General features: G+C 44.9%; 1 protein-coding gene, 1 long non-coding RNA gene and 2 pseudogenes across 2 annotated transcripts; 2 read left to right on the top strand and 2 right to left on the bottom strand.

The window, feature by feature from the left end:
- The first annotated feature begins 10,623 nt into the window (after positions 1-10,623).
- On the top strand, positions 10,624-11,122 carry LOC123117509 (uncharacterized). Its single transcript, XR_006457397.1, has 3 exons — positions 10,624-10,687; positions 10,779-10,865; positions 10,939-11,122. It is a non-coding gene; the product is annotated as an uncharacterized lncRNA (long non-coding RNA).
- A 46-nt stretch (positions 11,123-11,168) lies between these two features.
- On the bottom strand, positions 11,169-13,878 carry LOC123115209 (receptor-like protein EIX2; annotated as a pseudogene).
- A 117-nt stretch (positions 13,879-13,995) lies between these two features.
- On the bottom strand, positions 13,996-17,705 carry LOC123115210 (receptor-like protein EIX2; annotated as a pseudogene).
- A 43,212-nt stretch (positions 17,706-60,917) lies between these two features.
- On the top strand, positions 60,918-63,104 carry LOC123117510 (ribosomal RNA large subunit methyltransferase E). Its single transcript, XM_044538247.1, has 5 exons — positions 60,918-61,086; positions 61,185-61,334; positions 61,412-61,513; positions 62,296-62,557; positions 62,643-63,104. Exons 1-5 carry the CDS (start codon positions 61,006-61,008, stop codon positions 62,750-62,752), a joined length of 705 nt encoding a protein of 234 aa, XP_044394182.1. The 5' UTR covers positions 60,918-61,005; the 3' UTR covers positions 62,753-63,104.
- Positions 63,105-72,089: the final 8,985 nt, after the last annotated feature.

A 72,089-nucleotide genomic window follows, 5' to 3' on the forward strand; every position in this document is an offset into this window, starting at 1 on the left:
TCATCAAGCGATCCGCCTGTATTGAAGGTGCCCGTCGGGCCCTTGCCCGTGCTAAGGTGCACTGGGGCAAGATGGATGCTGAGAAGCTTGTGACGGACGCGCCACCGCCGGGCAAGGAGTATCGCACGCCCGAGATGTATTACAAGAGTGTCCTGAAGGGTGCCCGCACTATTGCGGGTGAGTGCTCCAATAATGTAATATTTGAGTAGACTCGCATTTTGTTATCCTGTGCGCTGAAAACTTTGTTCATATGCGCTAAGCAACGCTTGTTGATTTAAAATATTACCTTCTGTGCGGCTGTTTATCAAATCTGAGAGATGGCAAGTCGTCGGCTTCAGCCCCCATGCCGTGAGTGCTGGGGTGTTTGGGATAAATTTGAGCACTCTTGTTCCCATATTTGGGTCCATCTAGGGAGGCGCTCAACACAACGAACTAGGCAACCAGACTTATAATGCTTGAACACTCTCACTTAGCCATAGAATTCTATAATTTTAAATTTCGGCGAAGCCCCTAGTGATCGGAAGGCCGAGTTCGGGGCGCTATCCACGCCTGGGCCGGACAAAGCCGGTTCCTCGCTCTAAGCGGCATAAGTCTTTAGGGACTCGAAAAAACCTCTCGAACAGCGACCGGCTCTCGACTCATCATGTCGGTCAGTTTTAGCTTTCTCCACTAAGGCGTTCGCCCAGCTCAACCGGGGCGCAATCGCAGTGGTTCTCCCAGTGCTACCTTAGCCGATAGAACGGAACGTAAGGTACCAAAACATGGGAGCCGGGCAAACCCAACTATTGACCCAAGACATGATTCGGAGCCGATGCATATAATGCTATAAGTTCGGGGTGCCGCACTTGTGAAAGTGTTCGGACTTATCACACCATAATGTGGGGAACTTAAGCCCCTGGTGTATTTAGCCGTACCAAAGTGTACGGATGCGGCATGTCATAAATGAACATATGTATAAGAAAGAAATGCAATTAAAAGCAAAAAGGTGCTGCATTGTTTATTCAAGAAATACTGCCATGAATGCAGGACGATACAAATAGTGCGATAAGCAAGGGATGGGACTATTAAACGTGTCCCCCTCCAGGGGTAGGCTGCGGAATGGTGTATAAAATAGATTTAGTGCTCATAATGGAGACCACCTGGATATTCGTCGTAGCCTTTCTCCTTCCCTGGCTGTTGCATCGTGAGTTCGGCCGGTCTAATGCCGGACAGGGCCTCTGGTGAACGGAGTCCTGTGGGTAAGAAAAAAAGAAAAAAAAGAATGACACACTTGGGAGCCCCTGATGTGGTTGAGCCGCATTCTGGGCCTGTCATGGTCGTGCCCCTTCCCCTATGCCCATGGTATCTCCAGAGCGTAATGATGTACGCGAAGGACCAGTCTTGCGATCTTGCGAGGGCTGGGGTTGGGGCCGCATTGCTACGCGTGCTCGGAACGTGCCAGGTGGTCTTGTTGTAGGTTACTTCGGGCGCGTTTAGCCGTGTCCGGTCGCTTAACGGCCGGACTCGAGAATTGCCTTAAGAGGCTGCATTGTACTTCTGCCGCGAGAGCCGCTGTATGTTCCTCCGTTCGGAGGGAGCGTTCGGTGTTTCCGTTGACCGTGATGACTCCTCGAGGGCCTGGCATCTTGAGCTTGAGGTATGCGTAGTGCGGCACCGCGTTGAACTTTGCAAACGCGGTTCGTCCGAGCAGAGCATGATAGCCGCTGCGGAACGGAACTATGTCGAAGATTAACTCCTCGCTTCGGAAGTTATCCGGGGATCCGAAGACCACTTCTAGTGTGACTGAGCCCGTACAATTGGCCTCTACACCTGGTATGACGCCTTTGAAGGTCGTCTTTGTGGGTTTAATCCTTGAGGGATCTATGCCCATCTTGCGCACTGTGTCCTGATAAAGCAGGTTCAGGCTGTTGCCGCCGTCCATCAGGACTGGTGAGGTGAAATCCATCGACGATTGGGTCTAAAACCAATGCGGCGAATCCGCCATGGCGGATGCTGGTGGGGTGGTCCCTTCGATCAAAAGTGATCAAGCAGGAGGACCATGGGTTGAACTTCAGGGCGACTGGCTCCATCACGTATACGTCCCTGAGTGCACGCTTCCGCTCCCTCTTGGGTATGTGGGTTGCGTATATCATATTCACCATCCGCACTTGTGGGGGAAAACCCTTTTGTCCTCTATTGTTCGGCGGTCGGGTCTCTTCTTCGTCATCGCTATGCAGCCCCTTGCCATTGTTTTCGGCAATTAGCTTGCCTGCCTGCTTGAATACCCAATAGTCCCTCTTGGTGTGGTTGGCTGGCTTTTCGGGGGTGCCGTGTATCTGGCACGAGCGATCGAGTATTTGGTCCAAATTGGACGGACCCGTAGTAGTTCTTTTGAATGGCTTCTTCCGCTGACCCGGTTTGGAGCCTCTGAATCCGGCGTTGACTGCCGTATCCTCATTATTGTCGCTGTTAATGCGGCGTTTGTTCTTGTTGTGACGCAACCTGCCATTGCAGTCCTTGGTATCCGGACTGCCAGAATTTTTGCTGAGGTTGTTGCTGCGGGCTAGCCAGCTGTCCTCTCCCGCGCAGAAGCGGGTCATGAGTGATGTGAGGGCTGCCATGGATTTCGGCTTTTCCTGTCCCAGGTGCCGGGAAAGCCACTCGTCGCGGATGTTATGTTTGAAGGCCGCGAGGGCCTCCTCATCTGGACAGTCGACGACTTGATTTTTCTTGGTTAAGAACTGTGTCCAGAATTGTCTGGCCGATTCATCTGGCTACTGAATTATGTGGCTTAGGTCGTCAGCGTCTGGTGGTCGCACATACGTGCCCTGGAAGTTATCAAGGAATGCGGCTTCCAGGTTCTCCCAACATCCAATTGATTCTGCTGGCAAGCTGTGAAGCCAATGCCGAGCTGGTCCTTTAAGCTTGAGTGGGAGGTATTTGATGGCGTGAAGATCGTTACCGCGGGCCATGTGGATAAGAAGGAGATAGTCTTCGATCCAAACCGCGGGGTCTGTTGTGCCATCATAGGATTCAATATTCACGGGTTTAAACCCTTCGGGGATTTGATGATCCATTACTTCATCTGTGAAGCATAGTGGGTGTGCGGCGCCTCTGTATTGGGCTATATCGCGACGAAGCTCCAACGAGCTTTGTCTATTGTGCTCGGCCCGGCCGGACTTACTGTGTCCGGCGCGACGGTTGTCGTCACGTATCATGGGGCGCCCACGCGATCCGTAGATCGATCTTGATTGTCTTGCCTTATCCTCCAATATATCTCGCAAGTCCGGAGCATTCCCCTGTGGCCTTGTGCTTTTCGAGCGATGCCGGGGTACGGTTCTAGTGGAGGGCCTAGAGGCCTCTCTCTCGCGGCCACGAGGTGGCCGGTCAGCCGTATTGTGCTCTAGTGATGCAGGTTCATATGCCTCCTCCTCTAATGGGGGGAGCAACTTGCATTTGGGGTAGCTTTTGGAGGGGCGTTCGAGCTCATGCTCTTCGGCCGCAAGGACTTCATTCCATCTGTCGGCTAGAAGATCCTGATCAGCTCTAAGCTGTTGCTGCTTTTTCTTGAGGCTGTTTGCCGTGGCCATAAGCCTGCGTTTAAAACGCTCTTGTTCGACGGGATCCTCAGGCACGACAAATTCGTCGTCGTCGAGGCTTGCCTCGTCTCCGGAGGGAGGCATGTAATTATCGTCCTCTACCTCTTCGTCTGCCGCTCTCTCGTGAGGGCTGGCATCTCCGTCCTCCTGCGCTGAATCTTGCTGGAGGGGGTTGTCTTCGGCACTGTCCGAGGTATTATTGTCTCTGGTGCCGGAATCGCCATTCTTGCTGTGGCCGGATTTAGAGCGGCGTCGCTGACGCCGGCGCTTGGGCTGTTTCTTGGAGGGGTCTTCCTCCGCTGTTCCTTCGCCGTTCCCATCCTTTGGGATATCCACCATGTATATGTCGTATGACGAGGTGGCTTTCCAGTGCCCGGTAGGTGCTGGTTCTTGGTCGTCTCCGGCATCGTCGTCCATACCGTCGATGTCTTCGGAGGTCAAAGTCTAGCATGTCGGTTAGATCGTCGACAGCGGCTACTAAGTGGGTGGTGGGTGGGTCTTGAATTTCTTCGTCGTCCGCATCCCAACCGTCCTGACCGCAGTCCGGTCCAGGGCTCTCCTGATAACGAGAGATACTTTAGCGAACTCAAGATGTCGCCGAAAGGTGAGTGCTGAAAGATGTCCGCAGCGGTGAACTCCATAATCGGCGCCCAATCGGGTTCGATTGGAGGGGGCGCGGGAGGTTCGGAGTCCGGCAAGGAGTCCGGCACCTTGGAGTCACGAGCTTCAGAAGGGACAAAGTCGGTATTCGGCTCTATCACCGTAGGTGTTGCAGCCCCCGAGGCAGCATCTAACCACCCGTCCTCGGTCTGCACAGCCAACTCCGAATCGAGGGTCGGAGCGGACTCGTGCGCGGCCTCCAGGGCACTGTCCGGCAGCAGAGCTAAATCATGCCCATCGTGACAGTGCGGCGCGCTCGGCTGTGGCTCGAATCCATTGAAGATCAAGTCTCCGCGGATGTCAGCCGTGAAGTTAAGACTTCCAAATCTGACCTGATGGCCAAGGGCGTAGCTTTCGATCTGCTCCAGATGGCCAAATGAATTGGCCCGCAGTGCGAAGCCGCCGAATACGAAGATCTGTCCGGGGAGAAAAGTCTCACCCTGGACCGCGTCGTTGTTGATTATCGAAGGAGCCATCGAGCCTATAGGTGACGACACAGAGGAACTCTCAATGAAAGCACCAATGTCGGTGTCAAAACCGGCGGATCTCGGGTAGGGGGTCCCGATCTGTGCGTCTAGGCGGATGGTAACAGGAGACAAGGGACACGATATTTTACCCAGGTTCGGGCCCTCTTGATGGAGGTAAAACCCTACGTCCTGCTTGATTGATATTGATGATGTGGGTATTACAAGAGTAGATCTACCACGAGATCAAGGAGGCTAAACCCTAGAAGCTAGCCTATGGTATGATTGTTGTTATTGTTGTTGTGTCCTATGGACTAAAACCATCCGGTTTATATAGACACCGGAGAGGGCTAGGGTTACACAGAGTCGGTTACAATGGTAGGAGATCTACATATCCGTATCACCAAGCTTGCCTTCCACGCCAAGGAAAGTCCCATCCGGACACGGGACGAAGTCTTCAATCTTGTATCTTCATAGTCTTGGAGTCTGGCCGATGATGATAGTTCGGCTATCCGGACACCCCCTAGTCCAGGACTCCCTCAGACGTCCTCTACTTTGTTGTTGCAAGTTTTACATGACTTCTACGGGCTGAGCAAGAACCGTTCTTACCTACGCATCAAAACCACAATGATAGTTCATCAAGTTAGTGCTGTTTTAACCTTCTCAAGGACCGGGCGTAGCCACACTCGGTTCAACTAAAGTTGGAGAAACTGACACCCGACAGCCACCTGTGTGCAAAGCACGTCGGTAAGCGTACGCGTAATGTCGGTCCGGGCCGCTTTATCCAACAATACCACCGAACCAAAGTATAACAAGCTGGTAAGCAGTATGACTTGTATCGCCCACAACTCACTTGTGTTCTACTCGTGCATATAACATCTACGCATAAAACCAGGTTCGGATGCCATTGTTGGGGAACGTAGTAATTTCAAAAAGTTTCCTACGCGCACGCAAGATCATGGTGATGCATAGCAACGAGAGGTGAGAGTGTCATCCACGTACCCTCGTAGACCGAAAGTGGAAGCGTTAGAACAACGCGGTTGATGTAGTCGTACGTCTTCACGGCCCGACCGATCAAGCACCAAAAACACGGCACCTCTGAGTTCTAGCACACGTTCAGCTCGATGACGTCCCTCGAACTCCGATCCAGCCGAGCTTTGAGGGAGAGTTCCATCAGCACGACGGTGTGGTGACGATGATGATGTTCTACCGACACAGGGCTTCGCCTAAGCACCGCTACGATATTATCGAGGTGGATTATGGTGGAGGGGGCACCGCACACGGCTAAGAGATCCAAGGGATCAATTGTTGTGTTCTCTAGGGTGCCCCCTGCCCCCGTATATAAAGGAGCAAGGGGGGAGGTGTGGCCGTCCAGGAGGAGGCACGCCAGGAGGAGTCCAACTCCCACCGGGAGTAGGACTCCCTCCCTTCCTTGTTGGATTAGGAGAAGGGGGAAAGAGGAGGGAGAGAGAGGAAGGAAAGGGGGGCGCCGCCCCCCTCTCCTTGTCCTATTCAGACTAGGGGGGAGGGGCACGTGGCCCTGCCCTAGCCGCCTCTCCTCTTCTCCCCTAAGGCCCACTATGGCCCATTAAGCCCCCGAGGGGTTCTGGTAACCCCTTGGTACTCCGATAAAATCCCGATTTCACCCGGAACACTTCCGATATCCAAATATAGGCTTCCAATATATCAATCTTCATGTCTCGACCATTTCGAGACTCCTCGTCATGTCCGTGATCACATCCGGGACTCCGAACAACCTTCGGTACATCAAAACTCATAAACTCATAATATAACCGTCATTGAAACTTTAAGCGTGCGGACCCTATGGGTTCGAGAACTATGTAGACATGACTGAGACACGTCTCCGGTCAATAACCAATAGCGGAACCTGGATGCTCATATTTGCTCCTACATATTCTACGAAGATCTTTATCGGTCAAACCGCATAACAACATACGTTGTTCCCTTTGTCATCGGTATGTTACTTGCCCAAGATTCGATCGTCGGTATCTCAATACCTAGTTCAATCTCGTTACCGGCAAGTCTCTTTACTCGTTATGTAATGCATCATCCCGTAACTAACTCATTAGTCACATTGCTTGCAAGGCTTATAGTGATGTGCATTACCGAGAGGGCCCAGAGATACCTCTCCGACAATCGGAGTGACAAATCCTAATCATGAAATACGCCAACTCAACAAGTACCTTCGGAGACACCTGTAGAGCTCCTTTATAATCACCCAGTTATGTTGTAACGTTTGGTAGCACACAAAGTGTTCCTCCGGTAAACGGGAGTTGCATAATTTCATAGTCATAGGAACATGTATAAGTCATGAAGAAAGCAATAGCAACATACTAATCGATCAAGTGCTAAGCTAACAGAATGGGTCAAGTCAATCACATCATTCTCCTAATGATGTGATCCCGTTAATCAATGACAACTCATGTCTATGGCTAGGAAACTTAACCATCTTTTATTCATGAGCTAGTCAAGTAGAGGCATACTAGTGACAGTATGTTTGTCTATGTATTCACACATGTATTGTGTTTCCGATTAATACAATTCTAGCATGAATAATAAACACTTATCATGAAATAAGGAAATAAATAATAACTTTATTATTGCCTCTAGGGCATATTTCCTTCATATACTACTTCAAAAATTCTCTTACATAGTTTTGTTCTGTGAATCTTAGTGCTCTTGGATGCCTCCCATGAAGAAACGATTGAACACAAATGTTGCAATAATCTCAAAGCTTTCAAAGAGCCAAGTGGGTCGTCTAGTGCAACATGCTAAAAGTTAAGCGAACTGATGCATTGGATAAAAAATAGCACCTTCCCCCCTAAAAAGGGATAAAAATTAGCACCTACTGTACATTAAAAGCAGTCAATCCACCATAAATCATTACTATTTTCTCCCCATGTTGATAGCGGCAAGCCCACATGAGCTAATTGTTGCGAAAAAAAGTTGTGGCCTGCCTAGCCCATAGCAAATGATGTGAAGGGAGGGGGTTGAAGTACACTGGGCCATGAGTGCAAAACTATTTGTCTTTCCCTTCTACTTGGACAAACGTAGGGCACCTTTATTCTATACTCTGACATCTATACCACCAAAACTCAGTGCCAAATACACACACAGATGTGCTTAATATACTTATCTACACTGAAAGTCCCCTTCTACTCAGTAAATTCCAAAAAAATTAATTTTTTTGGTGCAAACTTTGACACATGTTCTCAGTGCATAAAAAATTTCATCCCGAAATAACACTCGCGGAAGTCATGGCAAAAATAATCAGTACTCCAAAATATTTTTGAAATAGCATTTTGGGAGCACCGCTTTTGTTTTTTGTTTTTACCACAACTTCTAGGAATATCATTTTATGATAAATTTTTGCAAGCACACAAAACATTTGTCAAACTTTGCATAAAAAAAGTTCAGCGTTTTTTGAATGTTCTTGCTTATTTTTTATTTTGTTATTCATTAGAGAGCATTTGAGCTCGGGAGTAGAGACTCCACGTCCTATCTACACACCGTATGTGAGGTCTCTCTGTGCTGGATAGGTTAACATTTGCAGACGTGGCAGAAACTGGAAAACCCTATTTGTCACCCATTTTGGCAAATGAGGGAGCCAATGTGCACCTTTTTGTACTGGTGGGCTAGCCTAAAAAATATTAAAGATTTATAGTGATACCTAACAAAAACTATTTAAAAGGTAAAATATAACCTATTGTATACTAAAAGTACTATACAGACAACAATGCTGAAAAATCCACTTCATTTGGAAAGAGGATGGGTCAATTAACTATATCTAGCAAATGGTTTGTTTTTTTTCGTAACGAATCAACACTGGATAGATTGCTTGAAACTATATAGTATGGTTGACCATGTATCCTTCTAGAAGCTATTCATCTTTAATCTTTATACTTATCAAGTTTCTATGTATGTTTACGTGCTACTTTCGTTGTCCTTATTTTTGTCCATAGACAAAAGATGACTCCTAATTGTTGTAGCCGTTCATCCATTAGAAAGCTGCTCTACCTGATGCTGAAGTTTTTGCTCTATTTCTCCAACAGCGGGCAGCAACACAGATTGTGCTAGGCACAGTGGAAAGCGCGATGCATGGAGACACTCGTCCAGATGGAGTAAGAGAGCAACATGATGGTAGCTAGATGGGGAATATGAATTATTGACATAAAAAAGCTACATGCCAAAACAAGGTGAGATCGAGTGAAGTGGCGGAGAAGAGAGATATTGGAAGAGCGACACAGATAGTTACTAGTTTTTCTAATTGCCAATTTGTAATGACTTACATAAATGCAATGGTACGTGTTTGGAATTTGAAGTGTGGATCTAGAGTGTTGGGGGGGGGGGGGGGATTGTTAGCCGGGTGTGCCTTTGACGGCAGTTGTGAGCTTGGATTGAGAAAGTGACACAGTGGTGCAATCAGAAGAGTGACGCAGTTCCTAAGAACACCTAAATTAAGAATCATCGCACCTTAATTACACCTGCATTAGAAAACAAACCGTGATACATATATAACGTAATTGAAAAAACACATTAGCCAAAAATAAGGCTGCCGGACGCTTTCCACCACCATACATCCTCCTCAAAAACTGCCTCCGCTCAGATAAAATAACTTTCACACCGTATCCCCATGCTGGCGCCGCCAGTGTCAAACCTACGCCTGCCTAGCTCTCTCAAATCGCATGCCGCCCCGGCTCAACATTTTGTGGGAGAATACTAGAGCTGTAGAATGCAACAACATCCCTCAAAAGTTTCAATATATACCTTTTGCATAAGAAGTTTGGATATGTTGGTGACTCTTCTCCGTTAAGGAAATCTCCTCCACTCATAACAACAAACTAAATCATTATTCATGTGCCAAAAGAAAATGATTACTTCATTATTAATGCATTATTATGATCTATTGTTCTTTTTCAATATTTCGTAGTACATCACTAAACTTTTATTATTTATTTTTGTTGAACCTATTAACTAGGATGAACATGTTTTTTCTTTGTAAGAAAAACATGCATTGCACGTGCATGCTAACTAGTATCAATGGATGGACAGATGCAACACCTTGTGTTTGTTTCACCCTTGGGTAGCACCCATGGCCAATTTCGTGCTCATGCACCCCTATTCCTCTACCTGTGAAAATGTAGAGAAAATTATTACTCTACCATATAACATTATGATTATACAGTAATATGTCCACTAGGGTTCACGTAATTAACTTTGAGATTACTTATAACTAAGCAGTGAATCGAACAAAAGCACTGGAAGAAGGTGTTGTATCTGTGCCACTTACATTGTGCATTGATAGCAAATCATATGAGAAGGAACAATATTGTTTAGGTGCGCTTGGTGTACTTCTCCATGTATAGATGGCTACAACTAGGAGGGGCGTTTTGGTACTGGGGTCCAAATGAACCCTATATCCTGGACGTCCATCTCAGCATGGGGATCTGTGCTGTCAAATAATAAATTTCATATACGGTCAATGGTAAATACGTTATAGATTGTGTACGCAGACCGATCGTAGCGGGCAGGTGGGGCTAGCAGTAATGTGGACGGACAGGCAGCAAGTGCGGTTAAACCTCCTTTGCAAAGAAATGGGTACGCTACTTGTCACCATGAAAGAAATGTGTGACCTTTGCAGAGAGTACCCTCAAATTATTTAAGATAAACCCTCTAATTATAGTTGTTAGTTTTTTTTAGATGAAGTAGTAGTTCTTTTTTCCGGGAGAGCGGCGGAATAGGAAAGGTCGGCAAGCCCAGGGTCGGAGAGCCCAAGTCCAACCAAAACAAGCCGAGGATATCTCCTCACATTAGCAGCCCATCCATGTAACTGCGGAGGCCCAACGGCTCCCGCGGAACGGCCAAAAATAAAGAGAAAACCCTGTCGCCACTTTTCTTGGCTCGGCGGCGCACAACGAGCGGCGCGACGGGCTCCGCCGACTCCCTCCACCGCCCGCCTTCAAGGTCAGCGACTCACTCCAGCTGCAACCAACACGCGCGCGCGCTCTCCGCCTTCACTGAATTTCTTACGACCCGCTTCGCCCTGCCGTCGCAGCTGATCCAGGTACAGAGACATCACGAGCTCATCGCCCCCGGAGCCGTCCTACTCACCAACGGATGCGCCCCCGACGTGTGGATCCAGGTGAAGGACGATTCATCCGTATCTGTGATTCATGGCCGGGATGCTCGTCTGATTTGGCGCTCGGTTGCTGCAGAGAAGAATGCGAAGATCCCCTCGTCACACTGCAACTCACGGGTCAGTACAGTCTGTACGCGCCAGTGTGAGACTCTGAATTCTGATGAAGCAGCAAGACTGGGCAATGTCGCCGCAGGTTCGAGAGCCAACTGCTTTCATCTATTTATCATTACTGCAATTTGGTCATGCAGCCTTACACATGTCTGAATTCATACACATATTCATAAGATGGCAACGGTGAGATTTTATCATGCCCTCATGCTCATCTTCAGGAGCCCGTGGAGAGGTTTCAGTTCCTGAACAGTTCCTTGAGATGGGTGGACCACAGAGACCTGGGTTGCCGATGTAGATGGATGCCGGGTCGTCCAAAATTTGTAGTTGATTGCCGGAAGGTATGCTTCCTGTCAGATTGTTATACGACAAGTTCAAGTGGGCCAATGATGTCAGGTCTGCCAAACTTGTAGGGATTTCACCAGAGAGCACATTATATATGGGAGAGATCCAGAGATTCCACTGCACGAAGCTCACCAATAGTTTGGGGCATTATGCTACTAAGGTGATTCCATGACAAGTTCAAGCTTTTCAATGCAACGAGCATGCCGATTTCCTGAGGAATCTGCCCTGTCAAACTGTTGCTGGAAAGATCAATGTTTACCATGTAATTAATTCCTGTTTTGTACTCAAGCTGCTGACCTTTTGTGACTACCCAAAAGCTATCACCATTAGTAGCACCAACAGTTCCCGACGAAGGCAGTTGAATTTGGACATATTGGGAAAGGCCATCTTGTTGATTGGGAGTATGAGCCATAGCTACGAGGCTCCCAAGTGAAACTGGTATGTTCCCTGAGATGTTGTTGCTTGCAATGTCTAAGTACTGAAGCCGATTCATCTTGGTAATTTTGGAAGGGATGCCACCAAAAAACATGTTTGACCGCAACCGCAGAAATGCCAAGTATGGTAACTTTGACCTGATCCATGTTGGTAACCTCCCAGAAAATTTATTGTATGCCAGGTCAAGGAATTTTAGCTCTTTACACCTCTTGAGAATTGATGGGAATTCTCCTGAAATATCATTGCTATTCAAGTTAAGCATGCTGATATTTGACCTTTTGGGTATCTCAGGGCAATTGGGCAATGTGCCGTTCAGTAGGTTCTCTGATAGGTCGAGGAACTTCAGTTGCTGCAACTCAAACAGGGAGCATGGAATGGTTCCGGAAAAAGAATTTTGGAAGAGCATGAGTGTTTCTACCATCGGCGCTCCAATATCTGACGGTAGTGCACCCGATAGGTTGTTCCTAGAGAGGTCCAGGTAGACTAGGTTCTTTGGGAGTGCCGGAATCGGGCCATCAAGCTGGTTTGAACCGATATCCAACACGACAACTTCCAATGCACCAAATATAGAAAAAGTGGGAAGCTTGCCAACAAACCGATTTTCCGATAACTCCAAAACTTTCACATTGTGCATTGCCATCCAAAACTCAACGGGAATGAAATCATGTATACTTGTGTTTGCAATATCAAGAATGTCGAGTGTTGGTTGGCTAATCCATGTTGGAAACCAGGGGCCTAGGATGCAAGATCTAAAGCCCGCTGAAGTTAATTTGAATGGAGAGTTCCACGTGCTGTCAACCAGCATAGTTAAGGAGTTATTGGAGATCCATAGAACCTGTAGGCCAGTAAGATTCCTGAAATGCTCTTCGGTGATGATACCATGCAAGTTGTTTGAATCCAGCCGTAACTCCTTTAACCTTGTGAGTTCCCTTATACTGATCGGTATCTCTCCGGATAGTTTGTTATTATGGAGCCAAAGTATGGACAAACTGCTAAATTGCTCTAGCCAATCTGGAAGGTTCCCTGTCAAATTATTTTGGTACAAGTATAGCTGTTGTAACTCATCCGTTGGCAATCTGTGCAATAGATCTTGTATGTCCCCGCCAATGAAGTTGCCCCCTAAGTTGAGGAATCGCAATTTTTCAAGTTTCTTGAAGGTCGATGGCACCATGCCAAAGAAGTTATTTCTGCCAAGGGACAGTGACTGAATGGAGGTCAAGTTTCCCACTGCGTCAGGGATAGAGCCCTTGATTCCGCAGCTATCCATGTAAAAATGTTGGAGAGCAGGTAGGTCCCAAGCCAAGTAGTTGGCTCCAAAGGACGAGTTAAAGGAGTTGGACTCGAGATGGAGGATCTCTAGTGATGTGAGGTTGGAGCGGAACGGCAGCGGCATAGTGTTCCGAAGCCCGCAAGATACTAGTTCAAGGAGTACCAAGGAGGGGAGCATGTTGACAGCATGAGCCCAGTCGACGGTGGCACTTAGGTCCACCCCGGACATGGCGAGGTGGCGTAGCTTCCGCAGGCGCAACACCCATGCGAGATCAGGCGAGTAACAACTGTGGGACTGATGGTAGTCGTAGAGGTCAAGGACGAGCAGGTTGGAGAGGTTTCCGAGGTGGGGAGGGATCCGGCCGCCGAAGTACGAGTTGGCGAGGAGGAGATGTGTCAGGCTCCCGAGTCCACCGATGAACTCCGGGATGGGCCCGCCGCCGAAGTTGTTGGACGAGAGGTCCAGGTGCTTGAGATGACGCAGAGTGAGCAAGGAGGAGCTTATCTCACCTCCAATGGTAGTTCCGGGCACGAGTTCACCTTCCGAGTTGGTGTGGCTTCTGACCTGGAGCTTGACGACATGGCCGGTCCGGTTGCTGCACTCGACGCCGGTCCACCGGCAGCAGTCCACCTCGCCCCGCCATGACAAAAGGTAGTTGCTCGGGTCGGTGAGGCCAGCCTTGAAGGCGAGAAGCGCGTCCCGCTCGCGGGGGATGCAGAGGGTGCCTCCTGGCGCTGCTGCTGGTGGCGGTGGTCGGAGTTTAGGCACGACTGCGGCCGACGAGCTCCGGAGGAAGAGGAGGGACCACGTCGCTAGGAGGATCACCACAACTCGGATCAGATGCCTTGGCCTCGTCATTTTCCCGGTAGCAACAGCGAAATGCACCGTCCGCCAACCAAGCTGACTGAATTGAGATGCGAAAATTGGACTGTCGGTTGTATATCCACAGCAGCATAAAATTCCACATACCAAACAGGGTAGCTCGTCAAAGTCGTAAACGGCGGCAAGTTGAGACCAGCACATCCACGCACTGCTTGCTGTCTGCTGAGCTCAGCTCCTTTGTACAGTACACATTAACTACGTTACAAAATAGTACTCCCTCCGTAAAGAAATATAAGAGTGTTTAGATCACTACTTTAATGACCTAAACGCTCTTATATTTGTTTACAGAGGGAGTAGTAGGAATTTTCTTATGATATCCTAGCTAGCACTCCATCTCTGACTCAAAACGTTCTAGAGTACAGTACTATCCAGTGGCTAGTTTTGGGGATGGTTTGGTTTCTATCTCTTTCAGTATACTTAGAACATTACCATTTTTTCGGGTTTCAGTATATCACCTAAACTGATTCGTAGCTCTGCTGGTTTGGCATGGCGGCCCTACCCGGCCCGACGGCGTATCCCCAGGGTACCAGCTCCATGTAGTAAGTGTGTGTTCATGCGTGTGTATAGTTTCGTGCCAAAGGTGTGGTTGTCGGCGTTGGTGCCAAGGTGAGTCGTTCGTGTCCAGGTTTTTTTCGGTCGCCATGATTCGCGGGTGAGACAATCGTCTGATTTGGTGCTCGATCGGTTGTTGCAGAGCAGACTGAAGATCCCTTCGTCACATTGCAACTCACACGTCAATACCGTATGCGGCAATGCGAGGCTCTGAATCCTGATGAGGCAACAAGCTTGGGCAATGTCGCCTCAGGTTCGAGAGCCTCTGAATTCTGATGAGGCAACACATAGGACAATATTTATTATCACTGAAATTTTTGGTAATACAACCATACACATGTCTTACTTCATATACGTATCCATAAGATGAAAACATGCACATTTCATCATGCTACAACTTAGATGGCAAAGAAGAGCGTTACATAAGACAAAAGGGGCTTAATACTAATCCCAGATTCATAAACTATGTAAGAACATAAGTTCCAGCTAGCGATGATCTCAGCCAGCCCTTACTGCATTTTCCTTGCCAGTGAAGCCCGACTCAGTGCCACTTTCACATAAATCCAATCATACATGCTGTCACAAAACGAGAACCAACGATTTCTCCAATTCCGCTTGAACAAGAAGCCACAAAAGACAATCCAGAGACCAGCTAAAAACCCGGTGCCAATACCGAGGTATAATGACAACACATCGCTCATGCCCTCATGCTGATATTGAAGAGCCCGTGGGGTGATTCCAGTTCCTGAACAGTTGCTTGATACAGGTGGACCACAGAGACCTGGGTTGCCAACATAGATGGATGGCTGGTCATCCAGAGTCCTTAACTGATTTCCAGATGGTATTGTTCCCATTAGATTGTTATATGACAAGTTCAAATGAGTCAATGATGTTAGAGATGCTAAACTTGTAGGGATTTCACCAGAGAGCTCATTACGAGAGAGGTCGAAAGATTCCATGGCCCGTAGCTCACCAATAGTTTGGGGTATTATGCCGCTGAGATGATTCCAAGACAAGTTCAAGTTTGTTAATGCTACGAGCATGCCAATTTCCTGGGGAATCTTCCCTGTTAATCTGTTGCAGGAAAAATTAATGTTCACCATGTACGCGATTCCTGTTGTGTATTCAAGCTGTTGACCCTTTGTGACCACCACCAAACTATCCATATCAGTGGGATTGATGAGGTACATATATGTGGAAGCCAATCGAAAGCGGACAATTTGGAAAAGGGCATCTTGTTGGTTGGGAGTATGAGCCATCGCCACAAGATTCCCAAGTGACATTGGTATGTCCCCTGAGATGTTATTACTTGCAATGTCTAAATACTGAAGCCCCTTTATCCCAGTGAGTTCAATAGGGATACCACCAGAGAACATGTTTGACCGCAACCGCATAAATGCCAAGTATGGTAACTTTGAACCGATCCACGTCGGCAAGTTCCCAGAAAATTGATTGTATGCCAGATCAAGGAATTTCAGTTCTTTACACCTCTGAAGAAACGATGGAAATTCTCCCGAAAGATTGTTGTTATTCAAGCTAAGCATGAAAAGATTTGAAGTTTCTGGTGCATGAGGGCAATCTAGCAATGTTTCATTTAGTTGGTTCTCTGATAGGTCTAAGAACTTCAATTGTTCCAACTCAAACAGGGAGCATGGAATGATGCCGGAAAAGGAATTTTTGAAGAGCATGAGTACTTGCATCTTTGGTGCTCTAATATCTTTTGGCAGTTCGCCTGATAGGTTGTTCCCAGAGAGGTCCAAGTAGAGAAGGCTCTTTGGGAGTGTTGGAATCAGGCCAACAAGTTGGTTAGAACTGATATCCAATATCATAGCTTCCAATCCACCAAACAGAAAAACCGTGGGAAGCCTGCCAACAATTCGATTTCCCGACAAATCCAAAATTTTAGCACGGGAAACTGCAGCCCAAAACTCATCAGGAATGGAATCATGTATACTTGTATTTGAAATATCAAGAGTGCCGAGTGTTGTTTGGCTAATCCATGTTGGAAACTGTGGTCCTAGGATGCAAGATCGAAAGCTCGCTGAAGTTAATTTGAATGGAGTGTTCCATGTGTTGTTAACCAACATGGTTAATGAATTATTGGAGAGCCACAACACTTCTAGGCTAGTCAGGTTCATGAAATGGTCTTCAGTGATTGTACCATGTAGGTTGTTTGAGTTTAACCGTAACTCCTTTAAATTTGTGAGTTCTCGTATACCAACGGGTACCTCTCCAAATAGTTTGTTGTCATTCAGCCGAAGTGTTGTCAAGCTGCTAAAGTGCTCTAAACGAGCTGGGATTCTCCCTGCCAAGTTGTTGTGGTTCAAGTGCAACTCTTGTAACTCATCTGTTGGCAATCTATGCAACAATAGATCTTCTATGCCCCCGCTAATGAGGTTGTGTGATAATTTTAGCATTTGTAGTTTCTTGAGTTTCTTGAAGGTCGATGGCACCATGCCGGAGAAGTTGTTATTGTCAAGGAACAATGATTGGATGTAGGTAAAGTTTCCGACCTCGGCAGGGATAGGTCCCCAGATCCCGCAGCTATGCATTTTAAGAATTCTAAGAGCAGGTAAATCCCAAGCCAAGTAGTTGGCTCCAAAGGGCGAGTTAAAGGAGTTGGAGTCGAGGTAGAGGTCCTCTAGTGATGTGAGGTTGGAGTGCAACGGTGGAGGCATAGTGCTCTGAAGTCCGCAAGATTGTAGTTCAAGACTTACGAGGGAGGGGAGCATGTTAACAACATGAGCCCAGTCGACGGCGGTGCTAAGGTCCACCTGGGACATGCCAAGGTAATGTAGCTTCCCTAGCTGCGAGACCCATGCGAGATCAGGCGAGTAACAACTGTGCAGCTGATTCGAGAGGTCAAGGATGAGCAGGTTGGAGAGGTTTCCGAGGTGGGGAGGGATTTGCCCGCCGAAAAACGAGCCGGAGAGGAGGAGATGCGTTAGGCTCCGGAGGCCACCGATGAACTCCGGAATGGGCATTCCACCAAAGTCGTTGAACGAGAGATCAAGGTGCCTCAGATGTCGTAGAGTGAGCAAGGAGGGGTTTATCTCACCTCCCATCGGCCAACCCATGGTGTTAGACCCGTAGAGCTCAAGCTTGATGACATGGCCGGTTCGGTTGCTGCACTCGACGCCTATCCATCGACAGCACTCCTTCGTCGGGTGAGTGTCCGCCCGCGATGCCGCCAAATCCGTCCTTCTCATGTGGCCGCCGAGGCCAGATCCGGTGCCCCTGCTCAGCTGCATCCTGCATGCCTCATGTGAGGAGATGGACACCTCCCGTTCGCGCTCGCGGGTGGGCGCGCGGCGCGGCCACCCGCTTCTTCCTCGGCAGACCTCCGGTGCAGCGGCCTCGTCCAGTTACTGCTGCTCCGCCTCGACCTCCGTTCGCTCTGCTTGTGGCGGCCAGGCTCCGACGCCTCCTTCCCCGGACCGATTCATGGCGACCTTCGGGCCGGCCTCGCCCTCCTGCTGCTCTGACGATGGGAGCCGCCCTGTCCTCTGTGGCTGCTCCTGCTGCCTGCGTCGCCCCCGCCCGTCTGCCACCGCCATCTGTGCATGGCTTCGCTGCGGCCTCCCTTGCCTCCCGCAAGGCTAACCCGACCGTGCATGGACGACTGGTCTTGTGTGAGGTTTCGTCCACGTCCGAGTCGTCGACCAGCTCCAATCTGGTCCTCGCGACGCCAACACGTACCGCATCACCCGTCATTGCTGCTGGAGATGGCGGTCATGTCACTGGGCCCTCTTACTGCATGAGGGCTGGAGAGCTGCTGGCTGCCTCGGGTGCTTTTGATGCTTTGGCTACGGACATGGTGCGGTCTTCGTGGAGCTCCCTCGATGACTGACATTATGATGAAGATGATGAGGATGGAGTAGAGCCGGCCCCGCAAACGCCGCTGGTTTCCAAGTGCTCCAACGGGGTGAGCGTTGAGCGTGAGGAAGCTACCTGCAAGGGTTGGCAGGAGGTGCGGCTGCGGCATGGTCCGCATCGTCTAGTGTCACCAGCTCCGGCTTCGTCCCCTCGGCCCATCCCCGCGTGGCTCCATGGTCGATGATGTAGGTGCCTTGTTACTGGACATCGTGCGGCGAAGTGCAGGGATCCCTTTCGATGCTCGTGTTGCTTCGGGAACGGTCATTAGGCCCGTGAGTGTTGGAATGCTTGGCGTCCCCTCAGCTTGCTCAATAACCGTTCTGCTTCGTCATTGTTCCACCTCGACACCATCATCTTCATCCACCTTTATGTCAGGCCTGGTCTGATGCCACACACGCTTCCCTCCAAGGAGATTCGACGTGACTCCTCGGCGTCGGTTGTTTCTTCTTCTGCTGGTTCTCCAGCCTTTGTTGAGGTGACACTTCAGCATGTCTTTGCTGCACAAGCCGAGCTGCTACACTCTGAGCTGCAAGGCATGGCTTCCTTGCAAATGGTGATGGCGATTCAGCCTTTGAGTGATGTGGTTGATTCAATGCATGGATGGTTGCTGCGGGCTGAAGAGCCTTCTGGAGCATGTGGAGGTTGCTTTGGGCAGGCTATCTCCTGTAACGGCTGAGGCGCCACTCCCTCCTATGTCGCCTCCTCTGCCAAAACTTGTTGTTGACTTCGAGGGCGACAAAAATGTGGGTCTCTATGGCTGCTTCTCCCCTCGTGCTTCGGGATTCTTGCCCTGTGTTGGGTCTAGTTTGGCGCCTCATGTGTTGCCGGACTTCGAGCGTGAGGCCACCGCTGAGGTTGTGTCCCCGGTGCTACAAATCATGTGTGAGCTACAGGTGTTGTGTGGGAACCTGTTTCGCCTTTGTCGATGGAGCAACTCAAGTTGGACTCTCTCCAGACTTTGGAGGTGGACCTGGTGTCCTCACCCCCCCATGGAGCCTTGCCAGGCGTCAAACAACCTACCTCTCGGCATCATGGCGCGCGGCATTTTAGATGTTGTCGCCATTCCCTCGTATGTGACCATCGGGCAGGTGATGCCTGTGAGTGGCATGACCATTGAGCCACTTATGTTAGCACCTACCTCAAATTCAAATGCTCTCTTCGCGAAGGAACTTTGTGACTTGCTAGCCAGCGTGAAGATTTCTAGACCTGGTTTGGGCAGGTCAATTGCTTGCCTCCTGATGGGGGCGCCAATAAGGGACAAACAAAAGAAGGTGGGCAAAACCAAGAGTGGCGCCAAAGGCAAGACGTCTTTGGCTACTTGTCGGTTTGACGTTCTGGGTTCGGAGATGCCTCGGGGTTTGTGGATGTTGTGTATTCAGCGAGTGTGATGGGCCGCTCGTGCTGTTGTGGGGTTTCATGCCATGTGAGTAGTTTGTCTGTGCTCCATTTGTATTGGTTTTCGCTCGGTTTTCCGTTAATTAACTGGGCAATTCTCTTCATCTTAATTAATCGATGAGGCAAAACTTTTGCCTCCGTTTCAAAAAAAGACAATAAGCAACCCAAGTATATCGTCAACACATCACTCATACCCTCACACAACATTATGGTCTTAGCGGTGTTAACTTTATCTGTATTTTTCTTATAAAAATGCACCGCCATGTCAACTTTTATTTCAATGAATCAACTACTCCCATCGTCCCATAATATAAGATCATTTTTTACACTACACTAGTGTAAAAACACTCTTATATTATGGGACGGAGGGAGTACTTCGCAAACCTTTCTTTTGGCATTTCCATGCACATGCATATTTTTTGTTTCCTAGTTGTTGTTGTTGTTGTTGTTGTTGTTGTTGTTGTTGTTGCCTCATTGCATAGGCAACACGTTGCCTTTGTACCGGATTATTTGGGTGTTTTTATTAAACCTCGAGCACTATTTATTTCGTCGTTCCTCTGGAAAGGTGAATAGTATCCTCTCCCCTTTTGCCCGTTTCTTCGAGACTCACCGGACACATTGCACATAGCCTTGTGGCACCATCTATACTTATTTTGTAAATAGGAAGTAAATGTTCTCAATACAAGTCGTAAGTTTGCATGTGGCCTAATTATATTATACCAAGGCCGCACATTGAATTCGTGTGATTTGAAGTCCGTTTGCTACTCAAACATTTGAATATGGGAGGAGATAGTAGGCGAATAAATACTAAACAATTTTGCTAAATAAAATGTCATGGGCCTTTACTCCCCCTCTTCTCTAAGCCTAGCCATCTACACAGCCCAATCAGCCCACCTAAATCCTAGTCCAGTTAGCCCACCTAAATCCTAGCCCAAATAGCCCCATTAACCCTTCCTACAAATAGTAGCCCCTTCCTACCAAATATGGACTAAACTCTAACCCCTCCTCATTTTTCGCGCTCCTCCTAACCCTAGCCACCACTTGGCATCTGCCAACCAGCCAACTACCTCTTCCCTTGATCCGGCGGCTCCAGATCGAGATCTGATGGCCCCTGGCCGCGCAATTCGACCCCTGCAGCCGAAGGCCCGCCGCCGGCGCTCCCGAAATCCGTCTACGCCCGCTCGCCTCACCCAAGCATTTGTTCGCCTTTCCACCCGACCGAGTGGGAGCTCGCGCCAACACCAGCCCTTTTGGGGACACATTGCACGTCGCCACCGGCGAGCAACTAGCATCGAGCGCTGCCGCCGCCGCTCCTCCCGGTAAACCCTCCTCCTCCTCTCCCGGTTTCCCTCCTATCCCTCACATTCTAATCCACGCGAGCTGCCGCTGTTCTACAAATCTCGCTAGTTTTATATAGAGATGCCAATATCCATACATTAGCTATATAGAAGTATATATATATGTGGGTCTAGCTACAATATATAAAATGTGTACATGAGCTGATTTTAGTGTTTAGATTCTAGCAAATTTTGCCCGATTTTTTGTATGGCCAAGTTGTATGTCGTTATCGTAATAATTTATGGGGCGTTTTACCCCAAATATGCTAGTGAATATTGGGGAGGGTTGGAGGCCGGCAAGCAATCTAGATAGATTCTGAAAGAGATGGGGTGGGGCAATTTCTCTTCTCGGGACCAGGACATGGGGGAGAAGAAGGGTGAAGGAGGGGCGCGCAGGTTGAGCGAAGGAAGAAGATTAAGCCTTTGCTTGCAAAAAAAGAAGGTTTGGAGGAGGTTCGGCGGTGGGAAATTCTCTTTCATTCGAGTCAGAGGCCCATGGGTTGACACGAGCACCTCACGACTCGCAATCATCGTCGCATGGTGGGCGTCTTCTATGTCATATGTAGGGTGTTGTCATGTCATCATTTGGAGGGTCTCTCTCAGTCGTGTGTTTCCTTCTCGATCATCTATGCCACACACCTCGTGTCGAGGGCAAGCATGCACACCCCTCAATAACAAACAGTTTTGCAGCCACACATGGCATTCTGGTCCCCTTCGCTACCCTATAGGGTCGAGAGCGAGCACACACACATTGCCTTGCATGAACCCAGATCCTTCCTCTCCAATGAGCCAGTGCTAGAGAACCATAGAAATAAATAACAAGGAGTTGGCATCGAGGAGGTGTCTCGGGCATGAAGCGTAATAGTAGAGGCAAAAATGGAATGGGAAAACACCGGTGGGCCTCCCAAGATTCAAAATACTCTCTATGGACGCCACATCCCCTTCTGCCACCACCTTTAAGTCACACAATGCTTGTGTTGTGTTGCACATTGGATGGCCAACATTCTATCACTCTGGAATAAGAGATCTTGTACCCGCATTTTTTGGTGCTTCGAGGGAAAAAGATTTTGTTCCAGGACATCATATTGGGTAAATAAACTTTGTACAATGGCTCCGGTGGTAAATTTTTAGAATGGCATACAACCAAAATAATATTAATGGAGATGAGACAAAGGCATATTTTGAGATTTTAGTCAGACCCAAGTAAAACAAGAAAAGGAAAAAAGATGGTTTCACCCCTATTTATTAACCCATTTCATCAATAATGATAGACATGCACATACATGGATGAACGAGGGAAGACGGTGCAATGTCACACAAAATGAATGATTTCTCAACAAGATTAGGGCAACTGGCTGGCATCAGTTACCACTAGCCTCTCCTACTTTTTTTAGAGGCACACGCGAGCCGATATTTATCTCTTCATTCCCATTCCTATTTTTTGTCAAAGATTTTAGGCTTCTCCCCCTTGCTCTACCAAACATCTGGAGCTCTTCCATGGACATCACGGTCCCTTGCTCCCTTGAGTGGAATGGCGGCGGCGGCATGGTGAACGTCTCCCCTGAGAGGGATGATGCCCATGGCGAGGAGAACAATTACACCTACAGCATGGAGAGGGTCGCCACAAAGACTAGCAATGGTGCCTACAGCATGGAGAGCAACGGCGTTTTGCTGCAGATCGAGAAGACCCGCCACCAGGTGAGCGAATGACCTCCTATTACCATTGGCACTCCCGCCTCTTTTGCACTGGCAACTCCTCGTGGATTTTGACCACCTATTACCATTGGCCCTCCCCCCTCTTTTACACTGGCAACTCCTCGTGGATTTAATACTTTTCCGTTCTGCAGTGCCGTCAGAAAATGGCAATCAACTTTATGGCAGCTTGCAAGAATATGAAGAAGTCTCGGTTGTGCTCACTCAAGTACTGTCGAAATTGCTTGCGTAATAGTTATAAAAAGAGTTTCTGCTATGTAATTTTTGTGTTTCCATGGGGCCGACCATATGATGTATTGTTCTTGTTTCTTATTGGTTTGTTTATTAGGTACGGCGAGAATTATATAAGAGTGGGGCTGCAAGATGCCTGGAGCTGTCCAAAATGCAGGGGAGAATGCAATTGCAGTGTATGCATGTGAGCGATGAGAAGCTAATACAATACAATACACGAGAGATTATGGAAATTTGAATTTTAGGTAAATTTCATAGTATTATGGTTTTTATTGGTAGGACCAACAATGGAGAGAAGCCGACCGGGAATTTAACCCGAGCTGCCAAGGCATCGGGGTGCTCCTCCGTCCACGAGTTTCTAAACAAGGGGCGTACGTGGTGGCTGCAGCACAGAATTTGGTAATCCCTCTCAAGGTGAATGCTTCCTCCTCTACATTAACTCTTAAGTCTATATTTAGTTCTTTCAATCATTTGACTTCGTATTTATAGTATAAGAATCCATCCCTCCTCAAATATATACAAGACAGTAATAACATATCACATTTGCAATTAGCTGTCTGACAATTTGACCAGCTCCATGCCATGTAGGTCATCAGTACAAATATATCTCTACCTAATAGTAATGTGAGGAGTGCTTCTACCCGTCCGTCGTCACTTTTGCAACAACAAAAAAGCCCTGTACTCCTTCAAAATCAACCTGCGGTAGATTGTTAAGTGAGAAAAAGCGATTGGCTTTTTTTTAGAAAACCTTCTGATCTTTAGTTAATCAACCCGTGGAAAAAAATGATTCACTTTTTCTCGGAAAATCCCCTGATCTTTTGGTTAATCAACTCGTCGTCCATCTATTATTTTTGGCAGTTTTAAATGATTTTTTAAAATATCCATATCTTTGAAATCGTAGCTCTAATTTAGATATGTTATATATGGAAATTGATTAGAAAAATGTGTACAGTCTATGGTGCTATTTTACCTGTTAAATACTTTAAAAATGCGATTCCAATATTCATATCTTCTAAACCCTAACTTCAATTTTGACATGTTATATATGCAAATTGATTAGAAAAATGTGTAGAATTGAATATGATATTTTTAACTGTTAAATATTCTTAAAAACTATTTAGGGGACAACCTTAATCAATAGCGCATGATTCGTCTTTCTTGCGTACTTGCTACATCCGGATTGGAAATCAACACCTCGGCAAATCAGTTTGGAGAACAAAGAAACCATCTATAACCAGGAATGCACGCCTCGGCAAAATCTCCTGGTGAAAATGTAGATTTCTCATTTTCTGGAGAGAACGAAAGACACCTTAGAATTGACCACATCCTAATGTGTTGTGATTGTGTGAGCACTGAGGCCACCATCGACAAGGGTGGGAAGGAGGATAAGCGGCATCATAGATGTGATGCATGTGGACCCGTTGAGGTCTTCAGTCATGATTATTGTGCTAGGGACATGTGGTTTTTTCCTGTTACAATGCACGGGTTCTTTTACTAGTGTGAAATAAATATGTGAATGCATAAGTGCATGCACCCACCCTAAAATTAAGATTTCTTGCATAGTAAAAAAATAAAGACCATGTTTTAGGTGAATGAAACATATAATTTCCATGTAAAGTATTCTTGCATAGTTGAAATCTTCGACAATGTGTGGAAGTGTGTCCACCTTAACTCACCTAGTTCTATGTAAGTATGTTATTACCTCAGTTCCGGGTTTTTTTAACATGGTAAATAGTAATTTATTTCCTTTCATATGTAAATCTATCATGGTTAATTATGATAAATTCATCAATTAATTCCAAACATAGTGCATAGCAACATCTTATTTGTTAGTTAGAGTGCATTTTTATCATATGCCACTTCGTTTTTGTGGTGGATATACATGTATATTTATAGGCTAGGTAAAAGCCTTCAGTTATTGATTTCCTAGTTTCTTGCTTGCACTTTTAGGGATAAATCTTCTCCTAATATTTTCTCCAGCATTCATCTTATTTATGAATTGGATAAAGCATAGAATTTTGGTAACAAATTAAGGTGTTGTTTTCATTTTTGTTGTTGTTGAAAAAACAGTAACTTACTCCTTACTCTTGCCTTCTCAGAGTGCAGACGCTGCTAAATTTGAGGCTAGTGCAGGTGCATTATGTTGGGGAACATAGTAATTTCAAAAAATTTCCTACGCACACGCAAGATCATGGTGATGCATAGCAACGAGAGGGGAGAGTGTTGTCCACGTACCCTCATAGACCGAAAACGGAAGCGTTATGACAACGCGGTTGATGTAGTCGTACGTCTTCACGATCCGACCGATCCAAGCACCGAACGTACGGTACCTCCGAGTTCAGCACACGTTCAGCTCGATGACGATCCCCGGACTACGATCCAGCAGGGTGTCGGGGATGAGTTCCGTCAGCACGACGGCGTGGTGACGATGATGATGTTCTACCGACGCAGGGCTTCGCCTAAGCACCGCTATGATATGACCGAGGTGGAATATGGTGGAGGGGGGCACCGCACACGGCTAAGGAACGATCACGAAGATCAACTTCTGTGTCATGGCGTGCCCCCTGCCCCCGTATATAAAGGAGCAAGGGAGGAGGCCGGCCGGCCCTAGGGGGCGCGCCAAGGAGGGGGGAGTCCTCCTCCTAGTGGGAGTAGGACTCCCCTTTCCTAGTCCAACTAGGAAGGAGGAAGGGGGAAGGAAAGAGAGGGAGAGGGAGAGGGAAAGAGGGGCCGCGCCCCCCTCCCCCTGTCCAATTCGGACTCCCCATGGGAGGGGGCGCGCCACCTCCACTAAGGCCCAATACTTCCCCGGGGGGTTCCGGTAACCCCTCGGGCACTCCGGTTTTCTCCGAAATCACCCGGAACACTTCCGGTGTCCGAATATAGTCGTCCAATATATCAATCTTTATGTCTCGACCATTTTGAGACTCCTCGTCATGTCCGCGATCACATCCGGGACTCTGAACAACCTTCGGTACATCAAAACTTATAAACTCATAATAAAACTGTCATCGTAACGTTAAGTGTGCGGACCCTACGGGTTCGAGAACTATGTAGACATGACCTAGAACTGTTTCCGGTCAATAACCAATAGCGGAACCTGGATGCTCATATTGGCTCCTACATATTCTATGAAGATCTTTATCGGTCAAACCGCATAACAACATACGTTCACTAGTAGAAAAGGGGGCAATGGTCCAGGCCGGGTCAGCCCATCAGTCCCGGTTCAATCCAGAACCGGGACCAATGGGGGCATTGGACCCGGTTCGTTAGCCCCGGAGGCCGGCCGGGCCACGTGGGCCATTGGTCCCGGTTCGTCTGGACCTTTTGGTCCCGATTGGTGGGACGAACCGGGACCAATGTGCCTTGCTCCTGGCCCACCACCATTTGTCCCGGTTGGTGGCCTGAACCGGGACCAAAGGCTTCCCTTTAGTCCCGGTTCAAGCCACAAACCGGGACCAATTAATTGCCTATCTATACCCCGCGAGCAGAGCACTCTCACTGCTCTGTTTTTCGTGGCCGGCGAGGAGAGAGCTTTGTGGTGCTCTAGCTCACCTCCTATGCACACGAGGTGTTCGATGGAATGCCCGAGCCACACTACTTAAGCTTTCTCCTCTCCAAGCTCCACCTCCAAGCTCCATTTTTCTCTATATTTGTCTAGGTTTAGCAGTCTGTCACGTCCCGTCCCCGTCTTCACCGCCGTCGATCGCCTGCGCCGATCTCGTCGCCGGCACCCCCGTGGTGAGCCTCTTGTTCTTATCTTCTTTCTGAAAGGAAAAAAAACTCTTACTTGTATGTTTATATAGATACTTGTATAATTTTCTTACTTTTATTATTGCATCTTATATAGTGCGATGGTTTTGGTATCCGCCCCCGTCGGCCCTCGTCCTGTCTATGATTCAGATGTGGTATATATTATCTTTTCATAACTATTGGTTCATTTATTGTTTATGACAATTATGCTGACCAACGTGACATAGATTTTATTTATCTAGGAGGTTGTTGAACCGGAAATTCCAACCGACCCTATTGTCGAGAGGTTAAATTTAGTTGAAGAAGAAAACAATTTGTTGAAGGAAAAAATTAGAAAAATTGAGGAGGAGGAGATGATATTGGAGTTGCATGTTGCGGATGTCGTCGATGATCACAAGATCAAGATGGATGCAATGCGCTTGAAGATCAGAAAGATTAGAAAATATGCCATTCATACCGAGGCTTGGTATCATTATGCCGTTGGATCAGTTGTTACATTGGATGCGATTATGTTCGCATTTGTTTTCGCATTGAAATGTTTTACATAGTTTCAGTGTATGATACCATGCCAACTTTGTAACTGACGAGTATGATACCATTGTCCGTTTTGTACATGCACATGCTATGTGGGTCAATTTATGATACCATGCCAACTTTCAACTTTTTCATAGTTCATTCGAAATGCTTTAATGTCTTATGGTTCGGCCCTCGTAATAATTAAAAATAGCAACAATAAGTATTTTGTTGTAAGTAGAAACAAAATAAAATAAATAAAGCAAGAAAGAAAACAAAAAAACAAAAAAAGTGTTTTCAAATTTGAAAACTAATGGCACTAACAGAAAGTTTATAATTTTCCTAAAACTAAAAGCAAAAACAATTAAAAAATAAAGCAAAAAGAAAATAATGCAGAAAACAAAAGAAAAAAACAACAATAAGTATTTTGTTGTAAGTAGAAACAAAATAAAATAAATAAAGCAAGAAAGAAAACAAAAAAACAAAAGAAGTGTTTTCAAATTTGAAAACTAATGGCACTAACAGAAAGTTTATAATTTTCCTAAAACTAAAAGAAAAAACAATTAAAAAATAAAGAAAAAAAATAATAATGCAGAAAACAAAAGAAAAAAACAACAATAAGTATTTTGTTGTAAGTAGAAACAAAATAAAATAAATAAAGCAAGAAAGAAAACAAAAAAAACAAAAAAAATGTTTTCAAATTTGAAAACTAATGGCACTAACAGAAAGTTTATAATTTTCCTAAATCTAAAAGCAAAAACAATTTAAAAATAAAGCAAAAAACAAAAGAAAATAAATAATGCAGAAAACAAAAGAAAAAAACTGGAAAAAAAATAAATATAGCAACAATAAGTAAAGAAAACAAAAAACAAAAAAATGCCTCCTACTGGGCCCCCACGGCCTGAATACGACTAGAAACCCTACTATGGGCCAGGATTCAGGCCCGCAGTAGGCCCAGAAGGCCCATCAGGCAAAGCAATAGCAAGTAGGCCCGAAAGCCTACGGTGGAGAGGAGCTCGAGAGGGGTGCGGCAGTGGGGCTTATAAACCACTGCGCGCCCCTCTCGACTAGCGAGGTGGGACTAAACTTTGGCCCCGAGGCGGGCAGCACAGAGGCCTTTGGTCTCGGTTGGTGGCATCAACCGGGACTACAGGGTGGGCATTAGTCCCGGTTGGTGCCACCAACCGGGACCAAAGGCCACCGGTTCCCGCCCTTTGGGCTGCCGAAAAAGAGGCCTTTGGTCCCAGTTGGTCGAACCAACCGGGACTAAAGGGGGCATTAGTCCCGGTTGGTGTCACGAACCGGGACCAATGCCCTTCGTATATATACAGCACTTGGCAGTTTTCGCAAAAATCAATCTGTTTCTTCTCGCCCCGACGCCTCTGCTCCTCATCGCCGTCGTCGCTGAGCCCTGCCCCGACGCCGTCAGGCTGGTCCACCTCGCCGTCGCCGCCGCCGAGCCACTGCCCCGACACCGTCACCGCGCCCGCTTCCCCTGCCGGCCCCGACCCCGTCACCGTCGCCGCGCGCGCCACCCGTTACCCGACCCCGTCGCCGTCGCCGCGCGCACCGCCCCTTCCCCAACCCCGTCGTCGTCGCCCCGACCACACGCCGCCGCCTTCGGTCCGGCTGCCGGCGCCCTTTCCTCTTATTTTTTTTGCATTTTATGTATATGTTCTCTGTGTATATATATGTATATGTTCTCTGTGTATATATGTTCATATATGCAAAAGTTAGATTTTAGAAAAACTTTATATATGCAAAACTTTATATATGCAAAAATTTATACATATATGTAAGTATATATGTATGTATAGATGTATGTATGTGGATACATGAGGGGGGTCGATATACCCCCTCTCCGATAGCATTTTTGTGCATTTTAGGTTAGTGTATATATATATATGTTGATGTATATATGCAAAAGATAGATTTTTAGAAAAAATACTATTTTTTCTGTTGATGATATGATGATGTTTTTCTTTCATATATGCATTTTTTCATATATGTATTATTTTTTTAAGTTGTTAGTAGATATCGATTTTAGGTTAGTGCATTTTAGGTTAGTGAGGAGAAATTTAAAGTAAAATAAGGAAAAGGAAGAAAAGAGGAGGAAGGAAGAAGGAAGAAAGAAGAAGAAAAAGAATGAGAGGAAAAAGGAAAATAAGAAGATGAAGAAGAGGAGAGGAAGAAGAGGAGAAATAAATAAGAAGAGGAAAAAAGAAGAAAAAGAAGAGGAGAAGAAGAAAGGAATAGAGGAGAAGAAGAAAAAATAGAAAAAAAATTCTATTTTTTCTTCTTCTCCTCTTTTTTCTTCTTCTTCCTTCTTCCTTCTTCCTCTTTTCTTCCTTTTCCTTAATTATTTTCCTTTCTCGTCGTTGTTGCATCGTTGTCGATATAACCCCCTCGAGATAACTTCGACATGAGGGGCGGTCGATATAAATACCCCCCCCCCTCGGCCCTCTCGCTCGACCAAAACTCTCGAGGACACCCAAACCCTAGAGAGAAAACAATGTTGGTCTCCTACCCCCTCCCGCCGCGCCCCTACCCGACAAATTAACTCTCTCGAAGCGTTGTTGTGTCGGGGCGACCCCAAACCCTAGAGAAGCAGCATCGAGGCCACTAACATGATTCCTTATTGTGATTAGCTGGCTAGTTCTATGTTTGCCACTAGTTCCATCTGTACCATATATAAACACGTTGTAAATATTTGCAGAAACTATGGAGCACTGCCGAGACGAAGAAACAGAAGCGATATTGAGGGACATAATCTCAAATGGAAGGGATGAAGTTGCGTCATTTCTCCTCGACACCGTTGTTGGTCAGCTGGAAGAACGGGGTGAAGAAGAGGGCTATGTTCAAGATGGCTTCGGCCCATTAATGCCGGTACAAGAACAGGACTATGTTCATGATGGCTCCGGTGACACAATGGAGGAACAAGAAAGAGACCATGCTGACTGCTCCGGTGACCGAACCGAGCCCGGCCAGGTATATATATATTAGTTAAGACCGTGCTGACTAGTTAATTGATGCTTCCATTGTTTTGGTATATGTACACATATTAATTACTCTCGTCTTTCTTCCTTATAATTTCTAGCCCTCCGGCTCGAGCACAACTTCGGTAAGGAGACGAGGCCCAAAGAAAAAGTTGAGCTCGGATGAAAAGTTTGAGATCATAGAAATCGCGCCCGACGGCGAACCGATTGAACCCATCCAGACAAGGAAGGCATTTTCTTCTTAGTGCGGGGTTCTTGTTAGGGACAAGATCCCGATCAGCATCCAGCAATGGTATAAGCCTAAGGAGGAAGACGCTGAGGTGTCTTATGTCAATGATATGCAGAAAGAAGATCTTTGAACTCAGCTGAAGGCAAATTTCACCCTACCGCCAGAGGAGGATCCGGAGAAGCCAGTTAAAGAGGAATTAATCAAGTCTTGTGCTCTTAAGAAGATGGCAACCCTAATGAGGAGGTGGAGGAAAGAGCTGAACCAGTTTGTCAAAGATAAAAAGACACCAGAATTCATCGGCAAATATGAGAAGATCAAAGATCACTAGCCCGCATTTGTGGCCCACAAGACATTGGAAAAGAGTAAGAAGATGTCGGAGACAAACAAGAAAAATGCTGCGAAGAAGACGCTTCACCATTGCACGGGGTCAGGTGGCTACCTGCAAGCCCGGCCTAAGTGGTCCAAGGCTGAGAATGATCTGCTTGAAAAAGGGATCGAACCAGAGACAATGAGATGGCCAGACCGTTGCCGGACTTGGTTCTTCGGGTCTGGCGGAACCTTGGACCCTGTAACAGGGTTTTGCCAGTGGACAGACGGGCAACTAGAAATACCAGTCAAGAACCTTCGACACTATATCGATGCAGCGCAGCGAGGGACGTTCCTTCCAAACAGGGAGAAGGACGAGCTCACAATGGCCCTTGGGAATCCTGAGCACCCTGGACGGACACGAGGCACGATAGGCTCCATTCCGTGGAAGGTTGGTTTTCCGGACGCAGAGGGTTACAAAACCCACGAGAGGAGGAAGAAACTGGAGCAGGACCAACTGCAGGCGCTGCACGAAAGGGTAATGGGGCTAGAGGATCGAGAAGAGGAATGAGAAGCAGCAGATCACAGCAAACGACCTGCCAAAGCTTCCCCCGAAGCTACCCCGCCATCTCAGCCGAGAAGCAGCGTGGCTTCCACCGAGCTACTTCAGCCGGAGCATGTCTTGATGGCTCCTGCCAGCTATCCCGTGGATGGTATCATGGAGTCTCAAAATTGCCACATGATGGCGCGATGGATGACTTTGAAGGTCAAGGCGGCTGTTGGCCAAGTTTATCCTAGTGGACCCGGCACAGCTTATCACTGCCAGCCGATTCCAAAAGGATATTCTAAGGTGATGGTGGATGAAATAACGGAGGGATTTGAGGACCTCGTGCTTGACCACCCTACCGGTGAAGGGGAGACTAGGCTGGGTTCTGCTCTGAAGACTCCATGCCTATGGAAGAAGGAGCTCATCAACCTTTTGAACTGGACGCCTCCGCCTCCTCCTCCTGCTCCGGCGAGTCAGGGCACTCCGCCTCCTCCACCGCCTCCTCCTCTGGCGAGTGACGATCAGGGCACGCGTGGCGGCACTCCGCCTCCTTCTCCGGTGCATGGCGGCACTCCGCCTCCTTCTCCGCTTGCGCCGGTGCTCCCGAGCAGCCAGCAGCATCCTCCTTCTCCGCCTCGCCAGCAAGGGCGGAAGAGACTCGCCGCCGCCCCGGCTGCTCCGGCGCGTTGTACTCCTTCTCCTCCGCCTCGTAAGCAAGCACGAAAGAAGACAGACGCTGCAACCGCTCCGTCTGCTCCGGCGTCTAGCAGCACAACCAGAGGCGGGAGGCAATACAAATATGGTCCATCATCTCTCAAGCCTCTAGAGAAGTTACCATACGAGAGGTCCGAGGAGGAAAACGATACGATTGTGCGGACCCACGTGAAGGAGTTCTTTGAAGGGGTGAAAGCAAAGAGACATCCACCTCCGGAGGAGAAGGTAGATCCGGTGAAAGCAAACCGCACTATCGATGCCCTGAGGAAACCACCAAAGTCTCCGCCGAGAACCAACTATGAGCGCATTACTGAACAGACATATCTCCAAGCCCAGCGGTCGGGAACTACTGTCAGTGCTAAAAGGTCAAAAGAACGAGCAAAGGGGAAAAAAATTGCCCAGCTCGGCGAACAAGCACAGCAATCGTGCCCCCCGCTCAATGTGTCTAATGCTCCGGGGACGGTGGCCGGTTATGGCAATCTTGACGATTACCTGCCTGACGATGCACTTCCTGATTTCTTGGAGGTGGACGGACACAGATACGAGTACGGGAAGCCTCTCGTCAAAGATGAAAAATCTCTGACAACAATGATGCGAAGATTCCATAATTGGTACATGGAAACCTGCAGAGAGTCTGAGGGTAAGAATGCTTTGTATCTGCATATTAAAGAGGAGCACGATCTCGTTGCAAATGATCTGTTGACTGTTCCATTTGAGGAGTTCTTCGAGTTCTTCAATCAAAAGGCCCTCGATAAATTAATGGTCTTTTGCTACTGCCTGTAAGTACTATTTCTTTCATTAAATCTCTATATATAGCTCGGCTCTTTCATTGCATGTATTTATAATTAATTATCCTCAATATATTATGCAGATTGAAGATCGTCGAGTGCAAAAAACAAGAAATTTATGATATTGGGTTCATTAACACAAATATCATAGATGTATTTCTGGTTGAAAAGAATGTCAAAGAGGCCGAGGACAACTTGCTACAATCGTTGATAAAAAATCAAAACAAAGATACCATACTCTTTCCTTACAACGGCCCGTGAGTGTTACTGTCGTGTGCATATTCGGTTTCCCTTATTACTCAAGCGAGCTTATAGTAATGTAATTGATGAGTTATGCATGCGTGCGCATGTACCACTATATTCTTCTGGAGATTAAGCTTGAGCGTGGACTAGTAACCGTCTTAGACTCGAGACGGAAAGATCCCAAATCCTATGTGGACATCACTGAAATGCTCAGCAAGTAAGTTCAATCGATCATTATCGCACCATATCGACAACTTTTTGTTCATTTCCTGATATCTCAAGTAATAATAATAATTTTCTTTGTCTTGCAGGGTTTGGAAACAGTTCACCGCAGAAGCTCCGGGACTGCCGAAGGAGCTGACATATAAATGGCCGAAAGTAAGTACTACTGGCTAGCTAGTTGCGCGCATCTCCCGTTGATTCTATAGCTATACTTTCATCAATGCCATTTATAATGCTTCATTATCAGTTTGATTGACCTCTATTTCTCGTAAAGTGCTTGTGGCAGGAGGAAGGGAATGATTTCTATGGATACTACGTGTGCGAGTTCATCCACACCGCGACTTTGAAAAACAAGCGGGGCTACTCTCAAAGACAATATGAAGTGCGTAAGCAATAATATTCACAATTTCATTTTATTACACCATCATTTCTGTTGAGTTTCATTCATATATATGTATTAATTAACCCCCTTCTTCAAATTAGACATGGCAGATGCGGAATGAACTCCTAGAACCAGATCGCATGAAAGCAATTCAAGAGGAATTGGCGGGATTCTTTCTTGACCACGTCATCAATAAAGCCGGAGAATACCATGTGGAAATTGATTTCAAATGCCAAGGGTTTGTAATTAAGATATCTTATACATATTGTACATGTATGTAGCCAGTAGCGTCGGATACATGATACGAAAACTTGTTGTTCGACCAATCTCTCGGAGAAGGAGAGATCGATCGATCACTTCTCTCGGTATGCATGACGAACTTCTGTACTGAATGATTCTCTCGATCACTTATGTATATATAGTACGTAGCGTCGACCAAGCACGGACATAAGAGAGGACACTTCTCTCTATTAATTAGCTAGCTAACACAATATATGAAACACCTAAATTAACCCCCCAAAACCCCCAACCTCCCCTCCTTTCAAAAAAAAACCCAGCCACTGGAATGCTGACGCGTGGATGCCTTTTGGTCCCGGTTGGAGCCACCAACCGGGACCAAAGGCCCCCTCACTGGGCTCGGCGCACAGGGCCACGTGGAGGCACATTGGTCCCGGTTCTGGATTGAACCGGGACTAATGGGTGGAGGTATTAGTAACGGCCCATTAGTCCCGGTTCATGAACCGGGACTAAAGGCCCTTATGAACCGGGACTATTAGGTGTTTTTCTACTAGTGGTTGTTCCCTTTGTCATTGGTATGTTACTTGCCCGAGATTCGATCGTCGGTATCTAATACCTAGTTCAATCTCGTTACCGACAAGTCTCTTTACTCGTTACGTAATGCATCATTCCATAACCAACTCATTGGCCACATTGCTTGCAAGGCTTATAGTGATGTGCATTACCGAGAGGGCCCCGAGATACCTCTCCGACAATCGGAGTGACAAAACCTAATCTCGAAATACGCCAACTCAACATGTACCTTTGGAGACACCTGTAGAGCTCCTTTATAATCACCCAGTTACGTTGTGATGTTTGGTAGAACACAAAGTGTTCCTCTAGTAAACGGGAGTTGCATAATCTCATAGTTGTAGGAACTTTGTATAAGTCATGAAGAAAGCAATAACAACATACTAAACGATCAAGTGCTAGGCTAACGGAATGGGTCAAGTCAATCACATCATTCTCCTAATGATGTGATCCCGTTAATCAAATGACAACACATGTCTATGGTTGGGAACATAACCATCTTTGATTAATGAGCTAGTCAAGTAGAGGCACACTAGTGACATTATGTTTGTCTATGTACTCACACTGTCACACATGTATTATGTTTCCGGTTAATACAATTCTAGCATGAATAATAAAGATTTATCATGATATGAGGAAATAAATAATAACTTTATTATTGCCTCTAGGGCATATTTCCTTCAGTCTCCCACTTGCACTAGAGTCAATAATCTAGATTACACAGTAATGATTCTAACACCCATGGAGTCTTGGTGTTGATCATGTTTTGCTCGTGGAAGAGGCTTAGTCAGCGGGTCTGCAACATTCAGATCCGTATGTATCTTGCAAATCTCTATGTCTCCCACCTGGACTTGATTCCGGATGGAATTGAAGCGTCTCTTGATGTGCTTGGTCCTCTTGTGAAATCTGGATTCCTTTGCCAAGGCAATTGCACCCGTATTGTCATAGAAGATCTTCATTGGTCCCGATGCACTAGGTATGACACCTAGATCGGAAATGAACTCCTTCATCCAGACTCCTTCATTTGCTGCTTCCGAAGTAGCTATGTAGTCCGCTTCGCATGTAGATCCCGCCACGACGCTTTGTTTAGAACTGCACCAACTTACAGCTCCACGTTCAATAAAAACACGTATCTGGTTTGCGATTTAGAATCGTCCGAATCAGTGTCAAAGCTTGCATCGACGTAACCATTTACGACTAGCTCTTTGTCACCTCCATAAATGAGAAACATATCCGTAGTCCTTTTCAGGTATTTCAGGATGTTCTTGACCGCTGTCTAGTGATCCACTCCTGGATTACTTTGGTACCTCCCTGCTAAACTTATTGCTAAGCATACATCAGGTCTGGTACACAACATTGCATACATGATAGAGGCTATGGCTGAAGCATAGGGAACATCTTTCATTTTCTCTCTATCTTCTGATGTGGTCGGGCATTGAGTCTGACTCCACTTCACACCTTGCAATACAGGCAAAAACCCTTTCTTACCCTGATCCATTTTGAACTTTTTCAAAACTTTATCAAGGTATGTGCTTTGTGAAAGTACATTTAAGCGTCTTGATCTATCTCTATAGATCTTGATGCCTAATATGTAAGTAGCTTCACCGAGGTCTTTCATTGAAAAACTTTTATTCAAGTATCCCTTTATGCTATCCAGAAATTCTATATCATTTCCAATTAACAATATGTCATCTACATATAATATCAGAAATGCTACAGAGCTCCCACTCGCTTTCTTGTAAATACAGACTTCTCCAAAAGTCTGTATAAAACCATATGCTTTGATCACACTATCAAAGCGTTTATTCCAACTCCGAGATGCTTGCACCAGTCCATAAATGGATCGCTGGAGCTTGCACACTTTGTTAGCACCTTTTGGATCGACAAAACCTTCCAGGTGCATCATATACAACTCTTCTTCCAGAAATCCATTCAGGAATGCAATTTTTACATCCATTTGCCAAATTTTATAATCATAAAATGCGGCAATTGCTAACATGATTCAGGCAGACTTAAGCATCGCTACGCGTGAGAAAGTCTCATCGTAATCAACCCCTTGAACTTGTCGAAAACCTTTTGCAACAAGTCGAGCTTTGTAGACAGTTATATTACCATCAGCGTCAGTCTTCTTCTTAAAGATCCATTTATTCTCAATGGCTTGCCGATCATCGGGCAAGTCAACCAAAGTCCATACTTTGTTCTCATACATGGATCCTATCTCAGATTTCATGGCTTCAAGCCATTTTGTGGAATCTGGGCTCATCATCGCTTCCTCATAGTTCATAGGTTCGCCATGGTCAAGTAACATGACTTTCAGACTAGGATTACCGTACCACTCTAGTACGGATCTTACTCTGGTAGACCTACGAGGTTCAGTAGAAACTTGATCTGAAGTTTCATGATTAATATCATTAGCTTCCTCACTAATTGGTGTAGTTGTCACAGGAACCGGTTCTTGTGATGAACTACTTTCCAATAAGGGAGCAGGTACAGTTACCTCATCAAGTTCTACTTTCCTCCCACTCACTTCTTTCGAGAGAAACTCCTTCTCTAGAAAGGATCTGAATTTAGCAACGAAAATCTTTCCCTCAGATCTGTGATAGAAGGTGTACCCAATAGTCTCTTTTGGGTATCCTATGAAGACACATTATATCTGGTTGAAGTTTCTTCACATAAGCATCGCAGCCCCAAACTTTAAGAAATGACAACTTTGGTTTCTTGCCAAACCACAGTTCATAAGGCGTCGTCTCAACGGATTTTGATGGTGCCCTATTTAACGTGAATGCGACCGTCTCTAAAGCATAACCCCAAAATGATAGCGGTAAATCAGTAAGAGACATCATAGATCACACCATATCTAGTAAAGTATGATTACGACGTTCGGACACACCATTTCGTTGTGGTGTTCCGGGTGGCGTGAGTTGCGAAACTATTCCGCATTGTTTCAAATGTAAACCAAACTCGTAACCCAAATATTCTCCTCCACGATCAGATCGTAGAAATTTTATTTTCTTGTTACGATGATTTTCCACTTCACTCTGAAATTCTTTGAACTTTTCAAATGTTTCAGACTTGTGTTTCATCAAGTAGATATACCCATATCTGCTCAAATCATCTGTGAAGGTGAGAAAATAACGATACCCGCCTCGAGCCTCAATATTCATTGGACCACATACATCAGTATGTATGATTTCCAATAAATCAGTTGCTCGCTCCATAGTTCCGGAGAACGGCGTTTTAGTCATCTTGCCCATGAGGCACGGTTCGCAAGTACTAAGTGATTCATAATCAAGTGATTCCAAAATTCCATCAGTATGGAGTTTCTTCATGCGCTTTATATCGATATGACCTAAACGGCAGTGCCACAAATAAGTTGCACTATCATTATTAAATCTGCATCTTTTGGCTTCGACATTATGAATATGTGTATCACTACTATCGAGATTTAATAAAAATAGACCACTCTGTAAGTGTGCATGACCATAAAAGATGTTACTCATATAAATAGAACAATCATTATTCTCTGATTTAAATGAATAACCGTCTCGCATCAAACAAGATCCAGATATAATGTTCATGCTCAACGCTGGCACAAAATAACAATTATTTAGGTCTAAAATTAATCCCGATGGTAGATGTAGAGGTAGCATGCCGACCGCGATCACATCGACTTTGGAACCATTTCCCACGCGCATCGTCACCTCGTCCTTAGCCAATCTTCGCCTATTCCGTAGTCCCTGTTTCAAGTTGCAAATATTAGCAACAGAACCAGTATCAAATACCCAGGTACTACTGCGAGCATTAGTAAGGTACACATCAATAACATGTATATCACATATACCTTTGTTCACTTTGCCATCCTTCTTATCCGCCAAATACTTGGGGCAGTTCCGCTTCCAGTGTCCAGTCTGCTTGCAGTAGAAGCACTCAGTCTCAGGCTTAGGTCCAGACTCGGGTTTCTTCTCTTGAGCAGCAACTTGTTTGTTGTTCTTCTTGAAGTTCCCCTTCTTCTTTCCTTTGCCCTTTTTCTTGAAACTGGTGGTCTTATTGACCATCAACACTTGATGCTCCTTCTTGATTTCTACCTCCGCAGCCTTTATCATTGCGAAGAGCTCGGGTATAGTCTTGTCCATCCCTTGCATATTATAGTTCATCACGAAGCTCTTGTAGCTTGGTGGCAGTGACTGAAGAATTCTGTCAATGACACTATCATCAGGAAGATTAACTCCCAGTTGAATCAAGTGATTATTATACCCAGACATTTTGAGTATGTGTTCACTGACAGAACTATTCTCCTCCATCTTACAGCTATAGAACTTATTGGAGACTTCATATCTCTCAATTCGGGCATTTGCTTGAAATATTAACTTCAACTCCTGGAACATCTCATATGCTCCATGACGTTCAAAACGTCGTTGAAGACCTGGTTCCAAACCGTAAAGCATGGCACACTGAACTATCGAGTAGTCATCAGCTTTGCTCTACCAGACGTTCTTAACGTCGTCAGTTGCATCTGCAGCAGGCCTAGCACCCAACGGTGCTTCCAGGACGTAATTCTTCTGTGCAGCAATGAGGATAATCCTCAGGTTACGGACCCAGTCCGTGTAATTGCTACCATCATCTTTCAACTTAGCTTTCTCAAGGAACGCATTAAAATTCAACGGAAGAACATCACGAGCCATCTATCTACAACAAACATAGACACGCAAAAATACTATCAGGTACTCAGTTCATGATAAATTTAAGTTCAATTAATCACATTACTTAAGAACTCCCACTTAGACAGACATCTCTCTAGTCATCTAAGTGATCACGTGATCCAAATCAACTAAACCATGTCCGATCATCACGTGAGATGGAATAGTTTTCAATGGTGAACATCACTATGTTGATCATATCTACTATATGATTAACGCTCGACCTTTCGGTCTCTGTGTTCCGAGGCCATATCTGTATATGCTAGGCTCGTCAAGTTTAACCTGAGTATTTCGCGTGTGCAACTGTTTTGCACCCGTTGTATTTGAACGTAGAGCCTATCACACCCGATCATCACGTGGTGTCTCAGCACGAAGAACTTTCACAACAGTGCATACTCAGGGAGAACACTTCTTGGTAATTTAGTGAGAGATCATCTTAAAATGCTACCGTCAATCAAAGCAAGATAAGATGCATAAAGGATAAACATCACATGCAATCAATATAAGTGATATGATATGGCCATCATCATCTTATGCATGTGATCTCCATCTCCGAAGCATCGTCGTGATCACCATCGTCACCGGCGCGACACCTTGATCTCCATCGTAGCATCGTGGTCGTTATGCCATCTATTGCTTCTACGACTATCGCTACCGCTTAGTGATAAAGTAAAGCAATTACGGGGCATTTGCATTTCATACAATAAAGCGACAACCATATGGCTCCTGCCAGTTGCCGATAACTTCGGTTACAAAACATGATCATCTCATACAATAAAATATAGCATCACGTCTTGACCATATCACATCACAACATGCCCTGCAAAAACAAGTTAGACGTCCTCTACTTTGTTGTTTGCAAATTTTACGTGGCTGCTACGGGCTGAGCAAGAACCGTTCTTACCTACGCATCAAAACCACAACGATAGTTCGTCAAGTTAGTGTTGTTTTAACCTTCGCAAGGACCGGGCGTAGCCACACTCGATTCAACTAAAGTTGGAGAAACAGACACCCGCTAGTCACCTGTGTGCGAAGCACGGCAGTAAAACCAGTCTCGCATAAGCGTACGCGTAATGTCGGTCCGGGCCGCTTCATCCAACAATACCGCCGAACGAAAGTATGACATGCTGGTAAGCAGTATGACTTAAATCGCCCACAACTCACTTGTGTTCTACTCGTGCATATAACATCAAAGCATAAAACCTAGGCTCGGATGCCACTGTTGGGGAACATAGTAATTTCAAAAAAATTCCTACGCACACGCAAGATCATGGTGATGCATAGCAACGAGAGGGGAGAGTGTTGTCCACGTACCCTCGTAGACCGAAAGCGGAAGCGTTATGACAATGCGGTTGATGTAGTCGTACGTCTTCACGATCCGACCGATCCAAGCACCGAACGTACGTACCTCCGAGTTCAGCACACGTTCAGCTTGATGACGATCCCCGGACTCCGATCCAGCAGGGTGTCGGGGATGAGTTCCGTCAGCACGACGGCGTGGTGACGATGATGATGTTCTACCGATGCAGGGCTTCGCCTAAGCACCGCTACAATATGACCGGGGTGGAATATGGTGGAGGGGGCACCGCACACGGCTAAGGAACGATCACGAAGATCAACTTCTGTGTCATGGGGTGCCCCCCTGCCCCCTTATATAAAGGAGAAAGGGGGGAGGCCAGCTGGCCCTAGGGGGCGCGCCAAGGAGGGGGAGTCCTCCTCCTAGTGGGAGTAGGACTCCCCTTTCCTAGTCCAACTAGGAAGGAGGAAGGGGAAGGAAAGAGAGGGAGAGGGAAAGGGAAAGAGGGGCCGCCCCCCTCCCCTTGTCCAATTCAGACTCCCCATGGGAGGGGGCGTGCCACCTCCTGGGCTGCTGCCCTCTCTCTCCCCTCAGGCCCACTAATGCCCAATACTTCCCCGGGGGGTTCCGGTAACCCCTCCGGCACTCCGGTTTTCTCCGAAATCACCCGGAACACTTCCGGTGTCCGAATATAGTCGTCCAATATATCAATCTTTATGTCCCGACCATTTCGAGACTCCTAGTCATGTCCGTGATCACATCCGGGCCTCCGAACAACCTTCGGTACATCAAAACTTGTAAACTCATAATAAAACTGTCATCATAACGTTAAGCGTCCGGCCCCTACGGGTTCGACAACTATGTAGACATGACCTAGAACTGTTTCCGGTCAATAACGAATAGCGGAACCTGGATGCTCATATTGGCTCCTACATATTCTACGAAGATCTTTATCGGTCAAACCGCACAACAACATACATTGTTCCCTTTGTCATTGGTATGTTACTTGCCCGAGATTCGATCGTCGGTATCTAATATCTAGTTCAATCTCATTACCGGCAAGTCTCTTTACTCGTTACGTAATGCATCATTCCGTAACCAACTCATTGGCCACATTGCTTGCAAGGCTTATAGTGATGTGCATTACCGAGAGGGCCCCGAGATACCTCTCCGACAATCGGAGTGACAAAACCTAATCTCGAAATACGCCAACTCAACATGTACCTTTGGAGACACCTGTAGAGCTCCTTTATAATCACCCAGTTACGTTGTGACGTTTGGTAGCACACAAAGTGTTCCTCCGGTAAACGGGAGTTGCATAATCTCATAGTTGTAGGAACTTTGTATAAGTCATGAAGAAAGCAATAGCAACATACTAAACGATCAAGTGCTAGGCTAACAGAATGGGTCAAGTCAATCACATCATTCTCCTAATGATGTGATCCCGTTAATCAAATGACAACACATGTCTATGGTTAGGAAACATAACCATCTTTGATTAATGAGCTAGTCAAGTAGAGGCACACTAGTGACATTATGTTTGTCTATGTACTCACACATGTATTATTTTTCCGGTTAATACAATTCTAGCATGAATAATAAACATTTATCATGATATGAGGAAATAAATAATAACTTTATTATTGCCTCTAGGGCATATTTCCTTCACATTAAATCTATTGGGCCATACCAAACATTTTTTTAATCGCCTGCCAGATTTAAATTTACCTCTTGGTCCCTCAGAGGTTGGGTTTCAAGCCTTTCAGGCCCATACCAACGCTGATCTGAATATGAAGAAAGAGCAAGATATTTTGAATATTGATCTCAACATGACAGTACAGAGTAATCATTTGTATATCTTACCAAAGTTGCAAAATGTTTATTTTCCTTTATTTCAAGAGCCTATCCTAATACAAGGTGTTATTGTTGTTGTAGATTTGTTTGTGAATTATGCACCCAATGCTGATGAAAGCGAGCTTGTGGATGACAGTATTGAAATCCTAAATGAAGGAGAATGTAAAATCCAATCTCTTGCTTTGGCACCTATCCAGGTGGGAATCATTCACTCCCATTATGTTAATTTCCAAACTGTTCCTCCCTCCATAGCACAAACTAAAGAGAAGCTTATTCAGGAGAACAAGGTTCTATCATTCAATGAACTGATTCAACCTGACAAGTTGGACACTCAGCCTAATATCACTGATGGTTCTTCAAAGAATGTTGGTGTGGCCACTAGGGAGGAATCTTCTAACCCCAGGCTGGAGATGGCTCCCCTTGGTTTCTATATAAAAGGTGAATATTTGGTCAACCAAGATATTTCATTTAATTTAGATTCTAACTCGGGTCATGCTTTCATAGACTTTCATGTGGTTGGAAGTAAAGCAATCCTCATTTCTGAAGCTCGTTTTGCTCCTGGGGTTGATATCTCTAAGGTGGTTCAGGTACCTTTAGATTGGGCTAATTTCATTTCCAGTGCCTTTTTAACTCCAGAAAAATTTGACTGTGTCACAAAGTTCATGTCCTCTCAAATGTAGGGAATTATTCAACAAGGCCTTGAAAGTTAGTAGTTGCTATTTTTTTTGTTCCTGACTCTCATCAATCCTCATAGGCCCCCACTTCCAAGATGCAGCTACCTAATGTGGAAAAAGATGATGTTGATATTACTTTTTCCACCCATCAAAACAAACGTACTACCCCTCTAACACCAGGAGAAACACCAGAGCAGATCTCCACCACAAGTGAATTGCGCGTGAAAGGAAAAAGGATGAAGAGAGCTCCCCTTGTGGATCTTATTGCATCTGGGGTAAGAAGAAGTAGCAAAAATTCAACATCTAATCAAAGCATTTAATAAGAAAACATGTGTGGATAAAAATTGTTTGTCTTTTCATTCATACCAACATGTGATTGCTAGTAAAATCATCAATAATTGGAATACTTACTTTTGCAAGGTGAAACCAAAGGAAAAAACTGAGGACATTCTCAACAAGAAGCCTAATAGGAGGGTGGGTAAAGTAGCCACCATGAAGGGTGACACCACTGCTGCACAATGAACCTAAATCGGTAGAGCTTTAGTATTGTTGTATAAATCTTAGTTTGTGCCATGATCTCTTTAATGACTATGTCTCAAACTGTGTGGATGATGGATGTAATAGAATTAAGTATGCCTTTCATAATTATTGATGGATTTCACATGTTTGATAATCATTTGCATAGGAAAATCTGTTTAAATGGATATATTTTGAAAAAATTTGCATATCATTTCTCGGTCAGTTATTCTTGTGTAGTTGCATAGTGGAACTCTTAGATAATCAGCGTAAACGTAGTATGTTCCCAGTTATGAATTTATTGAACATGGTAAATAGATATTTAGTACGATGATATTGGGTACTGTGCTTTAGTCTGGTTCCCAAGGCTTGGTGAAGACGTAGCCAAAACACAGAGGTGGACTAAGAACCTCGGTCTGATACGATGGATCTGGGTACCCCATGGAGACTAACAATCCTTGACATGTACAGTTGAGCCAACTGTCTTCTCGGTATGTGGTCTTCACTAGGATGAAGTGAGCAACTTTGGTTAGCCTATCGACGATGACCAATATGGACTCATGGCCTCTGGCGGTCTTGGGTAACCCCATGATAAATTCCATGTTGATGTCGTCCCACTTGCTCTGTGGAACTTGTAAGGTCTGAAGCATTCCGGCAGGATTCTGATGTTCTGCCTTGGTTCTGTTGCATACATCGCAAGAGTATGCAATGTCTTTTCTCATACCTCCACCAAAATACTCTCTCAAGTATCGATTCATTTTGGTGCCTCTAGGGTGGATAGAGTATGCAGGCTCATGCGCTTCTTGGAGTATCTATTATTTAAGCTTGGCTTGATTGGGTACGCTTATACGGTGCCAAACCGTAGTATGCCTTATTCATCAATTTGGAAGTGCTTGGACTTCCCCTGACGAGGTTTCTCCTTGAATTCCTCCAAGCTAGGATGATTTTCTTGATCTCCTCATCCAAGGTAGGCTTGATTTCAAGGATTTTCAAGCTTATCGGGCCGCAGAGGATCATGTTGAGTTTAGCAAATTCATCTCGCAGAGTCGGGTTTGTATTGGATTACTCCTTTAACTATTCCTGCCATTCGATTGAGTGCATCAGCGACCACATTTGCTTTCCTTGAGTGATAGTCAATTCCAAGGATGCAGTCTTGATCAAATCAAGCCATCTTTGTTGTGGGATGTTGAGGTTGGGTTGAGTGAAAATATACCTGAGACTCTTGCGATCTATATATATTTCACACCTTTACTCGATGAGGTAATGCTGCAAAATTTTCACTATGTGCACCACGGCTGCTAATTCCAAGTCGTGGGAGAAGTAAGTCTCTTCATGTGATCGGAGTTGTCAGGATGCATATGCCATGACCTTTCCTTCTTGCATGAGCACACAGCTAATACCATGTCTAGATGCATCGTAGTATATATCGAAGCTCTTATGGATGTTGGGTAGGATCAAGACCGGTGCTATGGTTAGCATGGTCTTTATTTCCATGAAGTTAGATTCACATGACTCTGTCAAGGCAATCCATCATGGGCTTCGCTAGTTTGGAGAACCCTTTGATAGAGCGGCAGGTAGCCTGTGAATCCCAGAAAGCTGCAGACCTCGGTTACTATGGTCAAAGCTCTCCAGTTTAGCACATCTTCAACCTTTCTTGGGTCGACAACTATGCCTTGCTTTGACCGAATATGACCCAATAATCCAACTTCCTTGAACCAAAATTCGCACTAGCTGAATTTGGCGTACAAGTGGTGGGCTTGTAGCATGTCTAACACTGTGGGGTGGTGTTGGCGGTGCTGTTCTTTTGGAGTAGATGAGAATGTCATCTATGAATATGACCACAAACTTGTCCAAGAATTAGATGAACACCCTGTTCATCATGCTCATGAAGTATGTGGGGGCATTGTTCAATCCCAACAACATGACGTGAACTCGTATAGGCCATATTGGGTGGTGAAAGCAGTCTTAGGGATATCTTATTGCTTGATATTTGGTTGGTGATATCGGGTTCGGAGGTCAATCTTGGAAAATACTCGGGCACCACTCGGTTGATCAAAGAAACCGTTGGTGTAGGTGAGCGGATATTTGTTCTTGATTGTGACCTGGTAGTGCACACACATTCTCATGCTACTGTCTTTCTTCTTGACAAAGAGATACAGGTGATCCCTAGGGTGAGATGCTTGGGTGGATATATCCCTTCTGTTGCAACTCGTCCAGTTGTTTCTTCAACTCGACCAATTCGGGGGATGACATGCGGTATTACTTCTCGACTATTCACAAGTACAGGACCCCCCTATTAGCAGCATTCGGGATGGCCTACTTGTAGCGTTCGACGGGAGTGCTTCTAGTATGATGCCGCTGGTGACACCCTACTAGCAGCGCCAACACTACTAGTTTGTATGCTGCTAGCAGTGTTCCCATGTGAACACCACTAGTAGTTTACATAATAGCAGCGTGTACTACATAAGGGCGCTGAAAAAAGTCAATAAAAGCTATATTGTTTGACCAAGCACAAACACTGCTGGTAGGGTTTGCTCGAAAAAAGAAATCGTTTCTTGCATCCAGTAGCACATTGGATCATAATTAACCACAAAGTGCAACATGTTCAACACAGTTAACTATCACATAGTACGTACACTGTAGGTAAATTAAGTGCCTTAATTTTGCTGCCATGGCATCATTGTGAGCATAATGCCTCTTTTGTAGCCCTAATTGGTGCCATGGGAGCTAATTGTTTGAGCCAAAAGGTCTCATTATATATGCTGCCATGACACCTTTTAGGGCTACCAAAATCTAATGTAACATTAACTAGCAAATAGTCATAATCTAAAAAGACATGTTAGACACACTTAACTGACATGCATATTACTACTTATACCAACTAGATGATGCCCCGCACGTTGTTGCGGAATGTTTTGCAATATTCTAGTTAGGTTTTGGTTAATTATATGGAACATGAATATTTGAAATAATAATTTTTAAACTAATATATATATATATATTAAATGTAAATACCATAAATTCATAATATAATGGAATTGTTGATGCATGCATGTTTGCATGTTGAATTGGATTTAGTATGCATAATGACATGTATAGGTGGACCTTTTTATGCATGTTGAATGATGAGGTGGCATGCTTGCATGTTGAGAGAAATGTGTCAGTGGGTGAACGAAATATGCCCTAGAGGTAATAATAAAGTTATTATTTATTTCCTCATATCATGATAAATGTTTATTATTCATGCTAGAATTGTATTACCCGGAAACATAATACATGTGTGAATACATAGACAAACATAGTGTCACTAGTATGCCTCTACTTGACTAGCTCGTGAATCAAAGATGGTTAAGTTTCCTTACCATAGACATGAGTTGTCATTTGATTAACGGGATCACATCATTAGGAGAATGATGTGATTGACTTGACCCATTCCGTTAGCTTAGCACTTGATCGTTTAGTATGTTGCTATTGCTTTCTTCATGACTTATACATGTTCCTATGACTATGAGATTATGTAACTCCCGCTTACCGGAGGAACACTTTGTGTGCTACCAAACGTCACAATGTAACTGGGTGATTATAAAGGTGCTCTACAATGTCTCCGAAGGTACTTGTTGAGTTGACGTATTTCGAGATTAGGATTTGTCACTCCGATTGTCGGAGAGGTATCTCTGGGCCCTCTCGGTAATGCACATCACTATAAGCCTTGCAAGCAATGTAGCTAATGAGTTAGTTACGGGATGATGCATTACGTAACGAGTAAAGAGACTTGCCGGTAACGAGATTGAACTAGGTATTGAGATACCGACGATCGAAACTCGGGCAAGTAACATACCGATGACAAAGGGAACACCATATGTTGTTATGTGGTTTGACCGATAAAGATCTTCGTAGAATATGTGGGAGCCAATATGAGCATCCAGGTTCCGCTATTGGTTATTGACCGGAGACGTGTCTCCATCATGTCTACATAGTTCTCGAACCCGTAGGGTCCGCACGCTTAAAGTTCGATGACAGTTAAATTATGAGTTTATGTGTTTTGATGTACCGAAGGTAGTTCGGAGTCCCGGATGTGATCACGAACATGACGAGGAGTCTCTAAATGGTCGAGACATAAAGATCGATATATTGGACAACTATATTTGGACACTAGAATGGTTCCCGATGAGATTGGGACAATACTGGAGCACCGGGAGGTTATCGGAACCCCCCGGGAGGTATATGGGCCTTAATGGGCTTTAGTGGAAAGGAGGGGAAAGGAGCAAGGGAGGGGGCGCCCCCCAAGCCCAATCCAAATTGGGAGGGGGCCGGCCCCCCCTTTCCTTCGTCCCTCCTTCCTCTTCCTTCCCTCTCCCTCTCCAAATAGGAAAAGGAGGAGTCCTACTCAGTAGGACTCCCCCCTTTGGAGTCCTACTCCTCCTCCTCCTGGCCAGCCCCCTCCTCCACTCCTTTATATACGGGGGAGGGGGCACCCCATAGACACGACAATTGATCCCTTGGATCTCTTAGCCATGTGCGGTGCCCCCCTCCCACCATAATCCACCTCGATAATATCGTAGCGGTGCTTAGGCGAAGCCCTGCATCGGTAGAACATCATCATCGTCACCACGCCGTCGTGCTGACGGAACTCTCCCTCAAAGCTCGGCTGGATCGGAGTTCGAGGGACGTCATCGAGATGAACGTGTGCTGAACTTAGAGGTGTCGTGCATTCGGTACTTGATCGGTCGGATCGTGAAGACGTACGACTACATCAACCACGTTGTGCTAACGCTTCCGCTTTCGGTCTACGAGGGTACGTGGACACACTCTCTCCTCTCGTTGCTATGCATCACCATAATCTTGCGTGTGCGTAGGATTTTTTTTGAAATTACTATGTTCCCCAACAGTGGGGGCTAGCTATTTAGATATAGAATATGCCCTTGAAGCTCGACTCTCGATACATATATTTGTTTGTCGAATCCGACGTTGGTCGGGGAACTGACGGTAACATTAGCCCCAGGATACATCCCCATCGAGCTTTCTAAACCCAATTGTAGACTTCATCTCCTGCAACGCTCATGAGGACCAATTCCGGTCTGCTCCTAGTTGGTATTCGAGCATGCCCTACATTAGTGGCCTCCGAGATGACAACCCTCTACTGCATTCCTTAATTTACACTTCATACAATTTTGCATAGTTGGAAGCCCTCCGCTAGGTCTAGGTTCTCGGATGCGAGACCGCGCATCCTTTTCACCCCCCAGTTGAACACTGTGTGGCAAATCCTTGCTTCCTGCACAACCCACCCATTGAGGCCCCCACGTCTCCTCTTGTGGAGGAGGGAAGAATGATGGTGCCGTACGGGAGACATGATGACGATGACGAGCCATGTAGTGAATGACAGATGTCCTAAAATTCATCAAAGTGCCTTAATTGTAGTAGTAGCATGTCCGCAATGTCATATTACGTATGTATCAAACAAAAAAGCATTATTTTTCATGTGGGTTGGTTTCGTCAAAGAGGCTTCCTTCAACAACACTCATATCTCATATGGTAGTGTATATGGTGGGCTCTCCCTCACGGGTATTTCGAATGTTGGTGATGGTTTCTGTTGTACTCCCCCTCCTACTTTACCAATATCTTAGCAAAGGAAGGAAAGGACAATAGCAACCACCTACGACAACAGTCGGGATGCTTGAAGAACTCTAATCTCTTTAGCGGTGGTGTATACATGGTGGGATCTCCCTCACGGGTATTTTTTAGTGTCGGTGATGGTCGTTCCTTCTCTTTCTTCCTTGTTACAAAGGTTGGCAGAGGAAGGAAAAGAAAGTAACGACCCCCCTACGACAACAGTCTGTATCACAAAGGTAGCCACATCCGACTGGAAAGTGAACTCATAAATCAGATAATGACGCTAACACATGTGCCCTAAACCCTAAACCACCCATTTTTAAATAAGTGTTTATTAGATAAATTAGAAGATAAAATTGAGGCTTTCTTCTCTCTTTTTCATTTTCTTCTTATTTACTCTTCTCAAAGTATTTATTTATTCTATCTCGCTTCTACAACCTTTCTTATAAAAACTTCTGTCACTAAAACAAATACTAATTTGGTATCATATATTTGTGTTTAAGTAACAACTAACAACTAAACTACACTATGAAGTAATCTATATAACTAGGTAAACTATAAACTAATCCATCTAACTCAAAATAATGAATCGATCAACTAATTCATCTATAGAGCACCCATGCCCGAAGAAAGAATTGTCCGACTCTCATGTCGCCTACGTCTGGGCGACCCGGGAGACCCTCCCGCCACCACCACCCAGGCCCCGACTCCTTGCCCTCCTCGCTGCCATCGCCGCCAACCCTTGCTGTGGCAGCGGCGGGCCTGCACCTAAGGTAGCAGGGTTGTTCTTCCCTACGCTGTTGGTGATATACTGGTGGATAGCTTGGGCCTCAGATTCAACCGAACCTTGAATCCGGTTAGCGGCGTGCGATGGCTGCTCTGTTGTTGCTGGCCATAGCCTCGCATGTAGAGGGGCACAGATCTTTTTTTTGAACAAGCAAAGGCACCAAAAGGTGCCACATATTTCATACAGCTCAAAGAGATTGAACAAAGTGTATTACATAGACCTGCGAAAGATGGAAAGAAAAGAAGCAGAAACTAGGAGTAGGAGCTGAAGAAAGGATCCTAGTAGGGCAAAGTGGCCAGAAGCACTATGCCGTGAGCAACATGATCAGAACTAGAGGAGAAAACATCTGAGAAAAAGAAAACAAAGTAGACTCTAATCTCCTCCGAACAAGCAGCCCACAGAATGAATCGTTGGGCAAGAAAACTGCCAACAACATTATGTGCCCGAGACGCTTGACCTGCCTTAGAAGCAATGCACCGTGTGCAGTTGAATATCTGCAAGTTGAAAGTTTGAAAGAAGGGCCACCACTGGACATGGAGAATTTGAGTGAGCATGAGCAAAACAAGCAACTTGCGTCTCTCGGACAGATTGGAAAACCTGCTGAGCCAGATTATGAGCGACACCATTGATTTCCCTAGAAACATGAAACACTTGAGCAGCTAAATTAGACGTAACTTTGAGAAAAGTAGCCAACTGTTTTCTAATGTTCCAATGAGCAGGAGAATCTGAAATATTTCTTGAGGCAGCAGCAGAAGCAAGAGAAAGACAGTCCGTCAGAAATGTGGGATTAGTAATATTAAGCTGAGCGGCAAGGTGAGCTGCACAAGAAAGGGCAACTGCCTCAGCTTGAAGGGGAGTTGACGTTGAAGAGGCCGAAGCTTGAACCTGAATACTAATCTCACCTTGATCCGAAGGCATGGAAATATAAACACCTATACCTGTGCCCACATGTCCTCGAGCGAGTCCTGGGATTTTGGACGATCTAAATGTTGCATCAGAGAAAATTTTAGTCCCAAAAATTAACAAATCCGATTTAAGCGTTTTGCCCTGCTTAGGTAAAATATCAGTAGAATGATGATTAGTAGACAGAGGCTGCTCAGAAGAAGGATTGTGAAGATTATGCAAATGCCCAAAGTCCAAAGTTGTAGCAGCAATATTAACCTGATGAGGAAGATGATTTTTCCTATCAAAAAGAAAATCATTTCGAGCTTTCCACAGGCACCATAAAAAATTAAGAACATTCTGAATAGAGGCATGAGGGTGACTCATATTAATAAGAAAGATGAGAATGGAATGCATAGAAGAGTGCCCTTGAGTAAGAACATCCGCTCGAATAAACCAAGGCGAAGAAAACCATGCTGCTCTCGCGAAGCCGCAGAGAAAAAAGAGGTGAAATTCATCCTCCTGCTGTCCGCATCTACAACAAGATGAAGAGATGTGAATAGAGAAGCGGCCAGCTCTCATGCCCATAGACAAAGCCCTCCGAAGAAGTCTCCAAGCAAAAGTTTGAACACGAGGGAGAAAACTTTTTTGCTTCCAAATGAGCTTGAGAAAGTCTTTGTCACGACCCAAGCACAAGATCGGATGAACAGACTAATCAACACCAATATTCAGATATAAATTGAGGATACAAGGAGAATATGGGGTGAGAAATCAGCAAGGAAAGGGGAGTTACAGAGAGCAGGAGGTGAGGGCGAGAGCAAGGGGTGAGAAGCTTTAGACGTTTCACAAATCCATCCCTCCCTTCCTCTGTCTAGCTTCTCCTTTATAATCCATTCGCCTATTCACGGAACTGGGCCAAGCCCAAGTCTCACGGCCCATTCCATCGAGAAGGCCTTGGATAAGAAGAGGGCCATGACCCTTGGGACATGACATTCTCGCCCTCTTAAAATGCGGCTTGACCTCAAGCCGGTGACGCAGTACCAATGAATAGCCAAATTCACCTGGGTCCAATGGTCGATCGATTAGTCTATCTCTCTTGTCCGACAGCCATCCAACATCATAATCACTCTTTGCACTTCTATGTAGATACTTGATCCTCATTTAGTAATTGCCCGGCCATGAAGATTCAAGATTCCAGGATCCCACTGTGTTGTAGCAGAAAGCTCCAGTCCATGACCAAGAAAATCTTTCACAACAGGAACAAATAAGCAAGACACCCATGTGGTCGAAAACAGCTTAATAGTGCCGAGGCAATGAACATCAAAGATTCCTGGGTCCCATAATCTGCTAGCTGAACTTGTTACTTTAGGAAGCACCCTCTGTTCCACATTTTTAATTGCAAAGGTTGAACCTGAATCTCCTATCATAGAGCTCCATCGAGTGTAAATAAGAACTGTGCAATTTTGCAATTTACCTGCAACAGCAGCATGTGGTGACATGGAGTTGTTGTGAATACCAAATTGCTTTGTACAAGTTTTAGATGCACCCCTTATACCCGGATTCCACAACCTTAGCCCACACAAGAATTGGCAGAAGTATTTCAGTTGTGGTTCCTCTTGAACTGGCAATGCTGTGGACATAGTTCCGGAGATAATAAAATTTGGTCCATGACCAAGAGAGCATCTCACCACAGGAATGAATAAGCACAACATCCACTCAATCACAGTACCAAGGTAATGAACATGCCAGATATCCTTGAGCACTAACTGCCACGTACTTGCACTTGCTTGCAGACCAGTAGAACAAGCAGCAACAGCAAAATAGTCCAAATAAGTAGGAACACCTTCTCGCACTGGAGCAGCACAAGGATTGTACAAAGTCTCAAAAATGTTGGTGACCACACTGCCCTTGATACCATTAAAGAATGCCTGTGCAATTATCCAATGGAATTGTTCAAAATGATATAGGGGAGCAGTCAAGAGTTGCTCGGAGTTGCACTGTAAGCCAGCAAGGATGTCAGACGAGCTGAGGACTAGAAACACCGGAACCCATATATGCAATGGCAAGTGAAAGTGAATAATGGGCTGAGGAACTCCGGCAAACAATTCTCTTCCTTCTGTATGCAGTGATGGTACTCTTCTTTTGTTAACAGCTTCACCAGGTTGAGTAACATCCAGGAGGGCCTCAGCTTGAAATGTCATCGGTGCCTCCCTGATTATTTGTTGCACAGACCCCGATTTCGTTTCCCAGTAATTAGGTCGTTGTAGTTGTACCCATGGGACAGCTGACAACCCGGGTTTGCCAATCAAACCATCCACACTCAGGCTGCTCGTCATATCATCGGTGCCTCCCATCATAATTTTCATAGTCACCAATAATACCCACCATGCACTACTAATTATGGTGTAGCAAGAATATTCAGTTGCACTAGCAAACTCATGAGAGATACCTTTAACTCCTCTTAAGGTGAGCCAAGAAGAATTGAGCATAGTTTCACATCCGTCGCCACAATCAGGAGGTCCAGCCAGAGGTAGAGGACAATAAACATGAACTGGTTGCACCAGACAAAAATGCCATTCAACATTCATCAGCTCAGTGTACTTGTCGAATAGGAAGTCTGTGGGCAAAAGTGCAGCTTCCCAATTAAGCACCGAAGTCAAAACCTCGCTGGTAGCATGGAACTCGTTGTGAGCTTCATAAATTGTACAGGCCAGCTGCACATATTGGTTATGTGGGCACCATTTCTTAAGCATCTGGAACACATCATCCATCTGCAAGTGACCTTGTCGCCATGAGCTAACTAAAGGAAGTGAAAAATGTTGTGCACCCATGGACAAAATGTCAACTATGTGAGCCATATACCAATTAGTCTTGCATGCCTCACGTGCTGCTAGTACCATATTTATGGAACCTGATTTTATGTCTGAACCTGAAGCTATCAGAAACTCGCACAAGAGGTCTAGTAACTGTGACTTTCCTGCAGCTGACTCCAGCAACATTCGGACACACCCCAGATTCACCTTGACATGGACTGGTGGCAAGGTCGAACAACGAACCACATACCTACTCGACACAGTTGCGGCGCTTGATGGCGACTCGGCAATATTGCCCTGAGCTGTATTGATATGCTTGCTGAAGAACGAAGGCCATGGTACTGGCCGGATCACCTGTCCTTGTGCATTCAGACCCATTGTCAGATTTTCTCTGGGCACTGGTGTCAACACGTAGGCAACCTCGACATAGCTTTTTAACCAACAACTCGTGGGAGTTGTTGTGATGAGTTCGAGGTCAGGAACCGGGCGCTGCGGTGGAGGTGTAGCCAGTGTAGTCCAAAGTACCATGGACACTGACATTGGGCCATCGTCATCATTACCATGGGCCAGACCACCGGTCGAGCAGATGGCGGGCGTTGGTGCAGCGATGTGGATGGTGTTGATGTCGAGGGCCTCGTCGCACACAGCAGGGGAGGAAAGCTCGGGAAATATGTTGACAGTGGCATCAGAACTCGGGCACTCTGTGGAGCGCATGGTCGTTGTTGGAGTAGCAAGCCTGCTGCCGCCGATGCCATGGTCTTGTACTTCATGGGCGTGGCCATCACCACGCTTCTCGGAGCCCATCGCTTCATCCTTCATGATCTCTTCCTCCCTTATCCGAGCAAGGCACGATGCTCTGGTGATGCTAGACGGCATTTGCGACTACACGGCTGCTTGAATATCCGTGTGCAAGCCCTGGACATACTGGTGTACGAAGCACTTGATGCTTATGGTGGAGTTGAGATCCAGCACACGATGTACTCGTTCCCAGAATGTCGCCGTGTACTCGGCCACGGTTGTGGTCTGCTTGAGCTCCAGCAGCAAGCACAAGTGCAGGTTATACTCCGGCGACACGTCCTGGATGTCAAGGAGACAGGCGTGCCCGTAGACATACCGACCATGCAAGGCGAGAGCCCGCGCCGCCCCGACTTTTGATCGAAGCTGAACCACTGCCTCCACATGGTGGATTCTCTGGAACACGACGACCTTCAACACACCATACACGGCAAACACCTGCAGTAGTGTCTCCTCAGTGACCGGGTAGTACACATGGTGCACGGTGACGCGGAGAACACCGCCGGTGAACACCTCTGGTTGGCTGGACATTTCGTCGAACATATGGTAGGCAGGAAGTAGGTGGTGACTTTTTTGTTGGCTCTGAATACCAAATTGTCACGACCCAAGCACAAGATGGGATGAACAGACTAATCAACACCAATATTCAGATATAAATTGAGGATACAAGGAGAATATGGGGTGAGAAATCAGCAAGGAAAGGGGAGTTACAGAGAGCAGGAGGTGAGGGCGAGAGCAAGGGGTGAGAAGCTTCAGACGTTTCACAAATCCATCCCTCCCTTCCTCTGTCTAGCTTCTCCTTTATAATCCATTCGCCTATTCACGGAACTGGGCCAAGCCCAAGTCTCACGGCCCATTCCATCGAGAAGGCCTTGGATAAGAAGAGGGCCATGACCCTTGGGACATGACAGTCTTTCAAATCCAAAGGAATATCCATAGGGGCATTTCTAGGATTATTATGAAGCTCCTGGAGGCAAAGCTTGTAAGCAAATTTAGAAGAGCAAATACCATTTGGGGTGAGATCCCAACACAGCAAATCCGGACCATCATCATCAATAATTTCAGTGTTAACAATTTGCGACGCAAGAGGCTGCTGGAAAAGAGAAAATATGAGATCATGATTCCAACTTTTTTGACCAGGCATCCAAAGCTCCCTAACAAGAGAGGGGTAAATAAAACCAGCTTGTTGGGGAATAAGAGAATCATAAATAGTATGCCACAAATTATACCAAGGCATGCTCTATAAAGAAAGATTACCACTCGTGAGTTGATAAAAAGCATGACATGTCAGCTTAGGCAACATTTTCAAAGTAGAGGCCCAAAAAGCAGATTTAGGAGGGGTTTTAGTGGCTCTCCAAATTGAAGTGTCAGGGAAGTATTTAGCCTTAAGCACAAGGTATAGATGAGAAGAAGGGGCTTTAGCTAACCTCCAAGCAGCTGAGAGAATGAGGCTTTCATTAACAGCTTTAAGATTCCTAATACCCAAGGAGGGGCACAGATCTGGTTCACCATGGTGTGGGCACACCGCGTCTAGATCCGATCATGACTCACAGCCGCCGCCAGCAGGGATGCCATGGCTCCGTCCTTGTGCGGAGCTGGCTCCTGCTGAGGAGATCGGAGATGAGGCCCCGCACCTATTGCTGCCAGACTTAAGCAGGGGCTGGCGATGCCTCTTGTCACATCGGTGGTCAGGACACCGGCATTGCCCGCTGGAAGCAGTGTCAGGTTCCACTTGCCCCAGGCGGCCTTGGACAGATGCATGGCTCCCGGATCTCCAGGCTGCGGCTGTGGCCTCATTGCAGTGCGGTGACCTTGACCATTGAAAGATCTTCATGAGGATTACTCCAGATCCGATGGTTCTCTATGGAGGTGAGATGCAACCTATGGACCATGACTTGATGCAAAGGTATGGTTGTGCAACGGTTGTCACATCGCATTAGCTGTTGGGATCGTGGAAAAGCGGTGGCGACATCACATGAGTAACGTCATGATGGTGCTCAACTACTCGAGCACCCGGTCTCGAGCTCCGGGGCGAAAGCCTATGTCTGACCAGAGGTGGTTATGCTTGGCAATGGAGATTACCTTGTTGAAGGCATTATTTGGATATGCTCGGATTGCTTCTTCAGGGCGAAAACCTAAATTCCGGCCTTGGTGGTTGGATCCGGTGATGACGGCGCTTGAGTGTCGCTCCCTTTCTGAAGTCGTTGCTGTTGAAGAATCTCGTCGTTCGTGTGGTGTCATTAGATGATTGGTGTGGATATGGTTTTTTCTGTAGTTTGCGATCCTGGATCTGAATGCTTCTGTCTTTTTTCCTCGCCTACGCGCATAGCTCTGGTCGTATATGACTTTGCTATTTGTTGGCGTGTTTTTTGCGTGTGTTGGTGTTGGCTGTGTGCATCCTAACTATGCAGAGGCCGGGTGTGTACTCATTGTGTTTGTATCCACTTGATGCTTCATTCTGAGTCAACAAAATCCACCCTTTGTCGAAAAATTGATCTATATAACTAGGTACACTACCTAATCGACCAACCAATGCCCTTCCACACACTGCCTGTTGGGACCACGATCCTAAGTCACACCGATCTAGCATGTAACACATCATATCACTTTGTGGCCTCACGCTCGGTATTCCCACGGCTGCAGCCTTACCTTGGTCGGGACCGTTTGTGTGTTTTGGCTCACGTATATGATTGTGTCGCTAGCATCCATATGATAGAGAATCCGGACCGACATGACTAGTGGTAAACCCAAGGTCACACAAACTTACAGGGACAGGCATACATGACCCAGCAATGCATGTGTCGTTCATCAGTGTGTGCAAGTGAGTCGTAGTAAGCTACAAGGACTCCAGTAAAACACCGTGTGACATTTCCCTGAAGGGACAGACACATGAGCAAAGAAGGACACATGCCGATCATCCCGTGTGTTCTGGAGCAGTAGCAAGCTACCATGGCTCGGTGAAAGCACTAGGGGAGTTTTCCCCATAAGAGAGGCTACCAAGAATAAAGAACTAGGCGTTGAATCCCACACATACCAAGCATTTCAATAATATACACACAACATGCTCGATATGTGTAAATACAAAATTGGCATCACAACAAAACTCTACGACTCAAAGTATTTATTCAATAGACTCCGAGGAGCTAGATATTACAAACATGGGTGTTATGACCCAGCATTCAAGTCATACAAGCAACAAGCACAGGTGGAAGCATATACATGTCTGAGTACAGACGTCTGAAAAGAAAGAAGGCTAATAAGCATGTCTACCTACAGGACCCTCCATAGGAACCAGACCTCTGTCTGGGATTCCCAAGCTAATTGTCGAAGCCCACGTGGAACTACTAGTGAGACTGAAGTCTCTCTGCAAAACATAAATTAAGCAAATGTGAGTACAAATGTACTCAGCAAGATTTACATCATAACTAGCTACATATGCACCAGTATCAACAAGGGGTGGTGGAGTTTAACTGCAGCAAACCAGCTTTGACTCAGTGGCTACCCTGTACTACGACTACCAGTTTTTTCATTGAGGTAAGAAAGCGCACACGAGTCCACATATTCACCAGATCAATACACCACTATGGATCTGCTCCCGTCTCCTTACGAGAAGACCATCCATAGCACTCACACTTATGTACCAGCGTCCAAAATGGTAGGCACGCCGCCAGAGTGCGTACATCTAGCGACATTCCCCTGATCGGTGCTAGAAGTTTCGGGTTGGAATGCCTGGATGGTGCACCTCACTAGTTGCGATCCATTTTAGCAAACGCTGCTAGTATTAAAATATCAATGACGTTTCCTCTTTGACTGGACGCTGATACTAGTTTGAGAAAATAGCTGTCACTTTCTCTTATGATGGCATGCTGCTAATAGCAAGATCCTATAAGGGGTTTCTGCACCAGTGATCGCCATTCCAGGGACCAAATCAATAGTGAATTCCAATTCTTTATCTAGTGGCATTCCCAAGATTTCTTTTGGAAACATGTATGGGAATTCACAAACAATTGGTGCCCAGATCATATCTGTGACCGTGGGTGTGCAGGTCATGCCCTTGGTCAGTACCGTTTTAGTTTGCTGAAACTCTAACAACATGGAGGGTGACCCAGGGTGGGGATTATGTTCAACTATTGCATGTGTGCTTCTCAGAAAACACACAAAACACTGGTTTCTTCTTTCCTTAACCATATGTAGTCGGTCCTTTGTTGTGGAGGAGGTGGGGCCTTGGGGGGGGGTGCTCTCGTGACTGCCTTTCCCGACGGGCGGATCGACACATTGGGGTAGCATTGCCATCACAGTTGTTGTTGTGGTTCCCCATCCTGTATCCGTTCCCAATATAAAGAGCCAAAATATGAGCACTATCCATAGGGGAAAATAGGGCAACACCATAGAACCAACTAAGCTGCAAATGAAACAACATAACTAAACAAAGGGAAACAACATCACATAAAAGGTGTCAATTCACACACACAGAAAACATCACAATTTATTGTTGCCCATGGAAATTCACAACATGCAGGGTTACTATAACTTATGCAATGCAAACCTTTGCATGCACTTAGATACTACACTTAGATACTACGACCTAGTTATGCTGAGACGAGGTGCCGGAAGGTGGAGGTGGAGGGGTTGGTGTAGTCAATGTTGTTGTGTGTGCTCTTCTGGCCCGAGTTGCATCTCTGGCTAGCTCGGTGACGAGGACATACTCGGTGATCATGTAGAGGGACATGGGTGCAACAGTTGCATCACTATCCAGGTGAGCGGGAGGGAACCGTATTCGCCTCTGTGTTGGTGATAGAGTAGGATAGTAGTGGAAAGCATGGTGCTCTTGCATCTCTGCTTCTTGGTGCCAAAGGCCTATGATCGCTAATAGAGTTGTGACCTAGATGGCTAGATCCTGGGTAGATGCATATATACCACTGGACATATATAGGTGAATCTGCAGATGGGTAGGTTGGCTGCTAGGAAGACATTGGCATGATATTCCGCAAGTGGTGTCCGGAAAACTTGATACCTTGGCACCTCTCCACTATGATAGAGACGGTTCCAGACACCAAAGAGCAGGTATGCGAAGCTAAGGGGTGCAGGATCCGGGTTGTGGCGGATCAGAATGGATTCCATCTACACTTAAATGACCAAACTGTTAGCTCAAAACAAATAATCATCCATGCTATGCAACAAGAAAAGGGGCAAACAAGCTAGACTATAGACCGCCACTAGACTCTAACTCCCGTGCTAACTAGCATGTCCTACCATCATCTCAGCTTTGGTACCAAGTGTTAGTGGCACCCCGGCAACCAGTCACCATGTGTTCTAGACCAGAGATCCATGTCTTCTCGAAACTGAGTACAACTTGGCATAGAATGGAACCATGATATATTACAAATCCTCAGGGTACAAGGTTCAGATATTAAAATACTCTTGCGAAGCAAGCTCCGCTAGATAATTTTCAATAAAGCTATGTGTTAACAACAAGCTTTGATTAAGGACAGTCGCCTGAAAGGACATATCACATCTAGCTTTCCTCCTCCATGAGCAACTCCTCTCAGAACGAGGGTCTTCTCGCCTCCCGCCGATGCTGCTACTGATCCGCCTTGTCTCCGGTGGCCTTAGGGCCATGAAGGCATGGTGGATCTCGGTCCTTGCCAGTGGGAGGGCTCCTACTCCATTTTAGGTCTTTTTAGGGTTAATTAGGGTTTGTGTCTTGCTCAGTAAGACGAGACAAGGACGACTCCCTGTAGTTGGAACAATGTCCTCCTCACCTAGTCCCCCTTCTGACGGTGCATACAACATCGTCGGAAGGCGTGTGGAGGTATGTCTTCGGCGGATCTCGTGGAATTCTGCCGGTCTTGGTTGGATCTTCCTGGATCTAGTCTTGGTGCGTCTATGTTCATGTGTCGATAGGTTGGAATATTCTGATCTACGCTTCTCTTCATCGATGGCGGTTGCTATTCTGGTGCGTTGATCAGGTGAGACCTTAGCACGACGACTTCTCAACTGTCTACTACAATAAGTTTCCCTCGGCTCCAGTGAAGAAGGGGCGATGACGGCGGTGCGCCTTCAGCTCGCTCCAGTGCTTGTAGTCTTTGCTAGGTGGTCGATTGACCTAGATGTAATTTTTATTATTTCTGGTGTTTTTTGTATTGTCATGACCATTGATGAATAGATTGAAAGTTATCTCGAAAAGAAAAAAACGAGCTTTGGAGCAGACATGAATAGTTTTTTTCCCGCAAAAAAAAGAATAATATTTTTTTACATGCCAGATCGGTCACAGAGTGACTACAATGGTGCTCGATTTAGTTTTTTTAGGGGTTGGTGCTCGATTTGATGTGTTTCGAGTAAGTTTTTTTTTAGAGAATCGAGTAAGGTTTTCTAGGGCATCTGTAGCTCATCTGGTTTGGCATGTCAGCCCAAACCAGGCCCATGAGACATGCTCATGTTAGCAGCCCATCCATGCGAACCACAAGACAGCAAGGCCCGCCCGCTCCCGCGAAAACGGCCTAAAACCCTAGCAAACCCGCGTTCGCGGCCGTCCGTTCTCCGCTCGCCGCCGCGCCGCAATATCGTCGGGAACATGAGCGGCGCGACGGGCACCGCCGACTTCTTCTACCGGGAGGCGCTGCGCCTCGGCTACGTCGCCCGCTCTGCCTTCAAGGTCAGCACCGCCTCGCTCCTCTGGCCCCGCTCTCCCTCCCCGCCCTCCGCCTTGGACCAATCTCTCACGCGTCGCGCTTCTATTCCCCGCCGCTGCAGCTGATCCAGATACAGAAGCAGCACAAGCTCATCGCCCCGGGCGCCGCCGTGCTCGACCTCGGGTGCGCCCCCGGCGCGTGGCTCCAGGTGGCCTGCCAGAACCTTGGCCCGCTCGAGAAGGGCGGCCTGGTCGTCGGCGTCGATGTCAAGGTCCGCCAATCTGCTGATGCTGTGATTGATGGGCGGAGTGTCGGGTCTGATTTTGGTTCTCGGTTGTTGCAGAGCAGAAGGTGAAGGTCCCCTCAGCGCACTGCGACTCGCGGGTCAGGACGGTCTGCACCGATGTGATGGCTTTGATGAAGCAGCAAGCCAGGGCGATGTCGCCGCAGGTTCGATAATAGCCTGTTTTTTTTTTAATCTACTCGATGAAATGGAATTTGGCTGGATGTGTATTTTGCGTAGATTAATGGAATTACGTACTGATCAAATTTGTGTTATTCTGAGTTCGAAATGTGGCTTGATTGGTCCAAATTCATGACATCTTTGCACTATAAATCCATATGTTGGGACTATTTTCACAGCAGAAATATAGTCCCGAAGAGTTCTCCCAAAAGGGTGTCGGGGTTTATTGGCTGACAGCCTGACAGTGCTTGTTAGAAAAGAACTGTTAGGTAAACCAAATTTAATGCCATGAGTTGTTAAAATATAACCAAATAATTGTAGTTTATCCATCAGCCATCATATATGGTACATAACAGATGGCAAAGCACATAGCTACAAGGTCGAACAATATTTATCAGAGAATGAAGCATCAGTTGGAGATATGAGAATGTAGCTGCATATGATGCTGCCTATTATGAAGGACCAACATGTATTAATTAAACGGCAGTTTCTAGCCTTCTGTCAAAATCACAATATTTAGTTGATTACTAGAACTTTTGAGACTGGCCTGTTTTGTTTGTCATCACATATTTGGCCCAACTATCTGTCGTGTCCACCCCTTAAAACTATGAAGCTTCAGTAATCTCAACATTTAAACCGTCAGTGCCTGATTTCATGGTGGATGATTAGAAATACCAGATCAAGGACTGTCAGCTATATTTGTGCTGTTGATCTTGATAGTGGTTGCTCTGTTCATTTGTTGATTAATTGATGTTACTCTGTTGTACAGGAACGGGGATTTTCTGTGATATTATCCGACATGTGTCCGGTAGTTTCAGGGATCACAACCAGAGACGAAGCTATATCTTGTGAGCTGGGCATGCGTGCGCTCTCGTTGGCAGTTGGTAAGATAAAGGTCAAAGAATCGGCCGACTATCGTGAGACTATGGAGAGGTTTCAGAGCTCCACAGGCCCAGATCCTGATGAGGACGGTGTTCTTAGACGTGGAGGCAGCCTAGTAATCAAGTTTCTTGAGAACGAGGATATACCAGGTAGATCTTACAAGTAGATTTTGCTTTATTTTTTCTGCAGTTGATATCATAGCAACATGAATGATTGTCTGTTGCCCTGCTGCAGGGTTTAACAAATTTTGCAAAGAGAAGTTTAAGAAAGTATCTCTCCTGAGGCCTAAGGCGACGAGGTCTAGTTCGAGGGAGATCTACATGATCTGCGAAGGGTTGCGGTAGAAGATTGGCCACCACTCACCTCCCATGAGATCTTGCAAGCTTGTGCTGAGCAGAGTGGCTGGACCAAGAACTCTACAAATTTGCCGGTGAGCTGTAGGCGTGTAGGCCTGAGATGATGCTAACTTCATCGGCAATTCATGATTACTGAGTTGAGGAAACTCCGATGGTATCTCTCCTGGAGGTGATTTGGTTTGGTGCCTTTGTTAAAGAACAGCCGTATTGGCTTTGCGTTCGTGCTTTTAGAAGAAAAAAGGTTGTACCTGTCTTGATAACCGTGTTGATTCGTCTCTAACCTGTGTGCTGTATCATCTGTCTTCCAAGGCATCGTGTTTTAATATCATTTCTTAGCGAATTTGCTACAGTACATATTTAGATAAAACATTCTGGTGAGAAACAGAGAAACAGAACGATTGCTCTGAAATTTCTGTTGAGCGCGTGTGGAAATCGTGCTTAGAATGACGGTGCCCCCTTCTGGTTGCTTGGAGGCTATTTTTTTAAAACAGTACAAAGAAGTCGATCACATACACGAGCATACACTCACCCCTATGAATATATGCATGAGCATCCTACCCCTATGGGTGCTTCCAAGAGATCGAGCCGGCATAGCATTTTGAGATAATAAAATAGAATTAAACTGGATAATCCAGCGATTTTCCCTAATTTTGAAATTGTTTTCACTTGCAATGACAATTTACCGGGAGACAACACGTGTAATTAGGGATCCTATTGGGTAAACATCCGCGTGTCCCGTTTTTTCTGCCGCATTTACCGGGACGTTTCACAAACTGGGGCGACCGCCCTCTCCCCACCGTGTTCTGCCTTTTCTTCCTCTAGAAAGACGCCTGAAACTGAAAGCCAGCGGTCAGTCGGTCCAAGAACCAACCCTAGAGCCGGTGGTGGGCAAATTTCCAGCCCTGTCGTGTTCCCCTTTTGTTAGTTCTTTTTATTGACCAGCGAACAAATTGATTAACAAACTGCCGTTCTGTTAGTTCTTTCTTATTTCTATCAATCAACTAGCCTTTAACTGTCAAAAAAAAGTTATACTGATTAACTTTTGGTAGCATATCTGTAACCATTCATTTCATAATCCAGCGTACCATCATCAGGTTGCCTCTGATGGAGGGCCCCCTCTGACACACGTTCGATTTCAAGTTCACTGTTTGAATTGGGAGAATATGGGAAACTGGAGCGCTGATCTACTATGCTGTATGGTCTGAACTTCATCATGCTACTAGACATCAGGTTGTTGGTTATATCATTATTCTAAATTTCTAAATGAACTTCGCTTTCTTCTACAGATAACACAAAACTTTCGCATTGATGAGAATGATTCTTAACATGGACTGCTAGGGATCAGGACAAATTTTGATACCGAGCCACATTACAAGCATTCAAACCACTTTTTTTTTGAAAGGAACACAAAAGCATTCCATTAACAAGGCAAGCTGGACTCACCAGCGACAAGGTATTTTACATCCCTAGGAAGTGGATCGAGCCATATCTGATAGCTCCTCCGCTCCATAGTTACACCATGAGCAGCTAAACAGTGTGCAGGAATATTACATGCCCTTGGACAAGTTTCTACTTTACAGGATTGGAAGGATGATTGCATCACTGCTCTAATTTCTTTAAACACTACGCCTAGACTCGAGTAGTCATACAGGTCACTTGTTATTGCTTGTTTCAATACAGCTGCATTTGTCTCCAGGATGACTCTTTGGCACCCCATTCTTGACGCCTCATTCACAGCATATACCATGGCAAGAGCTTCAGCTTGTAGTGGTTCTCCAGCATTTTCCAAGTTCCCTGCTCCTGCAACTAGTGTAATTCCCTGATCATTTTTTATGGTAAAACCCCACCCACCCAAACTAGTTGCCTGTCTAAAGGCTCCATCCGTATTGATTTTAAGAAAGTCAACAGGGGGAGGGTGCCAAACCTGGTTTATGCCCTGCAAATTTTCTCATGTCGCTTGATGTATTTTTTGTACTCCAACAAATGCAGTTGTAGTGAGTATATGACTTCATCTGCAGTCCTGATCCTTTCTCCTTGATTAGCTTTGTTCCTCTCAGACCACCATAACCACAACAGGATGCAGATCTTTAGACATTTTTCCTCTTCCATTTCCAGGATGTCCTCCATTGTCGAGATGGCATTCGGACAATTTATAAGTTGCATCCGACATTCTTCTAGTAAAGCAGTTCTCCAAACAGCCTTGGCAAATTTACACTTTAGGAAACAATGGCCTCCGTCTTCATCTAGTCGGTGGCATATTGGACATCGTGTATCCACTTCCATTCCTCTTTTTTGTAGTTTCATTCTTAGTGGAAGGCTGTTGTTGGCTAATCGCCATAGGAAGTGTAGGATTTTGTTGGGCAGGGGTAACCTCCATAGTTTCTTCCAAAAAGTGGCCCGACACTGAACATTCTGATTTGATGACGAAGCTACATCATGTGCAGAGTTCCTGGCTTGTTTGTTCAGTACTACTTGATATGCAGATTTAACTGAGAATTTACCCTTTTTGTCAAACCACTTTTTATGGTTGGTGTTTCCTCTGTCATTGATTTAACAGAGCATTCAAACCACTTTTTTATTTAGATGGTTGGTGTTTCCTCTGTCGTTGAGACTTAATATGCATGGGATTCATTTTGTGCTTGCGGCACCATACAAGGCATGTACAAAATGGGTTTCTATACATTATTCTATTTTACTAAAAAAAATTGCATGGAATTTTGTAAATAGGTTTCTACACATTTCCGCAGCCATGCGCGGGGGTATTATCTAGTTTTACATATTTCTTGGGTGAGGTAACCAAACTAATGCGATCACCATTGCCGCAACATAAGACTTTTTCAATGATTATTTTTTGTGTATCATTGGGTTCGCAACTTATGTTTTACAAGTTGTGCTAGACACATGTTTTTTTGTTGTTAGTTCTTATGTCGCAACTAAACACTTATGCCATCGTGAAGGTAAGATTATGCTTTTTAGTTCATTTTGCATTTTGGATGGCAACTTGTGTTTTAAACTAGTTTGCTCATCCATTTGTTTTTGTTACCATTCCGAGTTGGTAACTCAACTTTTCTCATACAAAGTGGCAACCCAATAATTTGATATTATTAATTATTGTGTGCAAATTAGGGTTGGAACTCCCTCAAGAAATGGATGGCAACTTTAGGTTCTTGTTTGATGGATTCTATGTGTTAACAACATGGTTAATAATTTTGAAATACATGTGCAGTAGTGTTTAATAAGAGGAACATTTTTTGTAGACTGGGACATCAGAGAAGTGTGAAGGTTGGAAAATTTTAAAATATAAATCATGGCAAAATATTTCACACCCACACCATCATCTAGGATATACAAATGTCATTGGCTTTAACTTGTTTTGGAAATTTTCTTAAGCACTTAGTGGCAAAAATGTTATATCCGTGGTGGTAAACTTATTTTCCTCTTTCTTATATTCAAGTATTGTGTGTGTCTCAATCATTGAATACACAATCCAATCTCTAGCATGAGAGCGAAGCATGGCAATTTCAAAACTACTAATGAACTAGTGATCATACAAGTCTAACTACCTTTCACCTTTTTTGTCGACTTGTTCAAGTATTTTGTGGCAACTTTAGGGCCTTAGTGGTTTCAAATGTATATGTATATTTCTAAATGCACTTCCATGACAACTTTTATAGCAATCAATTAGTTCCTTTAAAAAGTCGTTTTTGGCATTTCCATGCACATTATTTGGTTACGACATCTCGGTGGTAAATGTGCGTAATTGTAGTGACAATTTTTACGTAGAAATAGAATGATCAAATACTAGCTCATGATTTTTGCATGATTGACAGCGACAATTCTTTGGGTACAAATATCGTAATTAAGCATTACATAGTAATTTTTTGCATGATTTGTAGTGGCAACTTAATAACAAAATAGAGTGACCAAGCACTAGATTTTTAGGTAAAATTGCTTGATTGTTAGTGCAATATAGGCACAAATAGCATGATCATTTATTGCATACCAAATATAACTATCATACAAAACAATGGCAACATCCCCACATTCGTGTGTTAGCTTCACATGTGGAACTCGTGGACATATGATAATTTAACTTTTCTAGGATCATCAACTTCTATGTGGTAGCTTTTACATATGAAATCCCTCGAGACATGGAATTCATTGGTAGATGGTAGTTTTATTGTGTAGATTGGCAAGTTATATTGATTAGCTATACACATCGACCTCCTTTGATATTTTGCATTTATTTTATCAAGATCCATGGCAACTTCTTTGTATTAGCCATATACATCGAATTTGTTGATACATGCACGGTAGCTTTCTTTATATATAGATTTGAAATATTTGTGCATTGGATATACACATGGCGGTTTATTTTCACTTTTAGCAGCATGACTATTCATGTGTGGTCCCTTGATATAAATTCTATGGCAATGGATATAAATCTTTTCGTAAATATTTATCATGCATACAAGGATTGTACGAACCGGTAAAGAAAGATGTTACATCTTTTTGGTTATAAATTAAAGTTTTGATTTAGTAACGTTTTAAAAAAGGTAGTGGCCCACTCCTGGCCTTTCCTTATAAGAGGGATAGTGGAGGCACATTGAATCAGTTGGACTAGACACAACATATTTTTTATGGCCTGTCAGATTTAAATTTACCTCTTTGTACACTGAAAGTTGGGTATCATGACTTCCATGCATAGATCAAAGCTGATGTGAACATGGAGCACGAGCAAGAAATTTAGAATGGTGATCCCAATAGACTATATGTAATCATTTGGAGATTTTTTACCACAAAAGCGAATTAGTTCTTTGCCTTTATTTCAAGATCCTATCATAGAACATGTTGCTCAAAATAGTGTTCACACATTTATAGAAATTTTCATATCATTTAAATGTGGGTACCATTCAGGAAAAATGTTCACATGTCTGAAAATTTGTTCATTAATCTTTCAAAAATGGCGAAGAAATGTAAATATTTGCTCATAATATTTTAAAAATGTTCAAGATATATAAGAAGTGTTCTCAAACAATTAAAAATTGTCTTGAACAAATAAACAATTTGTCATGCAATTTCTAAAAAGTTCTTAATATATAAAAATATTGTGCCCTTGAAAAAAATCTTCATAACACTTTTGAGATGGTAGTGTCAATTTCGTCTGCAGTAGTGGCAGTGTCTAGGACGATGATCTATTGGTATTTTTTGCAACCTAAACTTGGAATCTATCCTCGAGATCATGGCAATATTATGGTGTGATGAACCAATTTCCATCTGATTTAGGAAACCAATATATGTAAGTAAAACTTTGTCTAGGAGGACCTAGGGGTGGAGCTCAACCAATGTGATAGTGCCAATTCATTTATTTTTTTCTTGTGGTTAACAATGTGTCATTAGGATGCAAATTGTGATTTACATAGTTCTTGGGTGAGGTAACCAAACTAACGCGATAAACATTGCAACAACAAAAGACTTTTTCAAAATTATTTTCTAGGTATCATTGGGCTGGCAACTTGTGTTTTACATAGTTGTGCTAGGCACATGTTTTTGTGTTGTTAGTTCTTATGTCACAACTGAATAGTTCTCACATTGTGAAGTTAAGAATTTGATTAGTTCATTTTGTGTGTCGGATGGCAGCTTCTGTTTTAAACTAATCTGCTCATCCTTTCTTTGCTATCATTTCGCGTTGTAACTCAAATTTTGTCATAACAAAGTGAAGATCCAATAATTTAACATGATTACTTATTGTGTATGAATTAGGGTTTGGAACTCCCTCGAGTAATGGATGGCAACTTTATGGTGTCATTTGAGGGAATCTATGTGTTAACAAAATGGTTAATATTTTTTCCAATACATGTTAGTGTTTAATAAGCAGGAACATGTTTTGTAGACTGGGACATTAGATAAGTGTGGAGTTTGGTTTTAAAATATAAATCACGGCAATTTTTCACACCCACACCGTCATCTAGGCAATACAAATGTAACTAGCTTTAACTAGTTTTGGCAATACCTCTTAAGCACTTAGCGGCAAATATGTTATAGCCATTCCGAGATATATTGTCATGCAACTTCCACCATTTCGTTTATTATGACACACATCATAATTGTCATATTGTTTTGCATGATCATATAGCTGACATAGTATTTGTGTCCCAGACACCGTTCATCATTTTTTTATACATGTTACGCTAGATCATTGCACATCTTGATACATTGCTAGAGGCTTTCATATAGAGTCAGATTTTGTTCTAGTATCGATTTGTAATTTTGAGTTGTAAGTAAATAGAAGTGTGATGATCATCATTATTTATTATTAGAGCATTGTCCCAGTGAGCAAATAAAAAAGAGGCCAAAAAGATCCCCCCAAAAAAGAAAAAGAGAGAAAGAGAGAATGAGCAATATTACTATCTTTTTCCACACTTATGCTTCAAAGTAGCACCATGTTTTTCATATAAAGAGTCTCCTATGTAGTCACTTTCATACATGAGTGGGAATTTTTCATTATAGAACTTGGCTTGTATATTTCAATGATGGGCTTCCTCAAATGCCCGAGATCTTCTAAAGCAAGCAAGTTGGATGCACACCCACTTAGTTTTTAGTTTGAGCTTTCATACACTTATAGCTCTTAGTGCATCTGTTACATGGCAATCCCTACTCCTTGCATTGACAACAATTGATGGTCATTTTCATGGCCTTTTGATTAGCCACGTCGATGTGATAATTTACTCCTTTTTTTCCTTCTTCATATTAATCTCTACCACCATATTCTATTCCACCCATAGTGCTATATTCATGGCTTGTGCTCATGTATTGCGTGAGGGTTGAAAGCTGAAGCATGTTAAAAAGTATGAACAAATCGCTCGGCTTGCCATCGGGGTTGTGCATGATAAATACTTTGTGTTAATAACATGGAGCATGACAAGGATACATGATATTGTAGGGATAACGTTCTTTAGCATTTTTATTTTGAAAGGCATAAATGTTTCTTCGTATGTCTGAATATTAATGTCTTTATGTGAATTATAGACTATTGCTTTGAATCATTCGGATCTAAATATTCATACCATAAAAGAAAGATTACATGATACACATGTTAGGTAGCATTCTACATCAAAACTTCTGTTTTTATCATTTACCTACTCGAGGACGAGCAGGAATTAAGCTTGGGGATGCTTGATACGTCTCCAACGTATCTATAATTTTTGATCGTTCCATGATATTTAGTATCAATCTTGGATGTTTTATATGCAATTATACATCTTTTTTGGGACTAACCAATTAACCTAGTGCCCGGTGCGAGTTGTTGTTCTTTGCTTGTTTTTGGCTCTTCAGAAAATCAATATCAAATAGACAATCGGAGAAAAAAATGGATTAATTTTTTTGGACCAGAAGGGACCCAAGAAGGTTTGGGAGAAGACCTGGGGAGTCATGAGGAAGCGACAAGCCCAGGAGGCGCGCTCTAGGGGGTGCCCTACAGGCTTGTGGGCCCCCCATGGCACCTCTTTACCTAATTTCACTTCTATAAATTCTCAAATATTTCCAATACATCAGAGAGCCACCCAAAACACTTTTTTCGCCACCGCAAGTTTATGTTCTTCCGTGATCCCATCCGAAGGCCTTTTTCGGCACCTTACCGGAGGGGGAATCGATCACGGAGGGCTTCTACATCATCCTTGCTGGTTTCTGATGATGCGTGAGTAGTTCACCACAGACCTACGGGTCTATAGCTTGTAGATAGATGACTTCTTATCTCTCTTTGACCTTCAATACAATGTTCTTCTCTATGTTCTTGGAGTTCTATTCAATGTAATCTTCTTTTGCGGTGTGTTTGTTGGGATCCAATGAATTGTGGGTTTATGATCAGCTAATTCATGAATATTAATTGAGTCTTCTCTAAATTCTTTTATGTATGATTATTATAACATTGTATTTCTCTTCGATCGATCCATTTAGTTTGGCCAACTAGATTGATTTTTCTTGCAATAGGAGAGGTGCTTTGTGATGGGTTCAATCTTGCGGTGCTCAATCCCAGTGACAGAAAGGGACATGCCACATATTAATATTGTTGACATTTAGGATAAAAAGATGGAGTTTAGTCATATTGATTGGGTTTACTTTGTCTACATCATGTCATCTTGCTCAAGGAGTTACTCTATTTTTATTAACTTAATATCCTAGATGCATGCTGGATAAGGATCGATGGGTGGAGTAATAGTAGTAGATACAGGCAGGAGTCGGTCTACTTGTCTCGGACATGATGCATATATACATGATCACTGCCTTGAATATCGTCATAACTATGCGCTTTTCTATAAATTTCCCAGCAATATTTGTTTATCCACCATACTTTATGTGCTTGAGAGAGAAGCCTCTAGTGAAAACTATGCCCCAGGGTCTTCCTTATCATATATAAAATCCAAAATACCTTGCTGTAATTTATTTACCATTATTTTATTTTGTATTTTATTTTATCTATCTACCACGGCGATATTTGATCCTTGCAAATAACCGCCGAGGGGATTGACAACCCCCTTGTTTGCATTGGGTGCAAGTATTTGCTTTTGTGTGCGCATGTGCTTCTAACAAGGTTCTGTGTGGTTCTCCTACTAGATTGATAAGCTTGGTTTTTAACTGGGGGAAATACTTATCTCTATTGTACTACTTCATTCTCTCTTCTTTAAGGAAATCCCAACGCAGCTCACAAGTAGCACCTGTCACCTTCGTCGCTGATGTAGATGTCATGAATCTCATTCCACCCATTGACGACTAGACATTCATCTTATGGTGACGTCGAGTAGGTGGTTGCCATGTCAGTCGTGTCAGAGATGATAATTCGGAAGTAAACACTATGTTGAATTTGCATTTCCTCTGGCACCATACGTCGTGGGAGTTTTCGTTTTTGCAAAGCAGAAAAGTAAACACACATGTAGATATGTATATCAAATAAGCAAACACACTCTTTATTTGATTTAAATAAAACATGAATAAGTTTACATAGAACACAATGCAATTCTTACTAGGAGTGGCTTTTTCTTAACATTGCTCTTGTTTAGCATGTGCACAAATGGCACAAAAGACCCATTCTACGGGCTAGCATTGGCATTCAGAATGTGCTCCTCGATGTTGGCCACAAATTCTACGACCATGTGTAGCTCTTGCCAAGTAAGAGTCATCCCTGCAGTGACATGCCTTCTGTCTACTGCCCTATGAGTTTCATGGGACAAGTTGAAGTAAGCTGTCCAAATTACATGTAAGTAGATTAGTCATTTACAACAAGTAAAATAAGCTTTAATACACGAAAGAAATTGTATATTTTATGAAA

Source organism: Triticum aestivum, chromosome 5B (genome assembly GCF_018294505.1).
Source record: "Triticum aestivum cultivar Chinese Spring chromosome 5B, IWGSC CS RefSeq v2.1, whole genome shotgun sequence".
Taxonomy (NCBI): Eukaryota; Viridiplantae; Streptophyta; class Magnoliopsida; order Poales; family Poaceae; genus Triticum; species Triticum aestivum.

What these genes read in the sequence shown, in the direction of transcription:
- LOC123117510 (XM_044538247.1), top strand. Translation starts at nt 61,006, where the DNA reads ATGAGCGGCGCGACGGGCACCGCCGACTTCTTCTACCGGGAGGCGCTG. An exon ending in TCGTCGGCGTCGATGTCAAG is followed by an intron (nt 61,335 to 61,411) that starts GTCCGCCAATCT and finishes GTTGCAGAGCAG; the next exon opens with AAGGTGAAGGTCCCCTCAGC. An exon ending in TGAGAACGAGGATATACCAG is followed by an intron (nt 62,558 to 62,642) that starts GTAGATCTTACA and finishes GCCCTGCTGCAG; the next exon opens with GGTTTAACAAATTTTGCAAA.